General features: G+C 48.8%; 2 protein-coding genes across 2 annotated transcripts in view; one reads left to right on the top strand and one right to left on the bottom strand.

Annotated features, from left to right (window-relative positions):
* Positions 1–13,011: 13,011 nt before the first annotated feature.
* Positions 13,012–40,219, bottom strand: Igfn1 (immunoglobulin like and fibronectin type III domain containing 1). The gene is made up of 23 exons (XM_055598079.1): positions 40,213–40,219; positions 39,680–39,802; positions 37,828–37,967; positions 36,073–36,172; positions 34,988–35,032; positions 34,709–34,754; positions 33,998–34,175; positions 33,017–33,130; positions 31,524–31,692; positions 30,116–30,388; positions 29,363–29,412; positions 24,931–25,048; positions 24,328–24,452; positions 23,621–23,762; positions 23,008–23,307; positions 22,138–22,437; positions 21,462–21,635; positions 20,388–20,516; positions 17,333–17,635; positions 16,527–16,615; positions 15,132–15,327; positions 14,047–14,346; positions 13,012–13,382 (listed from the first exon to the last, which is right to left on the bottom strand). The coding sequence occupies exons 1-23, from the start codon at positions 40,217–40,219 to the stop codon at positions 13,012–13,014; spliced, it is 3,792 nt and encodes a 1,263-aa protein (XP_055454054.1).
* A 29,290-nt stretch (positions 40,220–69,509) lies between these two features.
* Tmem9 (transmembrane protein 9) overlaps positions 69,510–71,026 on the top strand; it is a 17,353-nt gene continuing 15,836 nt past the window's right edge. The window contains exons 1-2 of the mRNA XM_055598225.1: positions 69,510–69,575; positions 70,018–70,119. Coding sequence (XP_055454200.1) covers positions 70,054–70,119 — 66 coding nt within the window. The 5' untranslated portion in view covers positions 69,510–69,575; positions 70,018–70,053. The remainder of the gene's footprint in view (positions 69,576–70,017; positions 70,120–71,026) is intronic.

The following is a 71,026-nucleotide window of genomic DNA, read 5'->3' on the forward strand; positions in this document are numbered from 1 at the left end:
ATGGGAAACTAGAGGATAGGAGCCCAGAGGCCAAAGGAGTGGTCCAGCTTCTGCCCAAGGAGCTCAGTGGAGTGGTCCCAAGGCTGGGCACCAGAGCCCCTTCTCAGAGTGTGAGGGACCCTGTGTACAAGGAAGGCAAGCCAGCTGAGGAAAGCCTTTTCCTATACTGCTACCCATGCCAGACGTTGGAAGGACACAAAGATGGTCACCACATAGGCCCTGGCTACAAGTTACTACCCCAGGGAGACATGCGATAGGGACATGCCTTGTCTTAGTGTTTGTACATGAACCAAAAATCATCAGGCCTGTGCCTTTTGTTGTGGGAGGAATGTATCTCAATGGCTTTAAAAATTTGTTGGATTGTACAAGTTTGCCCTCCCACGAGCAATGGAGGACGGTTCCATTTTCTTTAAAAAAACAAACAAACAAAAAACAGCTTTGGACTTCCAACACAGACTGAGACCAGGAGCTCCGGGAATCCTCCAGGATGTCAGTGCCAGACTGGGATTGCTGAGACATCCAGCCTCACAGATCGAGCTAATACAGAATTCCCCCCCCAACACACACACACACACACACATACACACACACACACACACACACACACACACACACACACACACACGGGAGATGGCCATTATTGTCCTACCAGGACTGTATCATGTAACTCAATCTGATAAAACTCCCTTTAAAATAAGTGTTTTAAAAAGTCGTTTTTTTCAGAGGCGGACTCAGATGGAGGAAAGCTTTGAATTGGGGCCACCAGGCGCGTATGCACCTCTTTACAAAGCCTGAGGAGAGAGGACAGCAGCAGTGTGGAGAGATGGATGTGGCTCCCTGTCCCACCTGGAAGCTCTGGGGGACAAGACAGATGTCTTCTCCAGAAGCCACGGGCAGCCATACACATCTGCACGTGGACATTTTTGTCAGAATCTTCACCAATACCTGCCTCCTAACTGCTCCAGTCTAATTTTACTCTTGTCACTTTTTGTCCTCATCCTCACCCCCTCAGGGAGCTGAGAGAGAAGTCCTCAGCCTGCAGCTTCATCTCCCAGTATTCCACCACTGTCCTCCCTTCTGCGGAGGGACAGGACCTGGGTCCATTGCCACAGAGAAAGTTGAGAGCAGTCATGGTCCAGCTGCAGAGATGGGATCTGGGAGCCAAAGAGAGCTGTAGCTACCCCGGATGACAGGGTGTAAGCCGCCAGCAGCTTGGGAAGGCAGGCTGGGAGCCGTGTCTCATCGCTTGGGAAGCCCAGAGCAAGCGCCGACAGCTCCCCTGACGCAGGCAGTGTGTGTGTGTGTGTGTGTGTGTGTGTGTGTGTGTGTCTACTGTGGGTGCTGCTGCCAGAGCAACAGCAACTCAAACCTGGGAACACACGCCAGCCCTCACTATGGAACCTCCACAGGCCAGGGGAGGGGGTACACCTGATACTTTTTTTTCCTGAGAGTCCAGGCCATGTTAGACCCTAGCCTGGCCTCCTTCTGGGCAAAGGGTAGTCAGCTCTTCTTGTCTGTGCCATAGGAAGCTTCCTGGGCGACACCTCCCTGGGGGATGCCAGGTTTCAGGTGGGAGGTCTGCTAGATGCAGCCAATAGGAAACAACCATGCCACACCCGTGTTATCTGGAACAGGGGAGCTCTCCCCGACTCGGTCCTCCCTGGGCCAAACCCCTCTCCTGCCCTCCCTAACCTCTCATAACTGCTGTGGTGAGGCATAGCCGGCCTTGCCATCTGCCCCCTTACGAGTTGTCCTGTAACAGTGAGTCCTCCCAGCTCCTGGAAGGTGGCCATCCTTCCTGACCTACATGATACAGCCCACTGTAAAAGAAACAAAGGAGCTCATGGGGTCCCCAGCTTCCCGATAGAGGCCAACATTACCCACTTCCATGCTACAGAAGGACCCAGAGGGGTTCCCAGCTTCTGGGTTGCTCAGTGACTCGAGAAAGAGCTGCAGTGATGTCAGGATGAGCAATGAGGGCCAGAAACTCCATCAGTAAAAGCCCAATGCACAGTTCCCAGCAGGGATCTGAAACTACCAGCTCAGCAAAACTAGGGGCCTTCCCTTTCCTGGCAGCAGGTACAGCACAATCATGAAGGGAGAGATTACACTGGACCTCCGGGAGCCATCTTCGTGTGTGCACATGCCACCCTTTCCCCTATGACAGCCTGCCCCTGTGCATCACCGGTTCACATCTCTTTGTCCACAACTCCCGGTCAACTCTCTTTACTCCCATTTTGAGGCTGCATGTAGGCTGCACCAGCTGATGCAGGGCACTGGGCACAGGGCACTGCTGTGAGGGGCACTGATTGCCCTGTGGACTGGGGTCTGCTCCCCAGCCACAACATGAATTGATTCTACGCACTATAATGCAGCTTGGCGATGGGTCTCCGCACCCTACAGCATGAGCCATGACTGCCCTTGAGAGCTGGAAACTGGAGGACAAGTCCTGGCTGTTTGTTCCTGGGACTGGGAGCAGGAGGTGAGGGGCTGGGTTTCCCAGGTTGGGGCAAGGGCCACACAGGCAGGAATGATCCATTGAGAACTGCAAGGATAACATGCTGGGTGGCTGGACTTAGCCCTGACTAATGGAATCTGGGACTAGGAAGGGCACGGGAACACGGGAGATGGTAGACCCAGCCACCTGAGAAGATCACACTCAGCGGTGGGCCTGCAGCTCCCAGCTCAGCTGCTCCACAGGGACGACTGTGGCAGAGCTGCTCCTGGCCCCTCCCCTGGATCCCTCCCTCACCAGCCTGTGCCCAGACTGTGCCCCACATCTCAGGCACCTCACCCAGGACATCGCGTCCTTGGAGTATGACGGAGCTGCCAGCAGCTGAGGCCGCACCCTGAGATGTCTCTCCTTTCTCTGGGCCAGCCCAGATTCCCCAGGCTGAGATAGGCAAGGGAGAATGTCTTTTCTGGGAATCCCATGCAAACTCCTAGCCAGAGCCCCTGGTTAACCTGGTTTCCTATTCACTTTCTGGCCATGTCTATTGTCATCTTATCCCTCGATTGGACTCTGCAGTCTTATCCAGGTCATCTGAGCTGAGGGTCTGAGGGAACTCCACTCTTACTGGGCCCCTCTCTGGCCTTCAGAAGCCCTTCCTACCCCAGCTATGCCCTGCAGAATTTAGTCCCTTCAGGTAGACACTCAAACCATGTTCCAACCTCCAGAAGATCCCGGAATGAGGGGCTGCTTAGGCAGAGGACTACAGAAGACAAACAGGCAGAAGCAGAGAAAGGAGACATCTCTTTCTAGACCAGAAACAGGGCCCATGGGGACGGCATACAATTCTCCCCAGAGAGGCCCATAGAGAGCAAACAGCAATCCATTGGTACCCGTAGCTCCAGTTTTGCTTCCACTTTGTTCTCCTATCTTCGGGTTGTCCCTACATCTTTCCCCTCATCTGTCACCTTAGGCATCAAGAAATCTCTAGCCCAACTGCAAGGCCTATATCACCCCCTGGTGGTGCACCTGGAATAGCCTGTGAAGGGCTGTTAGTAAGCCCACTAACACTGGCCCCTCCCAGCTTTGCCCTTGGCCTTCACCCCCGCCTTGCTCTTCCTCCGTTGCACGGACCTCATGATACTGGGGCCTGGTCTGGCAATCTTAAACCAGCTCCAGCTCTGGAAGCTTCTCTGTAGTGGTAGAGATCAGGGCCACACTGCCCCAACCCCATGCGCCAGGGATGAGGGTGGGTGGGCATGGCCTATAAGTTTTAAAAAGAACAGTAGTACTTTGTCAGAAAGGCAGCATTGATCCTCACGCAACTCTAGAGAGATTTATTTTGCAGCTGAGAAGCTGAGGTCAACATTGTTAGCTAACTTGTCCACGGCAATGAGACCAGTATGGTGGACCAGGGTTAACCAAAGCATTCAGGGGGCCTTGAGCTCCAGGTGCCTGTGGAATGCATAGCTGCAAATCCAGCTTGGGGAGGGGCAGTGCCCTCCACCACTGACTCACTGTGGGACCCGGGCAAGGACCTATTCCTCTCTGGGCCTTATTTGTTCTTGGAGGGAGATAGACCATTTTGTTTCCAGGACTGCCCTGAGCTCTTGCCTAGATGTGGTTTTGGTGGGTTTAGGAACCACAACTGCTGCCCTAGCAGCAAGCTAGATGCAACCCCCATGCTCAGTACCCACAGAGGACTTAAAACCCTGAGGTTTTAAGGGCTGGTGTTTAAAGTGGGCTATCAGACTGTAGTGTTCAGCGAAGGAGTCTTATTGTTCCAGCTTCCTTCCCTCTTCCAGAAAGGACCTCTGGCATTCATTTCCCTTAAATCCTTGACTCCTCTCTACCTTCAGAGCCTTGGCTACAGTTTCTTCTTGGTCACCAGAGGGAGCTCTCACCTATTGCCTCAAGGCTGCCCACCAGGCTTTGGTCAGGACCTGCTTTGCTTCCTGTGACACGTGGCCTCACAGCACCAGGAAGTGTGCCATGAGGAGCATAAGGAACATAAGGAGCAGCCCAGCTACTGTCGTACCCCGAAGGACCCGGTACTGCCTGGGGCATGCACAAAACAAACCAAACAAACAAAAAACGAAAACCAGAAGAGCTGTGGTGGCTCTGTGAGATTCCTTCCACTCAGTAATAACTCCATGCACTGTTTTCAATTTTCCTGCCCCTGTGTCTCCATCTTCTTCTGAAAGCATGATTTATAGTCACATGAAGGCTGGTGAGAGGCTGCTGGGTGATTATCATGACCAATTCCAGCATGCCTTGATGGCCACCAGATGCCTAGGTCACAGGCATCCTGGGGAAGGTTCCGAAACAAGGCCATGCCTGCTCTGGGCGAAGGGCTGAAGATGTTGGAGGGAGCAAGGTCCAGTTTAGCTCATCCACACTCTCAGAAGCAGAGCAAACAGGAAGGAACCATCTCTGTGTGTGTGTGGTCCAGAGAATTAAACAGGCACAGCTTGGGGTGAGAATTTGGCAGTCTCTCAGACCTCAGGACTTGGCCCCTGGACATTGTCTGTAGTTCCTGGGGCTGTAGAAAGGCTTTCCAATGAGACAAGAGGCCCTGACCTACCTTCTAACATGGTGGGGTCTTCTGAGACCAGAGCTATTGATTAGGGACTGAGGTTGGTAGAGTGTGGACCTGTTTATTTTCAAAGGTCATCTATCCTTCTCCTCCAGCAAATCGAGGCCCAGTCCGAAGGACACAAAACCTTTCCCAGTGGGCTGTGCATGTGGCGGTGTGCTCTGCCTTGTGGGATGTAAGAAGGGGTCTCTGTCTGCTCCTTCAAAGCAGCCTTTAAAGAAAGTTAACATTGCCCGTAGTGTGGGGCAGGCAGATGGACATGACCTCACTCACTCTGAAACCTGCATCTTCCACTGCCATAGTGGGCAAGCCCAAGGCTCCTAGCTTGTGTTTACATCAGCTCAGGCAGCCCTCCTAGCCAGCCAATAGGAAGATTGATTTGGACACAAATCTGAAGACTGTCTTGACCAATATGCTCTCCAAGGCTGTGCTCAGAAGTCACTTCCTTCAGGAAGCCTTTCTTTGATTCCTTAATCTGAGTTAAATATCTCACCAGTGTTTTCCTATTGTCCCCCTCCCCCGTGATTATCTAAGCAACTACTGGCCCAATTGTCCTGAACTGCTTGGCCATTGACCAGTGTGCCCTGAAGTTAGGGCCGCTTTAAGGCACAGCCTAAGGTATTCCCTCAGTGACCAAATAGTGCCCAGTACACAGCGACTATTGTGCACCCACTCTTGAGGCGATCTATAAATTAAGGGGATACTTTGGAAGCCTGGAGGCTGGACAAACATCCACAAGGATGGAAGTGAGCCTGGGCGCAAAGTCTCCTTTAGCCTGCCAGAACTGCCTCGCCACCAGCGTTTACACAGATAGCACCGTGCAGAAGGGCCAGGGAGGCCCCAGTTCAACCCAAGTATACTCATGCTCAGAGAACAGCAGGAAGGCAACACGGGGCCATCCCTGAGGGCCTCTGAGGTGCAAGGCCAACAACTCCCATCTCTGATCTGGAAGTTCCAGCTTCCAGATCAACTCCTGGGCTTCTCATACTCCTCTATCCAGGGGCTGGATCTCTTGGAGACTGATGGTTAGAGACCACATCAGGCACTCCAGACAAGAGCTTAATGCCTGTGTGAGTGCAGTCCAGAGCTGCACTGCCCCCGGCTCAGTGGTTAAGAGGACCGGCTGCTCCTCCACAGGACCTGGGTTTGATTCTTAGCACCCACGTGGTAGCTTGCAACATTTTGTGACTTCAGTTCCAGGGGATCTGATGCCCTTTACTGGCTTCTGCAGGCACCAGGCACTCATCAGGTACACAGACATGCATGCAGGGGAAACACTCATCCACATTAAAAATGTAGCCCATCCCCTCCTCTCCCATCGAGATGGCCAGCTGGCCCAGAAGCTTTATTCTAGCCCAGAATACCAGTAGCTGTTTGTTGAAGCGGGGGAGGGGGCAGCCAGCACCTGCTCGGCCAACCTTATGACTTCTAAAGGTGCAGCCACAGCTGGGTACCACCCAAAGCTCAAACAGCTCCTTGTTCATGGCTTCAAGCCCTACAGCTCTGAACCGAGCAAATCAGGAGGTTACCTAGGAGAGGTCCTGGAGCCAATGAGATGGCTCAGTGGTTAAGAGCTATCTTGCAGAGGACTCAGGTTCGACTCCCAGCACCCACATAAAGACTCACAGCCATTCGTAACCCCAGTTCTAGTGTATACAACAGGGACGCATACAGTGCGCGCACACACACACATACATGCATGCAGGCAAAACAGTTCCACAAATAAAGTAAATTAAACATTTTTTAAAAGAAAAAGAAAGGTCCTGCAACATTGCTGCCTTCCTGCCCACTTACAGTGACCAAAGATCCACCACCTCCTCCTGTTCAGACTCATGGAACACAATTCTCTGAAAGAAGTAGTTTTGTAACAGCCCTGCTAGGCCACAGAGGAGGACATTGCAGCAGGTCCTGAAGATACCTGATAGGCTAGGGTCAGATGGAAGGGGAAGAGGTCCTCCTCTATCAGTGGACTTGGAAAGGGGCAGGGAGGAGATGAGGGAGGGAGGGTGGGATTGGGAGGGAATGAGGGAGGGGGCTATGGCTGGGATACAGAGTTAATAGCCTGTGATAAATATAAAAAAATAAAAATTAATGAAAAAATAAAATAAAGTAGTTTTGTGTTCCTTTTCACCGAGAAAGAAGTCCAGTCACAGAGAGCTCAAGTCACTTGCTTAACATTGCATAGCCGGTGAATTGAGACGTGAGTTTGACTCTGAGCTTGTAATTTGATCACTACCACACTGACTACTTGTTAAATATTTGGCTTTTTACCATGTGCCAGGCACTACTTTCGGCCTGGAAACAGAGCAATAAACACGAAAGAGGACAACAACATGTTCTTCATGGTTCTGTCATTCTCATAGTGCAAACCAATAAAAAACATCTGTGTAATACTGTGATAGATGTGTGGAGGAAGATAAATCAGGTGGGTTGCTGGAAAGAAAGCTGCCATTTTAGATAAGGTAGCCAAGAGAGGCCTTAGGGAGAAGGTACCATTAGTATATGGACCTAATGGGGGTGTGTGGGCCACTGGCTTGTCTGGAGGGTGAGTATTATGTGCAGGAAACAGTGAAGAGAGCAGTGTGGCAGGAGCAAAGACAGTCAAGGCCAGAGGCTGGCTAAGAGAGGCTTAGAATGGCCTCCCCAAGATAATATAGCCAGATGTAGTACCCAACCTACAATCCAGACACCAACCCTTGGAAATCTCCAGATACCTACCCTACTGAGATGAGGCATTCTTCTTCCACCATGTCATTCCATTGGCCCAACCATGGCAACCTGTGGGTGATCGAGGGTCTGTCCAGAGAATAGTCATTCAGCAGTCAGAGTCCATGGAAAACAAGGTCCAGAGCAGAACTGTGTTGTCTGACAACTCGGCTTCTTCCTTCCTGTTCCTGGACTGCTCTGCCTCCGTGAAGTCTGCTAACTTTGTGTGGCCCCCTCAGTCAGAGAAAGTAGGGAATTCTCCCACTAGCATGTCTGTCCTTTGCCTCCGAAGAGTTGGAAGAAACCAGGAAGAAATGGGTTGATCCTATTGTTTGCATTACTGCCCCACCCAGAAGGGTTCTGTTTTCCTGCCAATGTTCCCCTCTTTAGAGGGCTCCAGTGTGCCTCAGGTAAAGGTTCCACAGTTAATGTCAGAGCAGGAAAGTCTCCTGGGGGAAAGACAGCCCCGGTTTCAGGTACAGCAGTAGCAAAAGGGAGGTGACACACTGTGGAGGCCGGGAGCCACAGAGGATGGCAGAATGTCACTGGGGCACAGAGTCCCCTTTCAGAATCTTGGTATCACTGGTTATAGAATCTAAAACAGGACTAGGGAAGGGATGTGGGATGGTGCAGGCTTCTGAGAAGACAAGAGGAATTTGTATCAAGCGTAGGGGGCGGCACTGCCTCAGCTGAGGGCAGACAGAGCTTCAGATGTAACAGCGGGGTTGTCAGTGTGAGGGACTGTGCGAGAATCCCGGAAGAGTTGAATGTGGGGTTAGATAGGAAACAGTCACGGGAGGTTGACCTCATCAGCGACGCCTTTGGATGGTAAGGACACTCTTATGAGCCCTCTGAAATCCAAGACTGGACCTGTAGTAGAATTTTAGCAGAACCATTGTATCTGGCATGACTCTGGAGTGGTGGCACCTAAGTGTCTTTTGTCAATGATTCTTATCTGAGATTGTATGGGATTGTTCTTTTGAAGGATTCTTAGAGGATTCTTTGTATAACTTAGTCAGACAGGCCTGGCAAACTAGGAAGTCTCCTATGGCAGAGAATTGCTTAGGTGACTGGTCTTTCAAGACAACCCCTAGGTCAGATAAGAAGTTTTGGTATGTGGAAAGTGACTTGCTAAAGGCGCCTTTTGGGCAATCTTCTAGGAGGTTGCCAGTGTTCATCTCTTCAGAGGCTGATCCCCTGCTGCTGAGAAGCCTAGATCATCTTGCAGTGGCTCTCGGTCCTTTGAGCAATTGTCCTCGTAACTCAGAACACTGACATGGATCCACAGTGGACTCAGTGCTGAGAGCAGCTCTTCTGTACACACAGCCATTCTACAGCTACACAGAAGTTTCTGACACAGCCCAGCCCACTGTGTGGTTTTGTTTGCTCTTACAATTCTGTGACACGAATCCCAGTCCTGACCCATGCTAAGCAGACATTTGACCACTCATCTGTACCCCAGCCTTTATATTTTGATGCCAGGTCTTACTGTACACCCTAGACTAATCTCAGATTTGCAGTCCTCCTGTAATTCTGGATGTGTGGCACCACAACAGGCCAGCCACGTGCTCTTCCTAACAGCTGTGACCAAAAGCCAGGGATGGATGAGCTCAGAACTCTAATGTTGAGGGGCTGGTGAGATTACTCAGTAGATAGAGTTGCTTGCTGACAAGCCTGATGACCTGAGTTTGATCATTGGGATCCCCATGGTAGAAGGAGAGAATCCACTCCCAAAAGTAACGTTAGTGTGAACAACCATAGTAATAATACATGCGTTGCTTGGAATGACTGCTCAGTGCCACTTCTGCCCTGCACTCAACTTGTCAGTCAGTGCACAATGGGACTACAGAGCCCCTTCCGGTTGAAAAGAAATGTATTGCTGTTGATGACGGCAACAGCAGAGCCTGAAGCCAAATGAGAGGCTGTTCTAAACCAGGACTGTGTGGCATTAGCCCATCCTGCTCTACCCATCAGAAGCTCCACTGACCTCTGTCTATCTGTCCTCCAGCTACTCAACTCCATCCCAAGCAGTGGCTTCTCAAGAATTTGATGGAAGATGCATGCCCATTTACCTAGTACAATGCTGCGGGGGGGGGGGGGCGGCAGACTCTCAGACACTGGGAGTCTGTCCAGAAAGGAATTAAAGCAAGGGGCAGCTGGCAGTGCTCAGGGCAGAGAGCAGACACTGCACGGACAACCTAGGACAGACATAGGCTGGGCTAATAGCCACAAGTCTGGGCCGTTAGGGTTATCATTATTATCATCACTCCCACACCCAGCTGCGGGGGAAATAGCAATTGTGAAATATCAAAATGATTGTCTTCCTGAGGGATCCCACTGCTTTTATAATATTAGCCTCCTAACCATTAATATAGTATATCCACTTATTTATGCTTTTTTTTCAGTAAAGCTTTATCATTTCTCCCTGTGTGTTTTGTTCATTCTGTATTCTATTTATTCCTAGGTGTTTTGTGTATTTGTTGCTATCCAAAGTGGTAATACTGGTTTTTGGCTTTTTGAGCATGGGCATTTGTAGGTGACTACACTATTGCTGAGGACTGCCTCTCCTCACAACAATCGTTAACAACTTATATACCCTGGGCACAGGGTTTCAGGCACCTTTGTGCCTGTGTGTGCTATGAGCCTTGAGAGCCCTTCCTTCCTTCCTTCCTTCCTTCCTTCCTTCCTTCCTTCCTTCCTTCCTTCCTTCCTTCCTTCCTTCCTTCCTTTCTCTCAGTGTAGCCTTGACTGCCATGGACACTCTGTAGACCAGGCTGGCCTTGAACTCACAAAGATCCACCTGCTTCTACTTCCTGAGTGCTGGGATTAAAGGCATGTGCTACCGCCACCCAGCTCCAAAGTGGTACTATCTTTAAAGAAATATTTTCTAGTTGATTTCTGATGATTATGGAAATACCAACTGCTTTTAGTTAGATTCTTTTATCCAAACTCCTGTTAAATTCTCTTAGTAGTCTGTGCTGTGGAGCTCTGTCCTCTGAGTGTGGCATAGCCATGGCCATACTGAAATCAGAGCGGCTGTGATTTCTCATGAGACTCACAAGGTTGGACACACCAACATTCTCTCATGGATGGAAGGAAGGGCTCACAAAGGCTCATGGAGGACACAGACACAGATGCCTCTAACCCCATCCCCAGGCTAGTGATTGTTGAGAGGGCCATGCTTCATCAGTGGCGGGATCGCCTGCAAATGCCCATGCTCAGGTGAGCAGCCCCAGATGAGTTCTGGTCACCACGCTGGATGTGGACAAAACCATTTCTCTGGCTAGCTGTTGCCCTCTCTACCTGGGAGGAATAGAAACAGACTCCTCGGGAAATTCCATGTAATACTTGATGCCTAAGGAGGGACACCACAGAACCGGGGATACATTTGAGAGGTACAGTGGTGTTACCACTGCTCTTATAACGAGGCACATAGTCAAGGTTTCTCCATCTGAAGGTGGGGTGTCCCTGGGAGGATTTCTAGGGTAGGTCTCTATGAAGGATGGGGTGATATGCCTTTTAGTAAGTGAGGCCAACCATGTGAATGAAAGAATGTCTGTAAAGGGCTGATGGACTAGAGAATATATTCCAGTAACATGTGTTGGATAGGATCGTGACCAGGCCCTGGCTGCAGCTGCGCGGACTTTGCCATGGGCAATAAAAATGCCCTCTTATGGCCTCAGTGGACATCCACAAACATGCCCATACACATACATTCACACAGAGAAATGAAAATAACTTTAGCAACAACAACAAAGGCAGGGGGAAAAAATCTACTATTCAGCATTGAGATGGCAGCTTCATTATGGCCCACCATAACTGATAATTAGGGAATCTCTGCAACTAAAATGTTCTAATGAAAAATACCTTACTAAAAAGCTTCTTTGATAGGCTTTCGTTACGATAGGGAAAACAAATGCAACACTGACAAAACCATCTTTTGAAATGACTTAAAAGGGGGATGAAATAGTTTTTTGACAGCCTGGACTGTGGGGCCATGGGCCATGGGGTCGGGTGGGGGATGGAAGCACGGATGGACTCTCAGGGCTATGGACGTGAAATAAGTAACTCTGTCCCTCCTTGAGAACAGGCTGCTCTGTAGGCCTTGAGGTAATTAGTCCTGCTGCACTGTCTCACATGAGCCATAGGGCTAGCTGACAAGACCCGCTACTGGTTTATCAATGGCAGAGGTTCTCATGAATATCAGGGATGGAAGACATCAGAGGAAGGACAGACATCACTGTGAGGACAGGGAGTGATGGGAGCCTCCACTCAGAGGCTTTGGGGTCCGCCCTCCAACCCCTCGGCCCCAAGTTCCCCTGAAGAATCCACTTTCTTAGTCTGCTGTTTTAATGAAGTGTAGACAGTGCCTCACACACACAGCTCTGATGGCCTCGCCCAGGTCCTCTGCCCTCCATGACTTTCCATTCCGGTGGTCACAGTGGGCTCAGCTCCCACCCTGTGGACCACTCTGGAGCTTCATCCAGAGGTGGGAACAAAGGCACCTGTAGTGACAGGGTCACGCTGAGCCACATTCGGGCTCAACACCACATCCTCCATCCTTCTTCTATTTCTTCTTCAAGGACTTCGGCTCTACTGGTCACACCTCACCAGAAGCTGCCTTGTTCCTGTCTCACCCAGGAACAGCCACTGTCATGCTGGACTGGCTCCTCGGGCCAGTGTGGGTATCTCCATCCATTTCATGGCTGTAGGGTGGGGCAGGGCTAGGATTCCAGGCTGAGTGGGGCTAGGCGTGTTCTGCAAGACATGGATATTTCAGATGATCCTGAAGTGGCAGAGGCCAGTCCCACACCTGTCCTGTGTGAAGACTCCACAGTACTGGGTACAGGCTGACCCAGAGCCACCGAAGTACTTTCTTATTGACATATATTATTTGCCTTACTGAAAGGAGCCCACAGATGAGAGACTCAGCATGGCCTTCTAAATATTCCTATCTGACACAGTTACAAAAGGACATGCAAAGCAAGAGTCTTATGTGTCATCCTGAGGCATGTGCCAGGCCACATGGGGATACTTAGGTAGCTAGTGTGGGGCCCCAGTGTAGCCAATGTCTCATTTTACTGATGGGCAAATCAAACTGAGGGGGGATTTGTGATGCTCAGGCTAAATGCATAGCCGAGTGAATACTCACAGAGGCAGGCAGAAATCCAAGGCTCACAGTGTACCAGCTGAGTCATCTAGAGAGGACAGGCCTTTGAGGGATTCCTGAGGCCAAAGACTACTTCTCTGCCTCTCCTTTCTATTCCCAGGCCACTTGGTCCCCTGCAGGGCAGCCATCGTTACCTGTAACGATGAGGGTGGCTGTGCTGACGGCCTGTCCCAGCGGGTTCTTGGCCACAGCCTTGTACTCGCCGCTGTCCTCGGGGGACACACTGGGGATGACGAGGGAGCACACGCCCAGCATGTCAGTACTGTACATCGCGGGGTTTCTGTCCAAGCTTTGGTCGTTCTTGAACCAGGTGACGTGGGGCTGGGGTGAGCCCTGCACGGCACAGGTCATGCGGCACTCGCAGCCCTGGGGCAGAAGGTGGGCCCGCAGCCCCACCAGGAAGCGAGGCTTCTGGCTCAGCTTGGGTTCCCGGTGTGCGGGAGCTTTTACTGTGAACCTGTCTGTGGTAAATTCCGGGGCAAAAGGAAGGATGGTTAGAAAAAGAAGGCCTGACTGGAAGCCAGGTTTAGAGAGCCCATTAGCTGAGCCTTTCCCCACATCTCATCTACACAGCCTGGCACTCTTTTTAATCCCTTTCCTAAAATTCTGCTTGGATTTTTTAAATTCTTAAAAATTTACACTTTAAAATGTATTGTGTATAAATCAGAACACAGAGAGACAGAAACAAGAATAAGAACTTATAGTCTCATTACCTGTAGACCACTGTAGCTGACATTTTAGTGTAGAACTTTCTAGACATTTTTGCATTTTATAGAAGTAAAATGATGCAGCTAGTTTTGTAACTTTTTCTTGTGACCTTTTAAAGATCTATACCTATTTGATTTATAAAACATACTTTGTTTTTAGAGAAATACTAACTTCTATATTTAATTTATTGCTTACAGTTCTTTTTGAGAATTTACCCAAAGGCCTGTAGGCAATCTGATAGTCACAGCCTGACTCTCTCTTCTCATTGACGTAAGGCCCACCCTAAGTCCAGCGCAGTGGGCTTCAGTACAGTGCACTGAGCAGGAGGTGGGAGGGACAGTGCCCCATCCCACACATTCCACCACCAGGATTACAGAAGCAGACAGCTAAGCTCCTCCCACTTTGGGGGACCCTTACCTCTGTGCCTGGGGATACACCAGGGTTGGCTGGTTTCTGAAGGTTTACTGGTTCCTAGCTCATTCTTTGCCAGAACCCGGAAGTGGTACTCATGGCCAGGGAGGACCCCCAGGAGGGTGAAGCGGTTGGTGTGGACGCGGTCGGCCACTTCATGCCAGGACCCGTGGGATGAGGAGCGCATCAGCACTGTATAGTACAAGGGGATGGCCTGAGCCTCATCTGGAGAGGGTTCCCATTGGACCGTCACTGTCCCGGGCACATTCTCCTGCAGGTAGATGGACCCTGGTGCCTGTGGACATGCTGAGAGAGGAGAGAGCAGAGAAGCTGTGCTGCAGAGGAACCACAAACATTCTGCTACAGTCTTCTCCAGGACCCCAAGTCTCCTGGGAGTCCCAAAGCTAATTCTGGATATACAATTATCTCTACAAGGTAAAAAATATCCTCCAAAGAATCCCTTTTGTGGTTTTTTTTTTTTTTTTTTTTTTTTTTTTTTTTTTTTTTTTTTGAGGCAAAGTTTCACCTCTGTAACCCGGGCTAGCATTAACTCTAGATTTTGCCTCAGTGTCCCAAGTCTGGGATTATAGGTATTCACCACCACAGATGACTTCCAAAAAATACTTATTAACTCACTTTAAAAAAAAAAAAAAAGATAAAATGACAGGACGTGGACAGAAGTCAGAGTTTTCATAAAATCAAATCACTAATTCTTCTTTTAAGTCCTGAACATTCCTGAACATTCAATGCTGGGGAGTGAGTCATTCCAGGGAAGGGACAACCTTAACTTGACAAGGGACCTGGGCAGTTCTTCCCAGGCATCTCTGCGGTGTCCTGCGGTGCCCTTCAGTGATACAGTGGTGGGAACCACATTCGCTCTTGGACTCCAGAAAAGCAGTTAAGAAGTGAGGATGGTGTCTCCATGTTCATGGGTCAGACAATGGGGGCTTTCAGGGACTCTCCCTCTGCCCTCTTCCTGCGCCTTCAAGTACACAGGGTCCACAGTGTGGTCACGTCACACACTCAGTGTGTGTCCCGGACTTGTGCAGCCTCCACACCTTGGTCAGAGTCCACAGCTGAGCCGGCCTCACCTGCCACACTGATGAAGAAGCTGTAGGTGGCTTCCTTCCCCTGTAGGCTTTTCAGCATCACAGTGTACTGGCCTTGGTCTGAGAAGCTGGCTGCAGGAATCAGAAGCTGGGTGAGGCCGTCTTTCACGGTGGTCACACTTCTTTTGCTCAAGGGCAAGCCATCCTTCAACCAGGTCACCTCAGGCATGGGGGCAGCCTGAGGAACAAGAGCAAAGACAGACTGACAACAGGAAGTTGTTTTTTTTTTCAAGTGTCTGTTCGAATGAATTGTTTAGTTAGCACATAAAATAACAGTTTTCATTATGACATTTTATTGTGTATATGTCACTGTGTCTTCCTGATATTCACTGCTACACTTATCCTTTGGCTTTCCTATCATACACATTCTCTTTCTCCCTCTCCCTCTTCTCTCTCTCTCTCTCTCTCTCTCTCTCTCTCTCTTTCTCTCTCTCAGGCACACACACACATGCATGAGAGAGAGAGAGCATGCTGTTTTTTCTTTCTTTCCTTAAGGCCATTACCCTCCATTCTGGTCCCCTGTCCTTCGTGATTCCTTCCTCCCTAATCATTGTTCTTCATGGAGGAAATTTTACAAAAGTGAAAGTCTGTAAGCTAGGCCTAATATAGAAGGGCAAGAAGAACATTCTAGGCCAGAAGGGGGTGCCCGCCTGAGCACACGGAGATGAACAAGGAACTGGTTAGGAATAGGCTGTCAGGGAGGTGGTGAAGTGTGGCGTTAGCCAGTAAGGATGGAAGGATGGTGGGATACGAAGGGAGGCAACACACAGAAAGCTCGGAGGACAGGGCCCAGATTACTACTACCACTCGGCCTTTTGGTAAGCTCAAGGGAGCAATGGAACAACCCAATGCCGTGTGAGGACCTTTAAACACAGAGAGGTTAAGATATTGTCAAATTAGTTAGTGATGATGGCATCAGGCGGCTTTTCACTACCACACTAGTCAGGTGCTGTTGATATTGGCTGAGGATAGTCCAGAGCCAAACTCTGATCATTCATTCACTTGCACAAAAAAGTATTCCAAAAACAAAAATGATTATCTATGTTGCCGGCTCCCTCTGTTCCCAGACTAAGGTGGGGAGGGTGGAGGGATGCATTCATTTGGAGATGCAGTATCAGAAGCTACCACCAGAGGGGAGTGTACCCTATACACATGTACAGGAAAGGCCAACGGCATCCAGATGTCAATGGGCAGCGTGGCTTCAAGAGCCATTTTCCTTCCTACCCACCTCACACTGGACCTAATTTCTGAGACAAGCGCAGGTCAATGACTAGGGCTAAAGAAGGATGAGGAAGAGAGGATACCCCCAAATTGTCTAGTTTCCTGGTTGCTCTGGGGCCCCCAAGCCCTGCCACATACCCTTCCAGGAATACTTACTTCAAAGGACACAGGAACTCGAATGCTGTCCCCAGCCCTGACCACCAGTGTATCCTTTGTGCTGGAGTCCATGAGGAACTTGGGACAGACTAGAACACACAAATGGCTTGTCACCTCCCTCCACAGTTGGCCTGCAGCTCAGGTCACGTTAGGGAGAAAGACTGGAGCTGACAGGGACAGTCTTGTGGGAAGGTGAGAAGTAGAGACAAAGCAGCCAACAGGGAAGGTGAAGGTTGGAACAAGGGAGGGCAGAGACAACTGCATTTTTGTTTGGAGGCGAGAGTGCCATTAGACCATTCTTGGTCACATCCAGTAAGGGACAGAGGCAGGACAAGAGTCTTAGGTTCAGGACTCAGGAGCTCTTTACCTTTTATTGTAATTGTCTCCTTGTTGTCACAATGACAACCAGAGAGACTGGGAACAGCTCACAAAGAGCAGGTATTTGCCTCTAGTGGTTAAGACCCAAAGGGAAACACAATCTGTGTAACAGGGACCTGGGTCACGTGCTGTCTCAAAGTATGAAGCACCCAGGCCTTGGGGTCACTTGTTTTTAACCCTGGATCTGGGCTATAACCATGGGGAGACCTTGGGAGAAGCATCGTGGACCTGTTTCCATCTCTGTAAACAGGGGATCAAGAATATTTACTATGTGGGGCAGGAGCCGTAATGAGAATGCATTTCTAAGAGGCACTTTGCTTGGTACCCGGTGCCACCCCTCTGTTAGGAAGGCAGCTGGCGGCTCCATAGCAGGGTGCCTCTCAGGAAGGGTTCATAACACTCAGGGTGTGGAAGGATGTGATACTCACCGGTAGCAGGCATGGCATGAACCAGTGTGTCCAGGGAAGTGGCCTGGCCATGGCCCCCATCGTTAACTGGCGTCACCCGCACAAAGTAGCCTTCTTGGGGCCGAAGGCCCTTGGCTGTGAAGGTGGTGCCCGGCACAGTGCCCACGTGGCATGGGCTCCACTGAAGGCTGTCTGAGCCACACAACTCCACAATGTATCCCTGGGCTTCATCATTATCCTGGGTGTCCGGCCCCACCCAGCTCAGGGTGATGCTAGTGTCCGTCGTGTTTGTAACCTGGAGGTCCCGCACAGGCCCTGGGGGTCCTGGACAGGCACAGTGGAAATTTCAGGAATGTGTTAGCTTCCCCTGAGGAGTCTTCCTAGGGACTTGGGATTCTTTTTTTCCTCTTAGGGATTTCTGCACAAACTACCTAAAATTGATCTTGTGCCTCAACTATGCATGCGGGTCCCTGGCTATCTCATCTATCACACAACCAACTTGCCAACCCCTAACTGTCCTGTAATCCTGGAAAGTTGGTACTTTTAGTGGATAATCTTTTACGTTCTGGTGTGTCTGGCGACTGGAGTTCTACGTCTGGATGCTGAGTCGTGACTCTTAGTTGGGAACAACACCAGCATGGGCTTGTTGTTCTTCACCTGGTGAGTGGACAACAGCAGCTCTACCTACCCATGGGGACCCTGGAACAAGCAAAAAGCATGGCATGCATGAACGCTGCACCACAGTGTGGACTCAAGACTAGCTGCACGCTAAACAACCTGTGAGATACTAGCCCCAGGGCTCCAGGACTGCTAAGGAGTCACTGGTACTTCGAAACATATGGTGACGTTTAAAACCACTGGCCCAGGGGAGTGCTTCTCAGCCTTGAATTTGCTCTCAAATCACCGGGGACTTTGTTAAAAACCCAGACCCTTTTACCCTGCCTACAAGATGTGCAGGGATAAAGATGGAGCACAGACCAAGCAATGCCTGGCCCAAACTGAGACCCACCCTATGGGAGAGAGCCAACCCTTGACACTGTTAATGACGTTCTGCTCTGCTCCCACACAGGGGCTTAGCATAGCTGTCCTCTGAGAGGCTTCACCTAGTAGTAGATCGAAACAGAGCTAAGACTCACAGCCAAACATTGGGTGAAGTGTAGAGAGTCTTGTGGAAAAGTGTGGAGAAGGATAGAAGGACCTGGAAGTGACAGCAGCTCCACAAGAAGACTAACAGAGCCAACTAACCAGGGCCCTGAGGGGTGGAGACTGAAGCACCAACCAAGGACTATGCAAAGACTGGACCTAGGCCCCCTACACAGATATGGCCAATGGGCAACTCAGGCTTCATGTGGGTTCCTAGCAAGGGGAGCGGGCGTTGTCTCTGACAGGGATTCTGTTGCCTGCTTTTTGTTCACGCCCCCTGGTGCAGTTGCCTCAACAGACCACAGGGGAAAGGGATGCACTCAGTTCTGATGTGATTTGCTGAGCTGAGGTGGCTGGGCAGTGGAGGGGGGCTCCCCTTTTCTGAGAAATAGGGAAGGAGAGGGGGAAGAAGGGAGGATGGGGCCAGGAGGAGAGGAGGGAGGGGGCTATGATAGGGATGCAAAGTGAATAAATAAATAAATAAATAAATAAATAAATAAATAAATAAATAATAAATATTTAAAGATAACAAAATAATATAAAATATAATACATTTGCAACCAGAAAACAAACAAAAAACAGATCCTAATTGAAGTGTTCTAAGGTGCAGACTAAGATATCCTTCTTTCTTTCTCCTTCCTTCCTCCCTTCCTCCCTCTCTTTCTCCCTCTCACCCTCCCTCTGTCCCTCCCCCTTTCTTCCTTCCTCCCTCCCTTCCTCCCTCCCTTCCTTCCTTCCTTCCTTCCTTCCTTCCTTCCTTCCTTCCTTCCTTCCTTCCTTCCTTCCTTCCTTCCTTTTCATTCATCTATCTATCTATCTATCTATCTATCTATCTATCTATCTATCTACCTATCTACCTATCTACCTATCTACCTATCTATCTATCTACCTACCTATCTGAAATATGTGCCTCCTTCTGTTCAGCTTTTTAGTCCTAAGGTTGCAGATGTGTGTGTCACTACACATGGCTTGAGTTTCTGCAAGATTCCCAAGTGACATTTCCGGTTTACAGATTTTGCTCAATAGTGAGGGTCTAGAAGATATAGTCAGCTGCTGTGGCTGCTGCAGACAGTCATCCTGTTTCCTTCCTCCATCCCCCAACACAGATGAGAGAGCCAGAGGTCAGTAGAATACGCTACTGTTACTATTGTTGTTCAAACAGTTCACTGCACAGCTGACTCTGCACTTGTCTCCAGCATGCTGCTGCCTTGATGGCTTACACAGCAGCCTTCGTTGAGGTGCTCAGAGTGATGTCTCCTAAACTCTCTCCATGGAGTGAAGCTTTTGATAGGGGTGTTATGAGAAGTGTTCTCCACTTGAATCAGGGGTTTGAATCAAAGTTAGACAAGTGTCTTCTCTGTGGGGCATGGGCATGTAGACGCTGGTGTCATACTTCTCTTTAATGACAGATCTTTTGCTGTTTTTGTTGTCCAGAGAATGTCTCCTGACATCTCTGATGCTGCTGAGACTTCAGACAGGCGAATGCTGGGCTAGGCTGTCTAGCCACTAAAGACAGAGGCTGGGCTGATGCCCCAGCTCCAGGTGCAATGCTGGCCCCCTTGCATGTGATGGCCAGCGTGAACTGGGTAGAGAACTGAAGCTAAGCTTCCCTGCTACCTCTTCCCCAGGGAATACCCAGTAGTGTATGGGTGATAGAACTGGGCTAGCAGGGAGGCGGACCTTCCCAGAGGCCAAAGCGTAGATGACATGTTCTAGCCAAGTTCTCATCTCTACTGCCTGGCCCCTGGACCTGTTTAATTTCAATTTAAGCCCTTTAAGATATATCTCATCCTAGTGTTTTTTCAACCTTGACTTCCATCCCTCCTGAACATCTCCCTCCACACTGCCTCTGACCTGTGAGTTTTTGTCCCACAGTGTCAGAGCTATCCCATGCACATCCCTTCCCTACATCTTGGATTGATGCTTTACTTACTCATGGGATCTCGAGCAAAGACAGCATCCGATGAAGGCCCAGGCTCTCCAGGCCCCGAGGGAGCCACAGCTGTGACCCGGAACTCATATTGGCAACCCTGTCGCAGATCTACCACAGTGTACCTCCTTTCTGTGAAGACCACATCCCATATTAGTCTCCGTGGTAGGATCAGAACCTTGGAGCTCAGCACCTCCAAGTTCAGAGGAAGACCAAGCATGGGGTCTAACATAGCCCTCCAGCATCGCACCAGCCAGGTGTGACAGAGAGAGTGGCTTCCAAGGTGAAAAGAGACTGCTCAAGGTGTTTTCATTCCCATCCTGTCTGGCTCTGCCACAACCTTGCCAGATGGTCTTGATGGCACTTTGGTGGCTTTGCATCACGCTGCCTCACAGAGTTGTAATACTTACTGAATGGTGATGTTAGAGATGAGGATATGGTCCCCAAGGGGCTGTAACTCATAAATGGCATGGACATTACAGGACTCCTGACAATTTGTTGTGAGCCTGGTGTTGGGCTTCCAGTACACACAGAGCACAGACATGCACAGGGTTCTGGAAGCTTCCTTAACACCTGGCCCAGCCTTATCCTTTTCCATCTCTTAGCCTTTCTTTTCTCTGGAAGCAGCTACCATCTAGGAGGGTCGGGGGCACTTCCATTTCTGTTATCAGTGAGGCAGCTGAGATGTACAGAGGGCTGGCAATGGCCAAAGCCTGAAGTCGGGGGTGGGAGGAGGCTAGGGAAGACAGCTTTACTCCTGGATTTCAATCTCAGACTTCTGCTCCAGGGGTCCTCAAGCTCAGCTCTGCTGATAGACTTTGCTGGGATGGGGTGTTTAGCAGCATGCTGGGCTTCTTTGCACAAGCCCTCAGGAGCATCTACTCTCTGCCAGCTGTGACTATTGCAAGTAGCTCTAGACATTGCTAAATGTCCCCTGTGGGGACAAAATCACCTCATCTGAAAAGCAACTATGTTAAACTGATCTGCACTAGCAATACCAAGGGGCCCTATAGCCAGGGGAGGCTCTAAGACTACTTGGAGTGGGGTTGGTGAGAAGCTGCCCTCAGGCCAACTCACCAGACACGGGCTGCTCATTCACAGCCATCCAGGTGTTGCTCCCCTTCTTGCGCTTCTCAACCAGGTAGCCCAAGATGTGGGCACTGCCAGGGCCCCGTGGTGCCATCCATGTTAGCGTGATGCTCTGGCTGGAGGCTGACAGGATGGCTGGGGCAGAAGGGGGCCCTGGGAGAGCTGAGGGCAGAGGGTGCCAGTCAGCAGAGGTTGAGGCAAGCACCAGCTCCTGGGAGAGGGCAAGGGGAAGCTAGGGGGCACAGTCACAGTTTTCTGAAGCACTCCAGTGCTGGGTCAGCTTTTTCTAGGACGATATTCTGGCCGCTCTGGGACAGAGATGATGGAACAGAAAATGTTTTCTAGCTCTAGATGGAGTCTAGAGCCAGTTCAGAGACCCCTTAACCATGCCCAGATAGCTTGCTGTAGAACAAGGATATGTGATAGAGAGGGGTATTGACCAATATGCAGATCCTGAGAGAAGGGGGCTGTGTGTCTCAACCTGAAAGAACCCCAAAAGGCTACAAGATCCCAAAATAAGCTGTAGCAATGGGTGTCCACTGTGTTCTAGAAAGACTTTAAGCCTCCCCATCCCCCGCCCTACAAGCATAGCTAGCAGCCCTCAGCCTCTGGGCACACCAGAGAGGGCAGAAGAGTTCTCTATCCAAGTGACATCTGCTCTCACCCTCAGGAGCCACCAATATCTCCTCCGATTCCAGGGCCTCTCCGGCCCCCTCTGAGGTCACAGCCCGAACACGGAAGGCATACTTCCTGCCCTGCTCCACGCTGCTGTCAGTGAAGCTGGTACTGTCTGGTGGGGGCTCGCCCACCTTCAGCCAAGTGCTCCTTCCAGCCTGCCGCCTCTCCACCACATAGTGCTGCACGACCTGGCCCCCATCGTCCCTCGGGGGCTGCCAGCAGAGGCAGACACCTGCTTTGTGACAATCCTGCACCTCCAGGGGTCCCTGTGGGGGCTGAGGCTTGTCTGAGGACCCATGGAAAGGAGCAGGAGAAGAAAGGAGTCAGAGAAGCTGGGAGGGGGCCGGGTTACTTAACTACTCATCGGTGGATAAGTCTGCAAAGGGGTGGACCGCCCAGAGATGCATTGTTCCTGGCATAGCCAGAGGCAGAGGCAAGGTGCCAGCTCATGGGGAGGCTACAAATGTCTCTTGGTGTCTCTGGTCTCTCCCACCCCAGTCCTGCCCTGGAGAAACCATGAAACCTCCAGCCTGTACCCAGCTCCAATCAATATCCAGCATGGGCTACTGCTTAGCACTCTGGCATAGGCAATCTGACTTTGCTGGTACAAGACACCAAGTGTCTTCCCCAGGCTCTGTTGTATTGGAGCTCATAGAGGTACAGGCTGGTTTATCTCTTCTTTCTAGGCAGTCTGGGGACAGGGAAGTGGCCAGTAGGGGTGGCTTTGAATTTGAATTATCATGCAAATGAGGACCAAAGGCTAGCAAGTCCATCCCCTAGCCTGTCCAGGCTACCAGGGAGGACCTGGGATCCCAGAACCCTGAGGCCCTAGTTAGAGAACAGGTGGGGTTAGCACCTATAACTTGCAGAGTAAACTCGGCCTGCACGCAGCCTCCCTCACTCCTCAGTGTCACGCTGTACTGGCCACTGTCCTTCCTGCACACGCTGGGGAGGCACAGTCGTGTATAGCCATCCCCTAGGGCCACTTGGACGCCCCTGTGGTTGCTGCCCGCCACCTCGTCCCCATCTTTCCTCCAGGCAGCCTGAACAGGGAGGTGGCTCTGGAAAGGGATTTTCACAGTCACTGGCTTCCCAGCCTTGAACACCAGTGGTTCTCTGAGTGTCTCTGTCACATCTGGAGCGATGGTGGGGGGATCTGGAGAAAAAGTAACGCAAAGGAATCAGAGAGGACCAAGCCCTGGGTCCCCGGGGACCATGGAAAGAGCCTAGAGAAGGAACTCCCTACCCCAGCTCATGAGGACTAGCAAAAGGAAATGGATTGGGTCTGCAGAAGGAAAAGCCGGGGTCAGACCTTACCAAGAACTTCCTGGTAAGAAAGGAGATAAGATGCTGAGCTGTGAAAGACATGGGTTGGCTTCATAGGAATCTCCACAGACTGAGAAGCTTGCAGACAATGGACATTTTCACCTTGTACAGAGACGAAGGGGTAGGGAAGGGCTGGGCCTTACCCTGCACGATCAGGCTGGCCTCACTCTGCTGGCTGCCAGCTACAAAAGTGTATCTCCCAGCCTGGGTCCCCTCCACGTGGCTCAGGATCAGTCTGTGCGTGAGCCCCTCTTGCTCAAAGATGACCCCATCTTGGGCAGTGAGCTGGAGACAAGGATCACCATGGAGACAGCATCTCCCACACTGCCCAGTTCAGGCCATTGTGCCTGGTGCCTCAACTCTCAAAACAGCCCTACAAGATCAATGCCTTTGCAAGTCCCATTCTATAGACGAGCAACTCGTCTGAGGTCACATAACCTCAGTGGAGCAGGGGTCAGGGGTCAGAGTTCACTGAAGCTACTGTGCTGTACCACCCAATGTGGCAGCTCTGATGGCACTCAGAGAGACTTCTCAGAGAGACTGCTGAGCCCAGCTGGTCAGGACGAGGCAGTGTACTTATACAAGGCCTTGAAGCCCGAGTGGAATTTGTGACAGAGGATGGTGGAGGGACAGCAGAGGCTGTGCCATACATTCATAATGTGTTTATTGTAAACACACAGCTCGCCAGCTGTTTAAATGTCTCTCAGAGTCGAAATGTCAGTAAAATGAAGAGTAAAAACGCTGGGCAAAGTCTCTCCCGTCTACTTCTCGGCTTTGCCATGCCCCCCAGACCCACCCACATTAATTGGGAAAGAGGAGTTGTAGGACATGAGGCGGGGGGCATCAGTACCTTGACTCCATCTTTGAACCAGGTGCCAGGTCCCAGGTCGCTGGAGAGGGTACAGGACAGTATGGCAGCTTCTCCTAGCTGCACCTCAGTATCAGTCAGACCCTGAGAGAAGTGGCCCATGGAGCCTAGAGGGAGACAAAGGAAGTCCCCAAAGCCCCAGCCTTGGCCTGCATTGAATTCTGTTAGGCCTCCATAGTTCTGCCCATGGCTTAGTCAGACCCAGTGTGCCCAGCCTCCTGTTTCCCTTAGGCTGGTACAGAGATGGGGGTGTAGGTAGATGAAGCACATCCCCAATCCACCCCCGAGTCCCACAGATGGGAATTCTGAGTCACAGAGACAAGCTAATACTCTGGAACTTTGGCCACAGGGTTTCAAGATCTAATACCAAGCAAACCTTTGAGTTTCACACAGCTTGGATCCGTTCTGCATGGGGAGGGGAAAGGAAGGGTTACTCCCTGAATTTGCAAGGGATTCTGGGAAATGGAGGCAGTGGTAGGGATGAGCTTCTGAGCTGAAGGTAGCACTGGCATGTAGGCACCCCATTATCCAAGGACCCTACCCTCTGGCTCCACCCTATGGGAGCCACCAGCTGAAAGTACCTACCTCGGGCCTCCGAAGAAGAGCGGCCAGTGCCAGGCTTGTATCTGGATCTGGGGCTCTGGCTTGCAGCTTGTCCCTGGCTATAGACATCTGACTTGCCCTCTTGGGTATCTCTCCTGCTACCAAGATGCCCATGGGGACCTCTCCTCCCATCTTTACTCCCGGCTCTCAGAGACCCTCTGTCCTCACTGCCAGTCCAATGTCCTAGACTTCCGGTCCTCTCTGTGTGTTCTTTCTTTGCTGACCCAACTTCAGTGCCAGACTGTGCCCGACACCTGCTTGCAAAGGGACCAGGCTTCGGGCCTGACCTGCCAGGGTCTTTCCCATCCTTCCCTTCATATTTCATTGAGGCCCCAGATCCTTGGACCTTGCTAATCTCAGCCTCCCAGAACTCTCCCTCCTGGAGGGACCCTCTTCCTTCTTCCTGTCCTGTCCCTAGTTGAAAACCTGGCTCCTGGATTCCTCCTGATAAACTTCTGAAGTCCCTTCTTCCCAATGGACTGTCTAATTCATTCTGGGGCTCCTGAGGTTTTGAAATGACACCATCTCCACGTATAGTGGAATTTCTTCTGTCTGGGACACCTGCGCTCTCTATAAAACCAGCCCTGGCTCTTCCAGAACTCGAACCTTTGCTCTCCAAGGAGCATGGATCTTGACATTCCCCAGCAGCCTCTTGGCCAGCTGCATGTCCCCTGCCCTTAGAGGCTCCTTGGCCTCCATGGGATTGCCTGAAAATGGAGTCGTTCTCCAGCAGTGAGCTAGAAGCTCTGAGGCTGCCTTGACTGGAGCCTGGAGCCTGATTGGGGCCCATATCTCGCCCACTGTCAGGCCCTGACATTACCTTGGCTTCTCTCCCAGGCATAGAACTGCTGTTTATCAACTGCCCAGCCCCTGACAAGCTCTCAGAACTGGCTCCCCTACTCCTGTCATTCAGCATTAAGCCTCCACATCCCTGAGGTGACATTCCCCCCTGGCCAACAACTCTCTGACTGCCTGTTGTCCCTAAGCCTGATTTATTAAAGTCTGAATCATTTCCTGGCTTCAGAGCGGCTACCCCTGACCCACTCTCATCCTCCTCTGTCCCCCTACCACCAAGAAGCCTAGATGTCCCTACAACTCCTGCTTGGTCTACAGATCTTCTTTCCCCAGTGGGAGTCCCTATGTCCCTATGAGAACCTGGGAACCCAGAAACATCCTCCCATTCTCTGATACCTGGTTTCCCCACAGAACCAACAGCCTCTATGGCTTCGGTGATTCCTGAGGATCCATGGCCCCTGAGACTGTTCTTGGTACCCTGCCCACCTGAAAAGATACGTGGCCCTCCTGGTGTCCCCAGATTCCCTGAGCCCACTGCACTGCCTTTGCGCGCTAGTCCATCTGTAGTGTCTGGTCTTCCAACCATCTCAGAGCTCACCCCAGGCCCTGTCTCTGCAGACCCCATTCCTCTGCCCTTGTCTGCACCATCCTTGGGGCTTGTGCCTATCCCTGCTGCTGCCTGGTAAACTGACCCAAGACCCACAGATTCATATTGTTTGGGTGCAGCCAGTAAGCCTGGCCCTCCTGACCTCCCTGAACCATTCACATAGTGCATTTTACTCTCCAACCCCATCTTCCCAGGCCCCACTGGGCTTCCTTCATAACCAGCCTCATTCTTGGATGCCATTCTTCCAATTTCCCCCAAGCCATCCCTTACACTTGCCTCACTCCAAGACAAAATGCCTCCAGATTGTTCTAAACCACTTTGATAGCCTACCTCATCCTTTAATGAAATGATTTCAGATGCTCCTAAACCATTCTTATAACTTGTTTGACCCCCTAATTCCCTCACCCCATGACCCTCCACATCATTCTTATAACCTGCCTCACTCTCTGACCCCACAACTCCAGAATATCCACGACTGTTCCTATAATCTACCTTATACCCTGACCCCATGGCTCCAGAGCTCCCAGTTACATTTTTATAACTTGCCTCACTGGCTGGCCCCATTTGTCTGGAGGCTGCTGAACCATCTGTAAATGCTACTTCACCATCGGGTCCTTTTCTTCCAGGCCCAGGAGCCCTCGACCCTTCTCTGTAAGCTGTTCTGTTGCCAGTTCCCCAAGACTCTGGAATTTCAGACCCATCTCTATAACCCAATGCAATGGTAGACACATGAGCCCAGCGGCCTTCTGAACCAGCCTCTGCATAAGGAGATGGTGCCCCAGGGTGCCCAGATTTGTCCCAATTCCTAGTTCCAGCTCCAGAGGTCCTGGCACCAAGGAACCTGGTTCTTTCTCCATCACTTTCCTTGTCTCCTCTCCCTAGAGACCCTGGTCCCATGGATAATGGAACCCCAATGCCATCATCAAAGTCTCCTTCTCTAAAGGCCCCCAGGACTCTGAAGTCCTCATAGTCTCCAGTGTGACCCCAAGAACTTATTCCTCCAGAGTCTCCTGGTTCTCTTTCCATATATTTCTTCCCAACCTTTCCTACTGTCCCAGAGGACATGGTACCATCTCCACCCACAGGTCCCACTGTCCCAGGACTCCCTTCACCACGAACAGAGTGGTGCTCTCCACCAGCGCTTGTTTGACCCTGGCCTTGAAATAGATCCTGATGCTGATCTTCACTGATTCCACAAAGGCCACCTGAGCCATTTCTGAGGCTGGTCCCTCTCCCAGACACCTTTCCTGCAGGACCATGCTGACCTTTGTTTCCAGACCACAATCCCCCAGGCACGCCTGAGTCATGCCTGTAAGTACCCTGCTTCCCAGACTCTGTCTCTGCAGATGTCCCATAGGTAGCTCTGCAACCAACATCAAGGCCAGGTCTTGCTCCTTCTAGCACCCCTGCACCATCACGGTAAGTAGTTCCACTCCTAGAACCCAAGCTCTCCTCATTCCTAGACTCCACCCATCCTGGTCCTCCTAAGCCATCCTTGTAGCCCATCCCACCTCTGGACCCTTTTTCGCTGGACCTCCCTGACCTGTTCCAGAAATCTTCTTCAGATCCTACTGCCTCTGAATCTCCTAATCCTTCCATATCTCCCAGTGCTCCCCCAGAGCCCTGGACACCCAGGCCTGCGGACATAACTAGCCTGTGGTTTCTGGCATCTACTCTCTGACTAGACATCAGTCCAGCTATTTCGGAACCATCCATTCTCCCTTTCTCCCCACCAGACCCACTGTGGGCCCCCGTCTTTATGAGGTTGGACCATGTGTCATCCTGAGAACCCACATTTCCACCCTCTGTTCTGCCTGGACCTCCTGCTCCCTTTTGCCTCGCTGTCCAGCTCTGAGGAAACTGGGAGTTTCTGGAACCATCCTCCGTCCTGCCTAAGGCCCCAGCTGTGCTTTGGCCATCCCCTCCCTGTGGCTCTTGCAGACCACCTTTCCAGTCCCTGGGATCTTCTGGGCCTCCAGGGCCAGTTTTGTAGCCCCTCCCCATAATTCCATGACTACCTGCCCCTCGCAGAGAGCCCTCAGCTTTGGCCTCAGAACTGCTGCATCCCAGAAATTCCCTCCCTCCATATAGTAATGAATTCTGCATGTCATTTCCAGCAGATGTCTGTCCTGGATATCCTCCTTCCTCCCAGTACATCCCAGCTTCTCCACAATCAGCATCTCCACCTGCCTGAGTGCCCCAGCACTCGGGGCCTACCTTGGAGCTGTGATCCCCAGCTCCAGGAAACTCAGGGATGCAAGGTCTTCCTGCCCTATTGCCTCCTCTACCTTCCCCAAGGCAGGCTCCATTAGCCCACCCTGCCGCTGCTCCCTTCTCCCTCCTCGGGTCACCTTTTTCTTCCTTCTCACCCATATGATTGCCACACATTTCTGTTTCCTTCGTTGTCAGCTGAAGGCCCTCAAGATCAGATTGGGATCCCCAAAGTACCCTCTGTCCTGCCCCAGCCCTCAGGTGAGGATCACAGAGTTGTCCCTGACCACGTCTGTCCAATTCACTGCCATAGCTCTCTCTGGGTTCCCTTCCTTCTGTGCTGCTTTCAAGTCTTCCATCCTGAGAGTGGCTGGAGCCAGCCTTCCAACCTCCTGTGTCCCCCCACCTGCTATTCCCTTTGCCATCTCTGCCATGACCTTGTTGTTGCCTTTCCACGAAGCCCAGATCTGATTCTGTGTCCCCTCTCTGGAGATGGAGCCTTCTGGGAAGGCTTCTGCCACAGTCCCCCTCTCCGTGGGGCTGACTGTCCCCTGGAAGAATGACCCCACCTTGCTCTCCTTCCAAAAAGCCCTTTTTGTCCTGCCCAGGTCTCCAAGCAGAATTAGCTCTCTCTGCATCCCCTACCAAGGAATAGCCATGCTTGCCAAAGGCACCCCTGTCTGGGCCTGCTATGAGCTGTACCACACTAGTCTCCTTGAGGGAGCCCTGTTCTCTGGATTGCCCTCCCTTGCTGCTGATGGCTCCAGAGTCTTCTGTTTCTGAGGTCAGAGCTTCTGGAGTCTGAAGCCGGTGGTCAGTATCTGTGGTCTGAGGGCCTGTATCCTTCCCACCTTCCGTGAGGTGTTAATTACACAGAGGTCATTAGCCCATAGAGAGACAAGAGAAAAGACCCTGTTAAATGAGGGCAAGGCACCTGTCTGACATGGCTGCTTTGCCTAGCCCTCACCCTCCCCAGTGGAGAAGTTGCCCAGTGGAAGAAAAAAAAAATGTTCCAGCACATTGGTGGATATGTCCCATCACCTCCTCCCCCAGGCCTGTATCCACACCCCACCCCATCCTGCCATGTGGATCATGTGCTTTTGCCACATAAGCAATGTTGTGATTTTATCAAGCTGCTGTGGGTTTCAGGAGACCCACTTGTCCAATTGTCTACCCCACCTCATGCCCAATTCAGTTTCCTGGGATCACATTGCCCCCAGATGCCAATGCTTGGAAGGATTCAGGGGGTTTTCTGGTCCAGCCCAAGGGCTTCTCATCCACATTAAACACAGGCCACTGTCACAAGCCTTATCCCAAGCCTCGGGGTCATCTAGAATCTGAGGTTCCAGAGTAACCCTAAGAGGTCTAAGAGAGTGCACACAGCTGGGCTTGGCTGACCATGAAGAGGCTGTGTTGCGCTCAGTCAAAAGTAGAGCTAAGGAGCCTTTCTCATTCATGACAGAGGCAAATGACAAGGCGGCAGAAACCCTCCCACCTGCGCTCAGAGACCTTGTCTTGGTAAAGACAGGGGAATTCAGAAGTGTGGCCACGCACCTTCAACCACCAGCCAGGCACTGGAGGCGTGGAGCCCAGTGTTCAGCGAGTAAAGGCCCATATCTGAGTGGCCGGCCCCCTTCACAACCAGCCGGTGGGTGAGCCCATCAGGAGACACAAATACTTCATATTTGTCACTGGGCCTCAGTGGTCGGTGCTGGAAATGCCAGGTAGCATTGGGACAAGGGTTGGAGAGTGTACATTCAAAGACTGCATTACTCTGCTCCTCACAGCGGGCCTCTGCCAATGGGACCACCACTCTGGGAGGGATGGCTGCCATGGAAACAAGAGAGGGCAGGGCATCAGCTTTGGAAGGAGACACAGGGAGGTCTGAGCACTTGGGCTGAGAATTAAGAAACGTAGAGAGACCGGTTTGCCACAATCTTCCTTTCATCTTGGCTGGGTGGTCTCCTTACCCAGCTTCTGTAGCCACCACCAGGTCTTTACTGAAGGCAGCAGCACCCCATCCACACATAAAACATATTATGATCACTGAGAGAACTTAAATGCTCTTTTTACAAATGAAGAGACTGAGGTTTAAGAAATTAAATGTTCTAAGTATGGCAGTATGCACTAATAATCCCAGCTCCTGGAGAGGCTTGAAGCAAGAGGATCACAAGTTCAAGGCCAGCCTGTGGCACTGTAAATTTGTGAGCCGTCTAGACATCTTTAAAGAGAGTCTTCTCAAAATAAAAAGAACCGAGGAGCTGGTGTTTGCCTAGAATGAGCTAGGCCCTGGGTCCAAAAAAAATTTACTTGTCCCATCCTGACAGCTAAGAGGTGGCCCAGTCCCAGCTCATGCTCCTCTGCCCATGTCACATTGTTACTGGCCTTCAGAAGCCCATCCTAGCACCTGAGGCCCGCTGGATGCCCCCTTCTCTTCTTGGTCTCCAGCTATGGTTCAGCCTTGTTCTTTATGACCTGTCTTCTCAAAACTTCCTCCTCCATGCCTCTCTTTGTCCTTCCAATAGTCCTCTTGTCAGTAGACACAAAACTCATGGCTACAGGACAGATTTCAGGGAGGGACACTCCCAGGTGGGGAAGAAACACAAGGTGCAGCAATGGAAGAGGTCTGTTTCTCAGATCTGTCCAGCCCAGCTGGAAATTCTTGCTTGGGAGTTGTGGGAGAGGAGGACAACCAGAAGGGGTGACATTGTAGCAAAAGGCTATAGTCTGGGTTTGATTTGAAACTAAGCAGCCTCAACAAAAGGTCTGTGGGCAGGGGCATGTCATGCATGGCTACATATCGCTCTGAATCGCTCTTAGAGCCCAGCTGGATACCAACAGCCTGCACATCTGGGTGTATCCCTCTTCCTAGTTGCCCTTGCAATGCATTTATCCCCCTCCACGGTACCAGCAGGGCCTTCTCCTCTCCCCTGTGCAAAAGTCTGTGGTGGCGAGCACTCACTGCTGGCCTCTAGCTCTGTGGAGAAGACCACAGCATCTTCCACCATGACCTGGTAAAGGCCAGCATCCTCCGGCCGCAGGTCCTGGATCTGGAAGTGGTAGCGTTTCCCCAGCCGTCTCAGACAGTGCTTGGTCTGGTTATCAGAGCCATAGGGGATCATCTCACCATCCTGAAGCCAGAAAAGGATAGGTCAGGGCCTCAGTAGGTCCAAAGAGCCTCCTACCCTAGCCTCACTCTGGCTATCACCAACGGCTTTCTCTACCGGCCAAGGTCAAAGACAACATGATCCTAGGGCCATAAAAGATACGGGATTGTGGGCTCGGGGTAGAGAGCAGAACCTGGATGTGGTAGGTGGAAATATATGTTCTAAGAACGCCCAGGCCTCTTTCTATGGGTGGAAAAACTCTGTGCAGTTTATGCTGAGACATCCGAAATGGCTGATCCAAGCTGTGCTGGGAAGAGAGTTGCTACACAGCCCCGTGTGTTAGCATAAGTGATCTTATGACCTGGGTCCATGCCTTTCATTAACCAAGGGTGTTCAGAGAATGTTTCAGGGCCGCATGAAACACAGTCGTTTATACATACACTAATCCTTCTAAACCACATAGTGATTTGCTACCTGAGAATTAACAATAGCTAACACTTATTAGGTGCCTGCTGTGTACCAGGCACTATTTCAGGTACTTGAGATACTACAATAAAATAGAACAAAGATTCCTGCTCCGAGGGAACTAAAAACCCCACATGAAAGAAAGAGAACCAATAAGCAACATAAATAAATAAGTAATCTGTATATGGAAAAAGAAAACTAAGAACAAAGCAGCCTAAGGGGGCGAAGGGCTCAGAAGCACCAGGGCTAAGCTCAGCAGAAGCTCTTGGGTGAGATGAGAGAATTAGCCACTTGGATATCAGAGATGAGCATGCTAGGAGCACATGCTAGGAAATGAGCGTGCAAGGAGGAGTTATAGAGAAGGAACAGGGACAAGGCCAAGGAGCTTGAACAGGGCAGCAAGGAAGAAGAGAGACAGGTGGGAGGAGCTAGGTCACAGGAACTGGCAAGCATGCACAGTGTCCTTTGGGCATTGAAGTATTCTGTGAGGTAGCTCTTCTGACCCCTCACTTCATAAATGAGAAAGTTGAGGCACAAGCAAGGTGTCTAGTCTGAAGTGCTGGTGCCAGCATTAGTTTGGCTGTAGAGAGAATGGATGCTTTGCAGCCCCCAATCCCACATACCTTTCTTGGTCTCACATGGTTGGCATGTGCTCAGAACTCTGTTCTTACCCTGCTCGGGCATTAGACACTACATAGAATGGCAGATCTGGCTCATGGAGAGGTAAGAGGTTTCTGGAGACTATCCACACAGGGTGTGACCTAACAACTCTAGCTGGAACCCCATGGGTGAATGCTTACCACCTGGGTGTTCTAGATGATTCCATGAGAGTCATCATTTCCCTCCCAGGACCTGCAGCCCCCAATAAGGCCTCTAGCCTCACCTTGTACAGGTAAATCTTGCTCTCAAGGTTCTTGAGATCCAGCTCCAAGTCAAATGTGGCAGCCCCTTCCTTGGTGACCCTGATGTGTCTCAAGTTGGCAACAGCAGTGACATACTAGAAGGCAGACAAACCCATTAAGGGATCCTTAAAGCAGTTTCTTCGGGACACTGAATCTTTGAAGAATCTAGTCTTAGACTTGGCTCACAACGTCCCTGAGGATCAGAAATTTGAGTGTGTATGTGTGTGTGGGGTCTCAACCAAGGATACTTAAACTCTCAAGGAAGAAAAGATAAGAAGTCAGGTGAGGAAGGAAACCAAAAGAGGGTGTCCATTCATCTGTCCCTCCTGCTAATAAATGTTAGGTGAGCATCACTAGGCAAAGCCCTCGGCCCTTTGTTGATACAGGTAAGAATGATTGAAAGAAAAGCTGAGTCCTAGCTGGGAGACTGGAAAAGCCATCTTTAAAATGAGTTTTTAAAATGCCACTTTCAGAATGAAGAAAACTAGCTGTTTTCTAATCCCAGAAGGAAAAAAAAATAGACATGTCAAGTTAGACACAAGAAGGAACTTCCCATGTAGTTTATAAGATGCTGGCTCAGAGTACTAGAATCCCTGAGAAATAAGACCCCAAGTCTGGCAATGATAACAATAACAATAATGACAGGAGACACTTATTAGACCCTTTCTGTGTGTTATGCATTAGGCTAATTGCCGTAAACACTTTTACTTATCCCCTCAGCCCTACAAGTTAGATTTTGCTATAATCCCTGTTCTACATATGAGAAAATCAAGACATCAAAGCCCTAACTTAAGTCCAGACTTTTAACAAGTATCAGGCCTAGATGTCAAAATCCAGAGCAAGCTTAGGAGTCCAGATCCTTAGCAGGACCTCTTGGTGGGGCTAGACGGAGGAAGACTGTTTACCAAAGCTGGCTTCTCCAGACTTTGTGCTCCAAGGGGGGTGGGCCAGGACCAGAATACCTGTGCCATCTTGTCCTCCTGTTCCTTCTTCATCTCCTGCAGCTTGCGCAGCATGCCCCGGAAGTCTACGATGCCGTACTGCATACAGATCTTCTCATAGTCCTTCCGATCTGAGGCCATCAACAGCTGCCACACCTTTTCAGACTCCATCTTTTTATTAGGGGCTGGAGGTGGGGCCCTGGGGATCAGGGCAGGTAGGTCAGAGGCCAGAGGAGTCCCAGGAATTGACCAGCTGACCCTGGCAATCCGAATGAGTCTATGGAAGCTGCACTATGCATCATATCTGACTGGCAGGCAGAGAGACTGAAATCTCTCAGATGGCTCTAACAAGCGAAAGGACCCGGAGATTAGATGAAGCAAGCCCTACCCTTGTGGCTTCAGCTTGTAGGAAACTGTGGGCTCCTAGCAACTGGCAGTGCTGGTTTCTGATAAGATGTCTGAGTAGAGTAAGTTAGAATTAAATTGTTCTGTTACTTTAAAATGTATTTTTAAATTCTACCCAAACGGACCCTTCCATTTTGCAAATGGGAGTGAGGGGAAAGAAGACTAACTCAAGATCCAGAAAGCCCTGTTCTGAGCTCTTTAGTCCTCCCTCCCACTGGCGGCAGTCTAGCTTCTTCCTTGTAGCAGATGTGGAGAGTGAGCCCAGCTTGCTTATGGAAGGCGTTGAGGTGGGCACCCTATGAGCTTCCAAAATCCTCCCAGACCCACCTCTTTTTCAGCATCTTCCGAAAGTCCATCAACTCCTTCCTGAGGTCTAGAAAGAAAGAATAAGTTTTGAATCCCAGGTGGGATGCCTAGGGTCCAAACAAAGGCTACATGGTCCAGAGTTCATAAGCAATATTTGTTGTTTGTTTTGTTTTTAATTTTTCTGGTAACACCCACAGTGTGTGTGTATGTATAAATGTATGTGTGTGTGTGTGTGTAGTTATACCAGATGGGGAGCAACATGCAAAGGCCCCAGAGGGGTGTTCCAACCACTCTACCTACCCTCCTGAGGTTCCTTTTGCCTTTTTCGGTTCTTCCGAAAACCCACTGGACCATCCAAGGAAGAGAGGAGAGAGGTGGTGCGGATAGACAGGGAGAGAAGCAAGACACTTGGATGGTCCTCCTGGGAAACAGACTGAGCCCCAGAGCCTCCCACCTGAACAACATCCCAGCAAAAGGAAGAGATGAGGGTAAGGGTATTCTATAAGCTTTGATACCTCAAAGCTTCACCATGAACATCATTTCATGAGCGAGAGACTCACATATCTACAGGGAAGTGGGCGGAATAAGGAAGGGACACGATCACTGACAACCACAGCAAACTCAGGGGCATCCAAGAGCATCTGAGAGTTGCCAGTTCAGTGGATGGGACCGAAACTGTTGACTATTCCCACAGTCATTCTCAATCTTCTTCTTTGCCATCTGCTCCCAATGAAGGGTCTATGGAGACTCAATATACACTTTCCCCTTACAAATAACAGCTATCACCAGTTTTTTTTTTTTTTGGTTGGTTTTTTAGTTTTAAGCTTTTGCTTTCTTGATGAGGGAGGCAGGTATACTTGGGCCTCCCTTTCCCTCTCTTCCTGCTTGAGTGTGGCTCTGTCCAGATCAGTCAGCCTGCTAAGGATGGCAGAGCAATGAGACAAGAAGAACTTGATCTCCAATTATTCCAATTATTACAAACCAAAAAAGTTAAGAATCTTCAAACATCATGTAAACAGAGCAGAACATGTCTTTGTGTGGCTGGCCTGTTTGTCCCTCTGATGTAGGCCTACACAAAATATCTGTTGCAGAGTGGGCAAATTGAGACCCAGATTTAAAAAAAAAAATGACTTTGTAGAAGATGAGGGACTAGATATTGACATCATCTGGGTCCTGGTCCCATTCTGAGCATCTGCTACAGGATGTAGCTAAAGGTGTGCCTTTAAGGTACATGCAAACACCCATAGTGCCACTGGGTGGAGCCAGGACTCCTGCAGCAGCCTCTGGGTGCTCCTTCCCCTCCTGCCACCCTGAGGTTCCTCTGAGAGGGTTCTCTGGAGAAAACTGTTGCCCTGGGCACTGATGGGCACATGGGATAAGCCTACCTTCGATGACAGTAAGCCTCGCTGAACACGTGGCCTCTCCATAGGCGTTCACCGCGGTGCAGCGGTAGAGATCCGAGTCTTCTCCAGTCAGCTTGTTGATCTGCAGACAGACAGGTCAAGGGCAGGGGAATGGGGCTAACATTTGCCTTCTGCCATGTACTACACACGGTTGTGTGTTGGAAGTAGGAAGATGTACAGACATGACTCTTCCCCCTGAAATTCTGCCTGTTTTTTTGTTTTTGTTTTGAGACAGGGTTTCTCTGTGCAGCCTTGGCTGTACTAAACTCACTTTGTAGATCAAGCTGACCTCAAACTCACAGTGACCTGCCTTCCTCTGCCTCCCTGAGTGCTAGGAATAAAGGCATGAGCTACCATGCCCAGCTGAAACTCACTATTTATCAAGAAATGAAAAGAAAATTTTGATCCAGACAGAGGGCAGATGTTCTTACTATCAGAGGTAATATGGGTCACAGGAAGAGCTTGTTCTGGGTGTTAGGTGAACTTGGCACTAAAGACTGGCTCTGCCATTCATTACTTGCTATGGGACCTTGGGCAAGTTCCCTGGCCTCCATGATGTTAATTTCTTCATTTGTAGGATGGGGATAATATCTCAAAAAGTAGTGAATGGTCAGGATGAACTCAAGTCCTCTGTGGAAAATGTCTGGCCCGGGGCCTGATACTTGCGAGTGATCCATGGTTAGTATCTATAATATTATTAATATTAAGGGGACATGCTACTTGACTGGTACCACAATACATTCCAGTATACCTCCTGAAAGCTGGAAATATTATCAGCTGAAAATGCATTTAGTGCAGCTAGCTAACCAAATGTTTCCCTAGCCTCGAATGCCTTAATGTGAGAGGGCACTTCCGTGAGCCTGCAGTTGGGCAAGACCATGAAGCCCATTTTATAAAAGTTAAATACCTCATGTAAGTCAGTGACAGAATATCTATAGAATATAGTTATCCTATGACTGAGGATATCCTATGGCTGTGGGTTGCTGCATGGCTTGGAGTGGCTCATGCCTACATATTTCTAACTCAAGAAGAGATCAAACTGAAAAATATAAGCGCTCAGTGTGTGGATTTGACTCAATGCACTTTGTTTTTCCACCAACACAGGATAGAAAATTGCACGTGGAGCAGTCAAGGGCTGTCTGTGCTCCATCTAAGATGGGACAGTGAGCAGTAGCTCTCAACCTTCCTAATGCTGTGACCCTTTAACATAGTTCCTCATGTCACAGTGACCATGAAATTATTTTTTGTTGTTATTTCATAACTGTAATTTTTGCTACTATTATAAATTATATTATAAATACTTAATATGCTGAACACCTGATATGTGACCCCTGTGAAAGGTTCATTCAACTCCCAAAGGGGTCACAACCCACAGGTTGAGACCCACTGGCAGTTTATATGAACTTTTAATCTTTACAATTCCTGAAAATATGTACTATAATCATGCCATTCCATAGGCGAGGAAACAGCGGCAGAGAGAGGCAGGTAAAGAGCTCTTCAAGGCAAAGTGATGGGCCCAAGACTGTGACCCAGCATGGTCCAGGTGGCCTCCTGAGCGTTAGAGAGATTTCGGCAAACCCACCAGGGCTTCTCCTGGCTCAGAAGGCCTATGGGTTGAAGCTGAATAGACCCAACTGTGGGAATATCTCCTCCTTACCTGGGGACTGGATGCCATTAAGAATTTAAGGGACTAGGAAGAGACTCATGAACTGTGGGTCAGATGGCTGCAGGGCTCACCTGCAGCACGTGCTCCTTGCTGCCAGGGGCAGAGGAAAGCTGGTACTTGCTGGAGTTGCTGAGGTCTCCTTTGGTGCTCTGCCAGTATACTTCAGGTCTGGGCTCCCCACAGACCACTGCCCGAAAGATGGCATTTTTCCCTGTGGCAGAAAGAAGCAACTTGGGGGTACAGTGGCGACATATGTTATTTAGATTTAAACTTACATCATCTGCCCTGTTGTAGGCACCCCAACTCTCCAGTTCAAAAGAAGTACCTGACTTTGAATCCCTGAACTCATAATGTCAGGTGGAAACAGTTTCCAGGTACCCAGAAGCACTCCTGGCCTGACTTCCATCATGCAGAGGACTGGTGTCCCCAAGAAAAAAATGTGGTGAGGTGGTCTGTGGTGGGCGAGGTGAGCAGAGCTGGAGCAGGAGGTGGAGCAGGAGGCTAAGGGCTCTCCCAAACCAAGGAAGTGTATGGCGTTTTGTGAGTTTGATTCCTCCTATCTAGGGGGATGGACAAGATAATCTTGGAAAGCAATGGCTTGTGCTCAAAGGAGCTGGTGCTCAGACCTAGGACTCCAGCCTCAGAAAAGACTCTCAGTTTTATGCAGGGCAAGATGGCATGAGAGCTACCTTGCTCTCACAGAGCCCTGGTGCCTTCTGCCAGGAACATCTCAGCAGAAGATCTCAGAAGAGGTGCCAGGGCCCTCCTTGTGTCTCATGACCTTGTTTCAGATTTAGAAAAGCATACTATGGTCTCATTATTTTTCTTATACCAGAATGCTGTTAACTAAACCTTAAAGCAGAGGTCATTGCTAGAGAAGGAACACTACTTCCCTGGGCCCTCCTGTGGCCTTTTAAAATGGCGTTCCTGAGCCTAGGCTGACCTGTGAGTCACTAGACATGTGGCTTTTTAGGGCAAGGTTAGAAGAAAAGGGGTGTGTGTGTGTGTGTGTGTGTGTGTGTGTGTGTGTGTGTGAAAGAGAGAGAACCCAGAGGTCAAGTGTCTTTCTTGCTCATACTCCACTATTTTATTTAAAAAAAAAAAAGATGGTGTTTGCTTCACTTTTATTTTATATGTATGGGTGTTTTGCCTTCGTGTTTGTCTATGTAGCACTTGTATGTGATGCCCTCAGAGGCCAGAAGAGGATGTTAGATGTTCTAGAACTGGAGTTACAGATGGTATGAGCTGCCATGTGGATGTTGGGAACCAAACTCTGATCCTCTGGAAGAGAATCCAGTACTCTTAACCACTGAGCCATCTTTTTAGCTCGTCCACCTAATTTTTTGAGACAGGGTCTTAAGAGCCCCAAATTCATTAATTGGCTAGACAGGCTGTCCAACAAGCCCCTGGAATCCTGTTAATTCTCCACCCCTCCCCCCAGTGTGGGGACTACACTTGTGTGTGTGTGTGTGCCCCTAGTGTCCAGCTTATGTGGATACTGGGAATCCAAACTTAAATCCTCACGCTTACAGAGCAGGCACTTTACTTCAGCCATCCTTTTAGCCTGGGAGAAGAGAGATTTAGCCTCTTCCTGTAGAAGACTTTGAGGCAGGGTGAGGAGAGAAGAGAACCTGGGGACCTGCACCCCAGGTTAGTATTGGCCAGCCCGTATTCCCCCCACCCCGTCAGCACAGCATGGACTTTTCACTCCCTTTCCCCACAGTCTCCTCAGGCTCCTGCCCTCCTAGGGATCCAGGCAGACAGAGCCCAGTCGGATATAGGAAGGACAGATACATAGGCGATGCACATAGGAGGGACTGGGAACCCAGAAAGGTTAGGTGGCCAAGCCTTCTCCCTCGTGCTTTCTGGGGAGTAGAAGAACAGGAGCCGTGACTCCTTCAGCCATATCCAGTAGTGTCTCACCTTCAGAGAGAGCCAAGGTGACAGGCTTCTGCTTGAAATCTGGTGTGCTGCAGCCTTCGGGGATCTCATCCACCAGCTGCCGGATGTTCACTCCCGGGATGGAGGACTTCTTAGGGGCCTTTCCTGGAGAAGGTGGGAGGAGTTCATCTGGAGATGCCACCCACTCAGGCACAGAACCAGGCCCCTAGTTTTCCAGCTGCCAAGGCAGGCTCATCCTGCCCACCTGCTGTCTGTAAACAATACCTCTAAGCCTTTTAATGGGAATCTAGTGGTTCCTCTCTATTTGTGTGCCCCAGGAAGACCTTGGCTGTGTCACTAGAGAAAAGTCAGGTAAGGGAGGGTAGGAAAGGGCTACTCTTCAGGAAGCATTAGTTCAGTTCCTGTGTGGGGGCTCTGCAAAGCAGACCGTGCTCCAAAGCCCACACTGAAAAAGCAGAGGTGGTGTGTTCCTGGAGAGCTCCAGCCTCTAGCTCCCTCCTGCCTTCTGCCCACCTTAGGAGCAACAGTGAGGCAGAGGCAGTTAGCTCTCCTACCTGCCATTGTCCCAGCTTCTTCTTGTTCCTCTTAGTGAAACTTGATCTCCTGAGGATGACAGATGAATTGCTTAGGAGAGACCCATATTAGTATCAGCCCACCCCTCCCATACCACCAGGGGCACTGGCCAGGATCTAAGGTGGATGTCGGGGGCCAGGGATGCCCCTAAGAGCTTGTCCAACCCCTAAAGTGAAAATGATTAGTCCCCTGCCATGCCCTAGAATGGCTGCACCAGACCAGTTTCCCAGGGCAATTTCCAGGGAGGAAGAAGGGGCTTCCCAGTTCTTGAGGATAGGAAACCTTGGTGCCAGGACTGTATACCACTCTACTGATGGCCTCTACCCAAGCCCATCACCATTCAGAGAGTAAAACCAAACTCATTCAGGAATCTTGTTCAACAGTGACTTCTTTGGAATTCAAATTCCCCAGCAATCCCTTAGATTTTTCTACTGGAGCCCTGGAGCCTTCTGCCTCCCATCTTCAACCAATGTAGAATCCTTCAGACCTCAAGGTCTGTGGGGATGAGACCTTGATTTATCGACTCCAAAGCTCTTCTCTCCTCAAGTCAATAAGATCACCAGGAATCCACCCACTGCCTTCTGAGTTTGTGAACTACGGTGCCAGGTAAAGGTGAGGGTGTCCCAGCTTCTTCCCATTATCCCACACACCCCCACCTTCTTTTAACTGCAGCCATCTGGTATTGCTCATACGAGAAGGAGTAGTGTTGTCTCTGGGAGTGTACAAGAGCCACTAATGAGTTAAAGGGAGACTTGTGAGAATCCTCTAGCTACCCTACTTACCTGCTGAGAGGCTGATGCATGGCCAAGTGGTTGCATCTGGGGAGGCTGTACTTGCTGCCCAAAGAACTCAGCCATCAATATAGAATCACCCATGGCAGAGCAAATGCCATCCTCCAAATGATATGCTTTCTTGCACAACTGCCCATTTACTGGCACCACTGTCCCCCTCTGCAGCCTAGTCATGGCTCCCCTGTGTGCTGGAATGCTACAGTGTGCCAACTACGTTCTGGAGCGGTCACAAGCACCACAAGAGACACAGCCACTGCCCTGCAAGGCATCACAAGGGCAGAGAGGAAAGAGCCCAGCTGGCTACACTGAGTGGGGGTAGGTACCCCAAGATCTCCATTCCTTGCGCTCTCTAGTCAGGATCTGATAGAAGGAAGCCCCTGGCATCCAGCCACAGTAGAGGTTGAATTTGACACAGTATAGTCACCATCCTTATCACTCTCACCATTAGCTCCTGTAAATTGTGGGGCTATTTGCCACATGTCAAGTATAATCCAGATACTAGCCCCTTACCTTTGCCTTCTGAAGGTCCAGTAAAGAAGCGGGAGCCTGTAGTACTCAAGGGTCCAGTGTCATGCTGCTTTAGGAATAATCTAGAAGAAGTACAAACCCAATGGCTAAGGAGTGAGAAATATGTCTGGCTAGAGGACAGAGGGATGTAGGCTTAATTAAAAGGGATATGAAAGGGAATTCATTCTTTCCTTCATGACTTATTCCCACATTTGGGAAGACTCCGAACTCTTCTCAACAAAAGCCCTCATTTCCGTCACTCCCACCCAGTCCCCAAGGTTGGGGCCCCAGGACCTATAGTTCTCACCCGCTGCACCAGAAGCTGTTCTATTCTGCCAGCCTAGGTCCCTGCTACCTCCAACTTTTCAACAGAAAGGAAGAACAAATGGGATTCCTCTCAACTGCTTTGGCCTTAAGGTCACTATTTTGAACAGCTAGGAAGATTTTTAACTTAGTTGTCATATTTCATTCTTCACCAGGCAGTGCCTGGAAAATCAGGGCCAGGACAGACCCACTGAAATTCTCTCTAGGGATCCTGGGATCCCCTAGAGGTGTCAGAAAAGCACCCAGCCTGCGGTCAGCCAGCAAGATATCTGTGGGGCTCACCTGATGCCCACTGTCAGCTCCTTCCTGTGCAAAAACACCTAGAGCACTGCCCAGTGCCTCCCTCCTTGCCCTTCCCAGACCAGGTGTATAGCCAGGTACACAATGCCCACTCACCTGCATGGCCTACCAGCCTGTAGCCTCCTCACACCCCTCTCTCCCTGTGTCCAGCTGCAGCTGGCTGCCAGAGACTCTGAGCTGTCTGGCGGTAGACAGCCAGAGCTGGAATAGATATAGGTCACTGCAGGCTCCTTGCTTGCTCTTTCTGCCCCTCCCACTCACCCCACCACCTCCTCCTCCTTTGGCCCTGGCTTGGCAGGGTGAGGCCCCTAGGGCTAAGGGACCAGTTGGGGAGGAGGCCAGATATGGAAGAGTCCTGTAGCATCTACTGGTCCAGCTCATGTTTTGCAGCGTCTTAAGCTCTTTACCCAATCATCTGAGGGTACATTTGCTCCATGATGCCTCATTCATCTGATCCCTTTGAGTGGGGGTGTTCTCATCATGCTCAGCCTCAATTATTTCGGTTAAGTACATCCCTTGGGACCCTTGACACAGTAAGTCACACTGATACACAAAAGCCACTGTCCTTTTGATAACTGTATCCCATAGTGGTACCAAACAGTCAACAAACTTTGAGAGTGAGTCACAAGACCCAGAGAGACTGCAGTGTGGAGCCCAGAGGTTGAGCCCTAGACTCAGGTACTGTTAGTACTGTTAGGCCCTGGGTAGACAAGTTTAAGCAAATGTGGAGTCTTCCCCTCATGACGTCTACTAGGACAGAAAGATGTTGACCATCCAGTTATAAACTGTGAATGGGCTCTGAAAGAACCAAGAGCAAGCCAACAATGCCTGCAGGTAGGAAGCTAGGAAGGGGCAGCCCCAGTGGAGTTTGGGCAGGTAGGTTCTAAAGGCAACTGTGGGGTCCTGACTGGTCTGCTGAATGATGACAGAATCCAACTTGAGTTTGAAAAACTCTTCCTCTGGCTGCATGGAGAAGAAAGTGGAGGAAAGCAAAGATAGATGCAGAGTCTGGTTCCCAATTCTGTAGTCCCCCAGCATTCCAGCTTATGGTAGAAAGTGGAGAAGAAGGCTATGAACATGGCCCACTAGGGAACCCTTAGCTTTTCAGATGTACCTGCTGGTTCTCAGGGAGATGATGCTCTCTTCTCTGAGGCCTAGGGATAGCCATGAGTTGGTTTTCACTATAGGCCAACCTCCATCTTTCATGTTTTAAGAGGAGCCATGTTAAGGATATTTCTGCTCTATTCACTGCATCATACTTAGATCCTTCTCATTGCAGGGAGATGAGAAGTTTGGGTCTCCAAGAAACAACGTGAGTAAGTAATTCCCCTGACCTCATAGCGTGTTCTCAAATATGATACTCAGTAACATTTAGTAGGTTAGGTGAAAGTGAGAACCCCCAGCTGTGCAGGAGGCCCTGTGCAAGATACTGACATTTCTCCCTGTTGCGGGCAGCCAGAAAGGAAAGGATGAGTACCCAGCCCTCCCACCCCCCCCCCTCTCTCTCTCTCTCTCTCCCTGTTGGCACTCAAGCCAACAGATCTAGTGTTAACAACCTTTTCTTTCCCAGTGACTTTCTATACACAGATGTCAGTGGTGACATTCCCCCACTACTTTCGCTGGTGGCCCACCACCTGTGAGACTTCTTTTTTTTATAAAAACCCAAGTCTTTGCCCACCTTGACTAGAGAATAAGGCAGAAGATTTGTATGTGCGCTCTATCCTTCCTCCAAGCTAAAGCTCTCCTGGCTCCACAAGAGAGAACTGCATTATATGGCAAGCAACAAGAGACCCAGGTACCATAGCGGTTCCCCACTGGGCCCCCCAACATCCCCATGCATAGAATTGATCATAGGGTCTCTGACACACTAGTGTGAACATCCAATAGCCCTGTGATTTTCCCGGTAGGTTCCACAGACTTGAAAAGGAGGCAATTCTATGTAACTTGGAGAATTTGAGTTGATTCATGGGTTATCATGGCTCTATGATATAGTGAAAAATGTCTTTGCTCAGCTGAGTGAGCCAACGAGGATGCTCACATCCTTCTGTCATGCACATGGGTCCAAGGAGAGGGATTTTAAAATCATATTAAAGGCCTGAAAGCACACGTCACACCTCTCTCTCTCTTTCTCTCTCTCTCTTTCACACACACACACAAGGGTGGGGCTGGATTCTCATGAGAAGTAGAAAGCCCTGTGTTCCCTGTGCAGATGATGTCAGGGCATGGAGCCACTCTGAGGCCTGAGCTCGTACACCAGACTCCAATCACTGCAGTCCTCACCCGGGAAGGCCGAGTTGTGAGGGCTGATGAAGACAACATCTTTCCCTGTGCCTCACACCTATTCTTCCTATGTCATTGTCAGCGATGCTTTTGGGGATATTGTCTGAGAACCATCTGCCCTTCCCAGTCTTCCAGCTCCATTTCAAGGCAATGTTTCTCCCTGTCTCAGTCCAGCCCATCTGATCAAGCCTGTCTTTCTTACCCAACCTGAGTGCAATGAATCCCAAGGTCACTTTTGTACTTGCAAAGCTGCTTTCAGCTACAGAATAACTGAAAAGGTCTCGCTCAGCAATCCCATCTGGTCCCAAGGCTTCAAAAGGGGGCCCTCTTTACCCCCCAAAAGGAGAGGCTGGGGAAGGGTCCCTGTTCTAGTTTGTAGGAGTGAAACCACTATAGGTACGGTTCATTAGAGCAGTGTAGATTCTCACAGAAGATCCAGAGCGGACAGGACCAAACAACAATAAAAAGACAGTATTTGACCTCCACAGAAGTCTTTTTCATCGTTAAATATGTTATTTAGTGGCTGGAGATATGGGCTCAGGGGTTAAGAGTGCTTGTGGCTCTTGAAGAGGATCAGAGTTCAAATACCAGCACCCACATATGGTGGATCACAACTACCTGTAACTCCAGCTCTGAGGAATCTAATGCCCTTTTCTGGCCCTGGTGGTTACCCCATCCTTCTCATAAATATACATATACACAACACATAAATACAAAGAAAATCTTTTTTTAAAAAACATATTAACTAATTTAATCCTTCACAGCAAATCCTTACTACAAGAGGAAACTAAGACACCAAGATCACACAGCTAGTGAGTGGGTCTGGACCACAGCCAAGTCTATACTCTTATGTAGTAAACTGAGGATCTAACGCAGATCCCTCCCTTTTCTGAAACAGGTACCAGGACATGGCAGGGAGAAGTGATGAGCAGCCAGGTTCATATCAAGTTACTCTAGAAACTTGCTCCCTCCATCTCCATCAGGCTGAGGAGGTAATTATTCTCCCCCTGCCATGCAGGACATTAGCCCACTCTGCTGGCTACCATTGCTGATGTCATATGGTTGGTCATTTTGAGAGACCCTTGCCCATTCCTATGGAATCACAGCACACTGCAGCGCCTTCTGTTTCCCTGAGTGTGTGTGTGTGACATTCATTATATTGGTTACTTCCTGTAGTCCACATGAAATAGAAATGTATGACCTCCAGTCATACGGAGAAGGCAGCATTGAGGGTGAGTGACTAAACCATGCCCGTACAGTCACACAGCTAGGAACATGAGCGAAGCAACTGAATTGCTCTACTCTTGCCCATTGGCCAGATACTCAGAACCTTGAAAACTGAATAGAAAGATAAAGGGCTTCCAACGTTGTATTTGTTGGTGAGCCCATCACTTAAAAAGTCTCCTAAGATAGACTAGAAATGCAGGTCAGTGGTGAATGCCCAGCATGTACAGGCCCTAGGTTCCATCCTCAGTAGCAGCCAAGGGGTTGGGGACCTGTATCAGGATCCATCAGTAGTTGAGAAAGCCTTGGCTACTGCAGTTTTTAAGCCTTCTTTACAAATGGACAATAATCACATAAATATTTCCATTTAACCAAGAGATACGTTTAACTCACAGATGCAAAATGCCTTACCATGCAATTGTGCCATCCGTGGCTTGTGATGGGATTTATTTTGTGGTTAACTCTTGGTTCCTGCCTGTGGGGTGACACAGGGACACTGGTGAGAGGCAAAAGTCAACGTCCTCTCCATTCCCTTCTGTCGGTGGCTTCTCCGAAGCTATAGGTATAACTCACTGAAAATGGTGTGGGGGCTCTTGGGGAAATACACCCACTTCAACACCCGGAGAGGTTCCACCTGGGCAGGAAGCAGGAGGGTTCCTACGGGGACATCTTTCCCTTCTCTATACCCAAACTGTCAGGCAGGCCCTATTCGCCATGATACAGGAGGAACAAGCCTACTGGGAAGGCGTCCTAGAACCAATTTTCCCTAGAACTGTGATGAGGGTGGAACCCACTCTGACCTCATGGTAACCATGCAGCAGGCCCATGACAACCACATTACTGTCACTCCTGGCGCATCAGCCTCCCAGAAAGAGGCCAGATTTTTTTGGGGGGGGTCTGGAGACACTGCTGGAGAGTCTCCTGAAATCCCCACTCAGTTCTTAGCTAAATCCCACCCCAAGCAACCTCAAAAACCCAAAGCCAAAAACTACTTTATTAACTGGTAAAACTAGATTGGGATGAGCCTGGGATACTGGGTAAACAGCAGAGAGGCCATATGGAGGAACTGGGCAAAACTTAAGAGAACATGAGGCAGATAAGAGGGGGAGAGCTAGGTGCTGGGTATAGTGACTCAAACCCTTAATCCTGGCAGAGGCAGGTAGATCTCCATGAGTTCAAGGTCAGCCTGGTCTACAGTGTGAGTTCCAGGACAACTGGAGTTAGTGAGACGCCGTCTCAAAAAAAAAAAAAATTTTAAAAAAACAAACAAATACAAGGAGGTAAGAACCTTGGTCCCTGGAACTGGCCCAGCAGAGCAGCCTGACAGACTATTAGAAACAAATTCCGTCAGGGCTAGGCTTGCGGTGAACCTCGCTTCCTGGCTCACCCACCTATACGAGGAGCCTGTGTACCACAAACATGAGCTTTTTATAGTATCCAAAGCCTTTCTGCCCACTGGCACCTCTTCACCTGACTTGTTCTCCAACTCAACAAGCTGACCTGTCTCCCAACTTCATTCTCCCTTCTGTCTGAAACACTAACTGCCCTTGCCCCATGATCACCGTATCAAGTGGCATCTGCACATGGCTACGTTCATTCACTTCAGTTTCATGTCTCAGGACTGCCCTAGAGGCATGCTCTGTCTCCCTCAGTCCTGGGAATATCCCAAGGGACAGAAGATACCTCTCCTTCCTCAAAACTTTTCCATAGTCCATAGTGCCTCAGGACAAGACTGTACCCCCAGGACATCTTCACTTGGAGAGCCTTCCCTAGGCTAGAGCCCCAGTGATGTGGAGATGAGGAGAAGTGATCTGCTCTTTCTTGTCCCACCCTGCACAGAGGAGCTCTGTTTATAAAGAAGGGAGACCTGGCCAAACACTCGCTTCCCAACAAATGTACCCATGCTGTGGGCTTCATGAGGAAGGCTGTGAAGGCCCTGTACTTTGCTGTAGCATTTGGTATTAATTTGAGAATGGTTGAGGAGCCATGTGAGACACACAATCAGAGAGATAAACTATGCTGTTTTAGAAAGCGCCCCTAGGTGTTGCCCTGTCTTTAGCCATTGGCTTGATACTCCCAAAGGCAGAGGCCATGTCTTCTCTAACAGACTCCAAGAACAAGGACAAAGACTTTCAACTCCTGTACTTAAGCATGGATGTGCACTCAGGGACCAATAAATCTGACATAAAAAAGTGAAGCCTAGAGTGGACAAGAGTTTCTTCACTCTTGCTAACAAGGTGGGACCCAGGATCATGGGAGAGAGACTCCATAACCCAATCCCCCTGCCTCAACCATGGCTTCTTTCTTAGGATCAGCTGTTCTCCCTCTGGCACCAACTTCCCAGATTTCTAGCAGCCTAGCCACATGCAGCTGGTATTAAAGATCAGGTTGAAATACAATCTCTGACCAGTGCGTTGACCCTGGAGTCTGGCTAGTATTGGGCACCAGAGACACAGCTAGGCTGAGGACTCAGCAGGAAACTTGCTTGGAAAGATTGGGTCCCTTAAGTTTTTGTGAAGTTTTGCCATTGGGAGGACAATCCCCTAAGAGATCCAGGGACAGGACCCTGCCCCAAGAGCTGGAAGAGGACCCTTCCCTGATAGGGGACATAGCCTCTAATTCCTGTGTGATGGCAGAGGCAGACAGCAGCTGTCCAAGGGGACACAATCCCACTGTCAGGCCAGCAGTGGATAGCATCTGTTACTGCTGTGGCTGGCTTGGACAGCTACTCTCTGAAGCCAAGATGGAAACTAGCAGGCATTAAACACGCAACTTGTTTAACTGTGCAAGGCATATGATATTGTGAGCCCTTTTATTATCTCCTTTCATTGTTCTCTTTCCACCATGGGTTAGAAGAAAGATGCTTGCACAGCATTGTCTCCGATTAGCCCACTCATTTTCAGATCTTCAATGTGGACTTTGATAGTCAATGCAAAGTAATAGTTTCTGCCATTCAAATTATCTTATCAATGTAGGAAAATTCCATGGCTCATGCTGATTGATTCTCTCCTTACTTTAAAGGGAAAGCCCGTGGAAGTGGAATCTGGTCTTGTTCACTGAGTTGAAAATAATTCTTATTGTTCATTTCTTGAATGATTGATGCCTAAGAGAGTTTTTGCCTTAGTTAGGTTTCTGTTGCTGTGATAAAACCTTGACCAAAAACAACCTGGAGGAATAAAAGGTTTATCTAGTTTAAAAGCGATAGTCCATTATGAAAGGAAGCCAGAGCAGGAACTCAAGGAAGGACCAGGAGGCAGGAACTGAAACAGAGACCATGGAGGAGTTCTGCTTACTGGCTTGTTCTCTATGGCCTGCTCAGCCTACTCAGCCTGCTTTCTTATAATTCCAGGCCCACCTGCCTAGGATGGCACCACCCATAGTGGGATGGCCCTCCCATAACAAACATTAATCAAGAAAATTCCTTACAGACCAATCTGATGGAGGAAATTCCTCAATGGACTTCCCTCTGATCAGATGACTCTTGGCTTGTGTTGAGTTAGAAAGAAAGAAAGGAAGAGAGAAGGAGAAGAAGAAGGAGAAGAAGAAGAAGAAGAAGAAGAAGAAGAAGAAGAAGAAGAAGAAGAAGAAGAAGGAGAAGAAGAAGAAGAAGAAATAATAAGCATAGTTTCTGCATGGAGCCTCTGTGATTATTGTCCAGAGACCCTTTGAGACCTGCCTGTAACTGTGAAGTTCAAGGAGAGAAGGTGTGTGTGATGACTCTGTATAACAAGACTGTGGAGGGTTGTGTGTGAAGATGGAAACCACTAGAAAACACTAGGACTCAGTGGACTTACCTGTAACTGGAAGTCCAGTTTACAAACATGGTTGGTCAAATCCTCAAAGCAAGGGCCTGAAGGATACAGAATTAATGAGCAGCCCTTTCCCGACTCAGTCCAACTGACAATACTACCAAGTAGTCATGGGCCACCAAGTGGCTTGCCAAAGACATCTCTCCTAGTTCCTGAGTAGAGATGCAATCTGACTGGCAATAGAGGAATCAAAGAGAGGCAGAGAAGAGAACAAACTTTTTATTGGTGGTGGTTTAGAAAAGACAATTTGGAGTCAATTACCCTACCAGAATTTGAGGCAAATTAATTAAAGTACATCAAATACTTAAACATCCCTAACACAATAGTACATGAATCACATAAAGTAAGAATGAAACGTGGAGTATTTGGTGATATAAAAGGCATTCTACTCAGCTCAGGGAGATCTATTTAAACTCCTATGTCTTCTTTAATTCTTAACATCTGTCCTCACCATAACCGATTGCCACACATTTAGTTTCTCAATCAAGACTCAAAATGGATATTGGGTCTCTTTCACAGGAGTCAAACCCACCATTCTAGAGAAGGTTTCTCCTGTTTTCAGAGTCCAGTGAATGATGACAAGGTGGGGTCGACCTGAAGACTGTTTTGGGTCAGTAGCTAAATACCATGACTGAGGGCTGGCAAAATGACTCAGTGGATAAAGGTGCTTGCTGCCAAGCCTGAGTTCAAATCCCCAGGACCCACATGATGAAAGGAGAGAAACAACTCTTGCACATTGTCCTTTGACCTCACACACGTACCAAAGCACACCTCCCAAAATAAGAAATAAGTAAATAAATGTGTGTGATTTTAAGTGACCCGAGTGCCAGTGTCACATAAGTGTGGGACACCCCCCCTCCCATGAGGCAGGATTCTTATCCCTATTTTGTAGGTAGGGAATTGAGAATGAGGGAAAGTAAACCTAATGCACTGGTGCACACCTGTAATCCCAGCACGCAGGGATGGATCTCTGTGAGTTCAAGGCCAGCCTGGTCTACAGAGTGAGTCCAGGATAGCCATGGCTACACAGAGAAACCCTGTCTCAGACAACAAAAACAAAACAAACTAACAACAAAAAAGAGAATGAGGGGAAGTGAATACTGGATACAGGACCCCTGGGAGCAGAGCCAGGCAGAAAACCCTTTCTCTCCAGGTGGGGCCTTGACCATGTAGAAAACAAAGCAGAGAGACACAGACAGAGACAGACACACAGAGAGACAGAGACAGAGTAAGAGACAGAGAAAATCTTTCATTAACAGGACTACTGTTAGTACCAGTTGTCAAAGGCAGGAAGTCCTTGTTTAGCTCTGTGGCACTCTTACTGCTGCATTGTCCGGTGCACTGGCTGATTTCAGACACACACAAGTGTGCTCCCCTCTCTTAGGTCCCTGTTTCCCTTTTCCTGAAACTCTCCTGCCTCCTACCTCCCAACATTTAATTCTGGAAAGTACCCAGGGAGTTCCTCAACTAAGAGTGGGCCCCGGGGGACGGCCTGTCAACCTGTTTTATTAGATGCCATTCCTGGGAGACTGACAGGAGCCAGCTGAATCTCAGTAATGCCCATGACGGAAAAGGACTTTGGTGCCTGATGACTGATTTGTGCCCCTGATCAGGACTCACTTGGGTGTGCCAGGAGACAGGATCCTTAAGGGCAAAGATCAGAGCAGACTACGAGTATCATGTGTTTACCAAATGACAGCACTGAGGAATAGCGAGGTGGGAGGGTAGTAAGCAAGGACACCCCAGATCTACAGGTGCTCGAGCTAAACTCACTGCCCGGGAGCACTGATCTCAGAACTTGAGAGAGCCCTTCCCTACTGATCGGCTTGCAGCTGTTTCCATTGACTGGCTACAGATTTAGCACCTCTTACTCTGGCCATGAATGAGCTGTCTGGCTGCTGAGCTGATTGCTCAGCTTTCTTCTAGGGATGACCTGTAAGGAGAGAAGAAAGAAGAAGCTGGAATCATGAGGGATTGATCGAAGGGGGTCGGGGTAGGTTTCTTCCATGGTGTGGAGTTGTGCGGACTCCGGAGATAAGGGAAACCTGGAAAAATCAAAATCAAGGCCCTGTCCCAAGGGCTGCTCAAGGAGGCAGAGGTCCATGGATAGAAAGAGAATGATGTATTTGTTTTCATTCTATTTTAATGCCCCATAAACATGCTTTGCTTATAACCAAGGCTTGCTTTGCTCATAACCATAGTCTGGCTGGGCTGCCAGGATGGTTCACTCTGCTTGCCCCCAAGAATACCTCAAAGGCCATCTCATCAAAGGCCATAACTCCTAGCAATAAGCCTGATACTGTACAAAGGATGCCCTTAAGGCCATTTATGGTGGGCCTCAAAAAGGGGTGGGGTGGGTTAAAAAAGATCAGGGCTAGTTTCCAAAGAGACAAGAGACAGGCTTGGTGAGAAGTGGTGAGAGTAGACTGGAGCCATGTCTCTCCTTCTCCTCTTCCTCTCATAGGTGGTTATTAAGCAGAGAGACACGTTGGGGCACCAAGTCCTCAATGTCACTGTCAACTTACGTCCCAGGTACAATGGACATCTCTGCCCCTCCTCACATTCTGGGAGCATTGGAAAAGCTTGTCTGACAGTCTCTGGAAAGTTCTTCCTGCCCCATGGGAGACAATTGCTATGCCCAGGGATGTCTCTTGAACTTCTAGATTACAAGCTTGGCCCATGTCCTCCCCCATGGTGGGAGGTGAGGCTGAAGGCTTCCTTTAAAAGTTGCTGAAGAATGAAACTTGTAACCCTAACTAAGATTGGAGCTGACAGTGAGTTCTAATTCACCCCTTTCAGAGAAAACAGGAAGCTTTTTTCCAGTGCTAAAAGGGAAAGTTTGGCTCTATAACAGGGAAGGACTCTGTTCCTTCACACTCCTTAGAGAGGTTGTAGGGACATGATGGATGTGTGCATTGCTATGATAGTTACGGGAACAGCTAGTTACCTGCTGACACTGGCTTAATAAACATACTCTGAGAATCTCCCATATGCCATATATTGTGCTAGTGTCCTTGTCTTCACATGGTTCCAGATCTAATTTACTCTCCTGGAGAGAGTATTCAGAGGAGACAATGATCCTAAGGGAATGTAAAAATGGCAGTGGTGGAGAACTAGAACAGATACAGTAACCCCTGTCAAGACTTCAGAAAGGGAGCAATCTGGAAGGCTTCCTGGAGGAGCTGGAGGGACATGAAGGGTTAAGCTGAGGTGAGCTTGGAAGAGACTGAGATGCCGATGTTTTGGAGTGGAAGAGAGACTGTATCCCAAAGAAATCGAAGCATGTCCAGTACATCCGAGACGGCTTTTCAAGGGTCCTCTCCAGCAAGGACTTCCTAAATGCTGTTAAGCATCAGGCCCAGACCATGAGCCTCTCAGCAGCCACATGGAACCTAGGGAGGACCTGTGTGGATTTTTTTCCTGAGTGCATCAGACAAGGTGTAGGGAAGCTGTGCGCTCCAGTGCATACTGTAAGGTGTTGTTGTTCGGGACTCTCTCCCTGGGGAGGGAGATGTCTGAGCAGGGCAGGGTGAACACAGTCGCTTGAGCACCTACTCTGGAGCCAGCACCCTAGGCATCGGTTTCTGTGCCCCCACAGTCTCGGTGTGTAGGAGAGCCAGTGCTCCCTGTTGGTACACATTATCTAGTTGGCATCATGTGCAGAAATTGCTGGCATACCACTTCTGCTTGCTAGAGTGCCAACACAGTCCCCATCCCTAGTTACCTTTTGCCAGGGGCCAGCAAGCTATGGCTTACAGACCAGCTATGTGATTTCTACATCATCTGTGGCTGCATTTTTGTGCAATGTGCATTATATTTATAAATTGTTGGCTTGATCTCACTGGCAAGCTGATTCTGGAAGCAGGGATAATCCCTTCCTTACAAGTCTGGGGATGCCCCTCAAACTGTGAGAGGGCAAGAAGAGAACAGCAAAATCATGCACAATTTTGTACCCTTTGAGAGCAGCTAAAATGTAAACTATTTGCAACAGAAGTTGCTATTGTTTACCCTACAATATAAAAGTGCCTGGGGGGGGGGGGCAGGAAACTCTGGTTCAGCCCTGTGGAGGTCATCCATCCTGCTCAAGCAGGACTGCCTCAACTTCTCCAGTCAGCTTCTGCTGGATGCTGCAAGAGCCCAATCTAATGGCATCCTCTCCATCTGTTGCTATTTGTTCTTTTCTTTGGAAGCCTCATTTTAGGGGACACCCTGGACTGCCTGGAATGCCAGCCAACTGCCTTACAGGGCTTTCCCTTGTTGATTTCAACTGGATATTCTGAGTGTTTGATTTGATGAAGTTTTGCTATCTATCTGTCTGTCTGTCTGTCTATCTATCTATCTGTCTGTCTGTCTGTCTATCTCATCTACCTACCTATCTTCTTCATCCATCTATTATTTATTCTTTGACTTTGGTTTGCTGTATGCTTACTACACATACTCATTCAAAACTAGAAGTATGGCCACTGCAGTTCATTTTCCAACTGTCCAGAACATTCCTTTACAATTGAAAACCCAGTGTGGTTTGCATAAAATAGTCACTCTCTGACACTTCACGGAAGAAGTTGGTAGAACTCTAGGCTAGACAAAGTGTGTATTTTAAATCCTTATATATGCCCCCCGACAAATCCCTAAAACCTGCCTCAGAAACTCCATCCTCCCAAATGTCCTGGCTTCATAAACTGTCAACCCCGAAACACATGGGCAAGAAACATGAGGAACCTCCCATGGAGATTTACATTGTGTGCCCATGCATGTGCCAGAGGCTGATGTTAGGAATTTTTTCAGTTGATATCCACATCATATTTTGAAACAGGATCTCTCACTGAAAGCTGCAGCTCACCGATTTAGCTAGACTGGCTGACCAGCAAGCTCAGAGATTCTGCCCCCCCCCCCGCCATCTCAAGCCCCCGCCCCCGTTTACCTTCTTTACACATGGTTATATATGTGAGCTTGGCTCCTTTGCTTTGGTACTAGGGATCAAACGCACATGCTCATACTAGTGCAATCAGCACTGCAAGTATCAAATCCCCTTTATAAAGGCAAGCTATCAATCAACAGGGTGTGCAAGAGAAGATCAGGAAGAAGGGGACTCTTGACCCCCTGGCTCTGTGTGAGCTGACACTGGGTGATGCAAGAGTAACTTTAACGGTCTGACAAAAAGATTATGAGCATGTGGGAACCAGGCAGGAAGAGTCAGGTGACAGGAAGTACTGGGCGATAGGCGGGTCAGCAAGAGGACTCCACATTCTGTGATCTGTGAAGCAGAGAGGCCCTGTCAAAAGATGCTTTTTCTTTTCCCAATAGCTATCTAATCCACATTCCTAATCCCACAGGGTTGGTGGATGTCTCTCCTGGTGCAATAGCCAAATTTAATCAGGAAGCACGGGCTAACTGTTAAATGGCACAGAAAGTGGAGTCTGAGAAAGTGGAATCCTCCAAGGGTGGAGGATTTGTCATCAGTTGCAAGGGACTCTGTAGGAGGGCCGCACACACCAAGAGAAGAAAGTTCCAACCTATTCTTTCTAGGTGGCTGTAAGAGTGGGCTCTGGAGTCTGAGTTGGACACCCAGCTCTGCCACATACTTGCTCTTTGACTTTTGCCAAGTAATTTAACTTCCTGGTTCATCACTTTCTATATTCGTGATATTGCTTATGAACTTGACAAGATGTAGAAGACAGCTAGGAGATGTCTTCCAGGCATGATGCCTGTGAGAGATGACCTTCATTAAGCTAATTGAGCTGGGAAAACCTATTGTAAAAGTGGGTGGCTCCTTTCCTTAGGCTGGAGCTTTAGACTGTATGAAAAGGAGAATGCTGGCTGAGAACTCATTGCTCGCTTCTCACTGACCCAGGTAAAAGGTAACCATCCGTGTCACACACTGCTGTCATGGCATTCCCACCATGATGGAACCTTGAAATCTGAACCAAAATAAACCCTCCCTACCTTGAATTGTTTTTGTTATTTTATCACAGCAATGGGAAAAGTAACTAATAAAGCACATTAAAAAAAACGGAAGATGAAAGTATTGGTTTCATAGAGTTTGGGGGATTCTAAATGGAAGACTATTTGTATAATTTGCAAAGGAGTGACTGGGAATGGTAAGTTCTAGATACACAACGGCTGCTAAACACATCCAAGTTGTTAGGTCCTTTCTCCTGACTTACACTCCCTTGCTCTTTTTGTAGAGTCAAGAGTAAACAAATACTGGACAACAAAAAGTTCATAGGGGCCTAGGCTCAATCCAACACTACAAAAACAAGTGGGAAAGGAAGGTGACTAGTTAGTAAAAACAATGCTACTCCCTGTGACTTCCAACAAGTGGTAGATCCTGATGGCTTTAATGCCTGGCTGAAGTACAGCCTGACTGTGGATGGTAGAGTACCCAGAGGTCTTGGGGCTTCTCCTACTGTCTCCTTAACACTAGGCTACTGTATTAGTTACTCAACAAAAGCAACTTACAGAAGGAAAGGCTTGTTTGGGCTCACAGTATGAGGGCATCACAATAGGGAAATCACAGCAGCTGACCTGTGACACAGCTTATCACATTACATCTGCAGTCAGAAAGCAGAGTTCTGAACACTAATGCTGAGCTTGCTTTTTGCTTTTTATTTATTCAAGAACCCAAGTCCATGAAATGGTACCACCCACATCCAGGGCAGGTCCTCAATCCTCAATGGACTCTCACAGACATGATTCTAGATCCTGTCAAGTTGACAATCAGTATTAGTCACAAGTCCACTCCTTGTCAACTTGACATCAAAACTTTTATGTGATAACCTTCGACCCCTTGTCCCCATAGGCTCATGGCCATCTTATAATGCAAAATATATTCAGTCCAACTTCATAAACACTCACAGTCCTTTTGTGAGCTATATTTTTTAATGTGCTTGTATATGTGTCTGTGAGTGTATGCCCTCTGTGCACAGGTGCCTGCAGAGGCCAGACAGTGTTGGATCAGAGCTAGAGTCACACTCAGTATGGGTGCTGAGATCCAAATAGGGATCCTCTGTGTCTCTGTTAGGGTTTCTATTGCTGTGAAGAGACACCATGACCATGACATTCTTATAATGGAAAACATTTCACTGGAGCTGGCTTACAGTTTCAGAGGTTTAGTCCATTATCATCATGGTGGGACGCATGGAGGCCTGCAGGCAGACATGTGCTGGAGAAGTTGCTCAGAGTTTGATATCTTGATCCCCAGGCAGCAGAAGGAGACTTTGAACCACTAGGCCTGGCTTGAGCTTCTGAGACCTCAAGCCCACCCCCAGAGTGATACACTTCCCCCAACAAGGCCATACCTCCTAATAGTGCCACTCCCTTTGGGCCAAGCATGGGTCTCTGGCAGGGCATTCCTATTCAAATTCCTATTCAAATTGCCACACTCTGAAAGAGCAGCCCTATGAATCCCATTATCTTTAACAGTTCTAATATTGTTAAATGTGTACATGAAGAATCTTTTCTAAGACTCAGGCTATCTCTCTGTAACATAAAACAAAAACCAAACAAACAAACAAACAAAACCCAAGTTACATACCTCTAATACATAATGACACACAGTAAAGTTCTCATTCCTAAAGGGAGGGATGGAGAATAACAAGAAATATCAGAACAGAAAAACCCCAAAACTCAGCAAGGCAAACATGAAATTTTCTTCATTCTCGATTCTAAAAGGTCAGGCATGGTGGCACATGCCTTTAACCCTAGCTCTCAGGAAGCAGAAGCAGGTGGATCTCTGTGAGTTTAAGGCCAGCCTAGTCTACATAGTGAGTTCCAGGACAGCCAGAGCTACAAAGTGAGAACCTGTCATGAAGATAGATAGATAGATAGATAGATAGATAGATAGATAGATAGATAGATAGATAATTTTTTTCAAAAGAAAGAAATTAAGGAAGGAAGGAAGGAAGGAAAAGAAAAGAAAGAAAAAGAAGATTCCAATGGGCTTTGGTATCCCAACTCTCAATTTTCTTGCCTACATACATGTATCCTATTTCTTAGGCCAGTTCTACTTCGTGCCTACAGCCTTCTTTGTGGTAGACATGCCAAGGTTCTATCATCTCCAATCTCCTGCCATCTCCATTCTAACTTAAGCTTCATCTTCCTAGCTTCGGAGAAATGGCTAGTCTCCTTAACGAGTAATAGCTTGTTAATAGCTTCTTCCAGGCAGTGGTGTCAAACACCCCAGCACTTGGGAGGCAGAGGCAGGTGATTCTTTATGAGTTTGAGGTCAGCCTGGTCTACAGAGAAAGTTCCAGGATATCCAGGGCTACACAGAGAAACCCTGTCTTGAAAAACCAAAAAGCAAGCAAGCAACCAACCAAACATGACAACAACAACAACAAAACCCCAAGTATAGCTTCCTCCTTGGCATTAGCCTTGTCTGCAATTTTAAATTCCATCCTTTCATCTCCAAAGGGCACATTTTCATATCTTGCTTCCTTACTATTCCCTGCTATTCTTACAGCTTTCTCACTGTAGACCTGTGTAAGTGTGTAAGCACAGTGAACAACAACCATGACACAGCCCAGGTGCTATCCTCTCCTCAGAGTCCCTCTGCCAAACAAACCAGTTGACTAGTTTTAAATTCTGCCTCAGTCAAGTTCTCAGGACACAGGCAGAATGTAGCCAGATTCTTTGCCACATAAATGCCCTGTGGCCCAATTAGTTACTTTTCTGGTTGCAGCAACAGAAAATCTGACAGAAGCAACTTAAGGGAAGACAGTTCACTTTGGCTCACAGTTTGACGTGAGCTCATCATGTCAGAGTCACGTCATCAGAATTGACACAACTAGTTTCATTGCCTCTGCAGCCAGAAAGCAGGAAGTGATGGCCGATGGCCAGTCTCCAGCTTGCTTTCTCCTGTGTCCCAGGCCATGGAATGGTGCTGCCCACAGTTACTATGAGTTTTCCCATCTCAATTAACTTAGAAAACCCCTCACAGACATGCTGAAGGTTTGTTTCCTTGATTGCAGAGCTCAAGTTGATAATCAATATTGACCACCATAGTGATCTAAAAGTCTATGGAGTATTAGAAATCTAGCCATCAGAGTCCTTGTCTTGACCCTCTAGTAGATCCAAGAGGGGACTAGGAGCTCAGTTACAAGCAATATGAATGTCTAAGGCTTGAAGAAGTTAAACACCACCAAGGGCCACAGAAAGAGAAGCATGCTCTTGGACATAAAACTGACATCTTGAGGCCAGTGACCTGGCCGCTTATCTCACTACTGTCCTCTTACCCAGGAAAAACCTCTCTAAGTGCCCAGTGACAGCCTACACTGACATGGGAGACTAATCATATTAGGCTTTCTCCATGTAACTAGCAATTGAGACCGGTGAACTCGCCCCACAGCCCCTTGATATTTAGTGTAGGGCCTTCCAAATTCCAGGCTCTATTTATTTTATTTTTTTTAAAGGAATTTCATTCTTATTTTTAATTATGCGTATAGGAAGGCACATGTGTGTGGGTGTCCATAGAGACCAGGAGTGCTGGATTTTCTGGAACTGGATTACAGGTGGTTGCAACCAACCAGTTATGGATGCTGGAATTCAAATTTGAGTCCTCTGTAAGAGCAGTATGCGCTCTTAACTGTTGGGCCATCTCTGGAGCCCATGGGCTCTATTTGTTTATTTACAGTAATAGGGATCAAACTAAGGCTCTGTAACTAAAGTGATATCTCAGCCCAGTTTCTTCTTAAAGGCATGCACAAAATAGACAAATATCTTTTTAAAACAAAAAAAAAGGTATCCATTAAGCACCTAACGTCTACGAGACCCTGTGTTAGGTAACTCGCTCATGTTGGGGCATTTAGAGGAGGACATGGCTGGACTCAATGAGACACCAGTTACATGTACCTGTGTTATCATGTCACGTCTCTTCTGGGACTGAGCTTCACATGTCATGGTAAATTGCAGGAACCGGTTCCCTCCGTATTCCCTCCTGCCTGTCCCTCAGAAAGGTGGCAGGCTACTCTCCTTATCCCAGGCCGAGCCAGCTGCAGTTGACTGTGATTGATGGCCTCTATTAACAGCAAGCTGTAAACTGATCAGGTACATAGTCCCCATGAAGATATCACCTCCCTAAATCCCTCAGCACCCAGTGACTACACTTTAACTCCCAAGGTCCCTGCCTCTCCCAGCCTGAGAAACATGGTCTAGGGAATGGCTTTGCTGGAGGAATTCAAAAGGTCTTGGAAGTTGGAAATGAACCTGTAGGGGGAAAAAATCGAAAGTCCTAACATTGGTTTCAGCTGGATGGAGCTTTGGGCACCAGGTTGGAGGTCCAGGTCAGGGAAGCCAATTTGCAAAAGCCTCAAAGAAATGTCACCGCTGTCTCTGGCTAACAGCTGCCCCGTCCTTGGGCCTCAGTTTCCCTAGTGAGTGACTGGCTCAAAACAGTTCCCAAACTCCTGCTGTAATCAGCAGAGTCCACAACGGATCCTTATGGAAATTACTATTGAGGCCTCCGTTCCTACAAGTAGGCAGACTCACTCTGCCCTCCCTAACTGGCTACTAGTATCTGCACAAGAAATTAGTTGGGTTCTTTCTGGCCAAATACAACCGATTTTAAAACCAAACCACAATTTCTTGGGGAGCGTCCAGAGGGGTATGTGAGACCCTCAGTCCAGAGAAAGCTGTAACTTTGTAGAGTCTCCCGTTTATCCCACAGTGTAAGGAGATGCCCAGGAGTCAGCTTAACTCAGTTGAGCAGAGAAGACAAGCCCACAGAGACGTCTTGATGGAGGGTGAGTGGCAGTTTGGAGAGATTAGAATCTGAGTCTGGGTCGGCCTCCAGAGCGCCAACTGAAAGCCTTTAAAGACCCAGCCAGCTATGAATGCAATCTGAGGTGGGTAATCTCTGCGTGTGAAGTGATTATGTGCAAAAACAGCGGATTAGTGTGTTCGTGCTGCTATGTCTCCTGGGATCAGCTGGCCCCAGCCTCCTACCCCGCCCCTGGAGGCAGAGGGTTGAACTCCTGAGCGCAGTGCTAGGCGGCCAGCACCGGGGGCGCCCGGATGAAGGTCTCCAGCGGCTGTCCTCAGTGACCACAGCCTTTTGCTTTCTGGGCAGGGACGCTGTGGGCTGAGGTCCTGATCGGGGAGGGGGTGGTTACACCCCCACAGCAGGAAAACGCAGAGGCTCTGCAGCATGAAGGATTTCTCAGAAATCCTTCCATGGGAAAAGCCAGAGCCAGTAGGCCGCCGGCTGCAGGGCAGACGCTCCGGGAGATGTGTCACATTTTTCTCCGGGTTAATTACCTCAGGCTGGGAATCTGAGCCGTATCTGTCCCGGGCACAACAAGCCTTGTCGCCTGGTAGGAGAATCTTAATCTTTCTCAGGTGACAGCTGCTGGCCTGGGACAGAGATGTCCTCACTCTGGGGGCGCCACCTGTCCCACAAGGCTGCAAAAGGGCCCGGGAGTCTGGAGCTGAGGTGGAGCCGCGAGGATTAGGATGACCGGGATTGGACAGATGGAATGTTAGTCACCCTCAGGCGGGGCTAGGGCGGGACTTGGCCTAGAAGGCTTCTCCCCGCTCTGTATCCCTGAAGCACACGCAGCACTCGTACTGTACATTTACATGGGCAAATATTTAACCTTTCCATTTTTGCAGTGGCTTGTGAGTCTGGGTGTCTAGTAGAGTTTGACACATAATAGGCACCCGATACCTGTTTGTTGAATGTGTAAGTCCGTCAGCTTGTCTGTCTCCTAGGGAAGTGCTGTTCCCAGACTACTGGTATTTCATCACACAGCAAGGACATGTCACATGTGCTGCTGGGTGAAATGCTGAGCATCCAGATGGGCGTGCTTATCCCTTTTAAAGATAAGTTAGAAGAGATCGACATTATTTCTAAACAACCTAATAACTTGAGCTGCTATAGTGGTGGAGCCTAGGATACCAGCTAGTTGGAATTTAGAAATAGGAAGATTGCTTGAACCCAGGACTTTGGAGCTAGCCTGGGCAATATTGTGAGACTCATCTCTTAAAACCAAACACAAATTACAATAATTGTCTTTCAAGTGGGACAGAAGAGGGTGGACACTGTCAGTTGGTTCTTCTACTGCTAATAACTGCTTCTGATGGCATCTTGGGAGATGACCTTGGGCCTATCATTGAAGTGTCCTGATCTTTCTGCTAAGAGGCATGAGTCCACGCACAGGGCATGTAACTGCCTCTTTTCTAGACTTTGTATTCCAAGTAGGGATAGGAGGAGGCGACTGTCACTGCAGACTTAGCTCTGTGGAATGCCATCAAAGAGTGCTGTCTTCTGCCCTCTTCTTGCTTAGTTCCTTGGCCATTTCTTAGACTACATGAATGTTCACATGCATTTTCTGAGTTTAATCAGTTTCTGTTGCGTAGAACTGAGCCATCCTGACTGTGGGAGTCACAACCACTCTTCCCTGCTTTAGATAGCCTGGTAAGCATCGTTCCTGGTACTAAACTGAAAGAATCTTCTGCATCTTCTTTGGGCACCATGTACTACAAATTCTATCCCTCTTCCATAGGACATCCCTTCACATGGCTCAAGATGACTGTTATTCCCTGACCACAGTTCTCCCCGCCAAGTCTCTCCCTCCCAACTCCCCTCTCCTCCAGATTCACCCCCCCCACACACACACACCCAGGATTCTCCTGTGAGGTTCAGGGTTCCCTTGCGCTGGACATTGTTGTCTAAGAGCATTCTTGTATGTATGGGTTCTTTCTTTCTTTCTCTCTCTTTTCTGAGACAAGGCTTCTCCATGTAGCCTTGGCTGTCCTGGACTCACTTTGTAGACCAGGCTGGCCTTGAACTCACAGAGATCCGCCTGCCTCTGCCTCCCTAAGTGCTGGCATTACAGGCATGTGCCACTGTGCCCGGCTCTTCTGTGTGTTCTTCATGGCTTGTGTCCCTAAATGGTGAATCATTTCATCTAGATCAGCGCTTCTCAACCTGAGTCACAGTCCCTTGGGGCTCAAACAACCCTTTCCCAGGGGTCACTTAAGACAATCAGAAAACATAGATATTTACATTATGATTCATGATGGTAGCAAAATTACAGTTGTGAAGTAACAAGGAAATAATTTAATGGCTGTGGGGTCACCACAACATGAGGAACTATATTAAAGTATCGCAGCATTAAGAAGGTTGATAGTCACTGACCTAGATAGAATTTAATTTAAAATAGTTATTTGGCTCTAAGCTTTGTTGAGTAAGCCCAAGGTCAAATGAGCTCATTTACTTGCCATTATCAGTCACATTGCACTGTGCTGTCTGCTAAAATACATCCTCAATTACTCATCGCTCATTGGTTGTGTTTATGTAAGTGGGAAACAGACTCAGCCTTCATTTCAACCATGCAGAATTTTTTCTTTCTTTTTCTTCTCTTTCTTTTTCATTTTCCTTCTTTCTTTTCCTTTGGAACTGCTGTTCCTATTTCCTGTGTTCTTATCCCTCCTGATTGTGGTTTGGACTAGAAATGTCCCCAATAGGCTGATGTAGTAAATGCTCCAGTTTCCAGCTAGTGGCACTGTTTGAGGAGGAGGTTTAACACTCAGGAGATGGGGCCTGGTTGGAGATCAAGAGAAGCAGACCAGTGAAGGTGAGAGCTAGCTCCATCCTCACCCCCAGATTACTATTCACTCTCATTGTGAATAGCCTTCGCTTCTACATACCCCGTCTGCCATGACATTTCACTTCACCATGGGCCACACTTGGTGGAACCCAGGACTGTGGCCTTGAAACCCCTGAAATCATGATCTACAACTTACCTTCCCCACTGTGATAGAGTCATGTGTTTGAATGCTTGGCCCATAGGAAGTGGCACTATTAGGAGGTGTGGCCTTGTTGGAGTAGGTGTGGCCTTGCTGGAGGAAGTGTGTCACTGTGGAGGAGGGCTTTGAGCTGTTCTATGCTTAGGATTCACCCACTGTGGAGTCCAGTCTCCTTCTGCTGCCTGGGGATCAAGATGCAGAACTCTCAGCTCCTTCTCCAGCACCACATCTGCCTGCATGCTGCCATGCTTCCCGCCATGATGATAGTGGACTAAACCTCTGAAACTGTAAGCCAGGCCCAATGAAATGTTTTTCTATGTAAGAATTGCCTTGTCCATGGTGTCTCTTCACAGCAATAAAACCTTTTCTAAGACCCCCACTTTCATGTGCTCGTCACACATTCAGTACAGGCTGTGAAGCATAGACAGCTGGCACTGCGGTCGTTGCTGTAGCTCTGCTTGAGAACATAGTTGAGACGCCCTTTGAACGAGCTTGGGAAAGTCTGGAAATATAGCCTAGAGAAGTCCTAGAACGCTGGTGTGTTGTTTTTAAACACAAAAATCTCAATTGTTCAATTTTACCAATAAAGACTCAGGAGCCAGATGCTGGTGTAAAAGCCTACTAGCTCAGAGAAGCAGAGAAAGCATCCAGCTGACCTTCCCTCTCAGCTCATGTCCCAGAAGGAAAAAGCCAAGCAGCTCTTCCTCCTTCTCATGCTGTCTTCAACATCCTTCTCTCCAAGTCAGCTGGTTGCTTGCTCTGCCTCCTGACCTATGGTTAATTTTATCTAATCCTGATTACAGAAAGCTCTTGGATTAAAGCTGAGTGCTAGGGTTGAGCCACACCACAACTAGAAACAGGTATTTCCAGCACATAATCTCAGGACTCATAGTGGTATCAAATATCCTGCAGCACTCCAGTGGGAGTTCAGAAGACATAATCAAACAATAGTGTGGACAGTGACGACTGTGCTTATGGGGCTGGAGAGATGGCTCAGCAGTTAGAGCACCGGCTGCTGTTCTAGAGGTCCCTGGCTCGATTCTCAGAAGTGGTTCACAACCATCTGTAACTCCAGTTCCAGAGAATCTAGTGCCCTCTACTGGCCTCCAGGGGCACTGCACACACTTGGTACACAGGCATTCATGTAAGCAAAACACCAGGGGTATAAAATAAAAATAAATAAAATGTCCAGAAATGGAGCCTTTGGGGTGGGATTAGCTCATGAAACACATGAATTAATTAATCTGAGTTATATATTAATGAGTCTAAAGAAGGCCTTTGTTAGAAAAGTTAGCTTATACATTCCCTCCCTCCCTGCCTTCTTGTCCATGAAGAGGACAATTTCAGTCCATCATATTTCCCTGGACATGAAATGCAGCGTAATCGTAATCACAGTTCCCCAAACAAGGGAGTCTAGTGCTCACCTACTTAAACTTTGGCAACTGGGAGCCAAAGTCAGTATTTCTTTCTTTAAATTGACTTTTTCAAGGGTTTTGTCACTGAAAAGGAAACTGGGCCAGCACACGCATTTTACTGTACACTTGTTATATCTCCCTGAAGAAAGGTTAAAGAAAAACAAAAAATGTGACGTGACTTGGTTCTCTATGAAGTCTTCAATAATTAAACAGCAAAGAGAGTGACATTAAGGCTTAAGGCATGTGGTGAATGCATATTCTTTCATATTGCCTCCCCATCCATCGTAAATATAAGCTGGACTTTCACACACAGAAGCAGGGCTCAGCGAGTGACCTCTGCTGACATGGCTTCTACTCAGGGTTCCATCCAGATACCTGCCTTGTACCACCACCTACTGGTGACCCCTTCCCTATGGGACGGCGCCAGTTTATACCGGCTTACCCTGATGACCGTCAGTCCCTGCACAGACTGCCTCCCAGCCACTGGATGTCCTTCTGGAACTCCTGTCTGCTGCTTCTAAGCCATGGGTTGAAACTCTCAGTGGAAAAATGTGTTTGGACCGTGGACTGAAGGTGTTGGCCACGGGTCGTTGGCACTCCCCACATCCACCACCCTTCTCACCTCCTCTCTCCCTGCTTGCCTCTAAGCTCCCTATTTTCCCTGTGTATGTGTAAGGGGCATCTCTAGAAACATTACCTTATATCCCTTCAGTCTATAAGCAGTAAAAAGTCTAAACATGTCCATGTCTAGCCTCTGACTAAGATTGTCCTGAGGTGGACTTGCTGCTGGTATTCTTTGTCTAGGCCTCTGGTGGCTGCTATCTATCAGTTGGGTTACAAAAATTCAAAAAATTTTATTCAAAACAAGACATAGCTAATATAAGAGGCATTAGTCATCTGCCCATACAAACTGTATTTTTAAGACAGGCTGGTTGGCCTTCAGCTGTCTGAACAGCCAATCCCCCTATTAAATCATGAGGTAGTTGATCCCTGTTGACACTGTGCACCTGTGACCTCCCCAAAGCAAGGATCCAGTTAGAGTTCATGTGAAACACACATCAAAGCTAAGTTAGAAAAATAAATTAGAAGCCAGGGCTACTGGTGCATGCCTTTAATCCCAGTGCCCCCAAAGCAGAGGTAGGTGAATCCCAGTGAGTTCCAGGATAGCCAAAGGTACATAGTGAGACCCTGTCCCCAAACAAACAGTTGGGAAACAAACAAACAAATATAATTAATGGTCAAAAACTACAGGCAAAGCTGGGTGTGGTGGTGCATGCCTGTAATCCCAGCACTCAAGGGAGGCAGAGATAGGCCCATCTCTGTGAGTTCAAGGCCAGCATGGTCTACAGAGCAAGTCCAGGACAGCCAAGGCTACACAGAGAAACCCTGTCTTAAAACAAACAAACAAAACAAAACAAAAAAACAAAAAAAGAAACTGAAGTATCTAAAAAGTTGTAAAGTAAAATATGTGTACTGAATTTACTTTAAAGGTTTTTATGACATGCTTGTTGGCCTTCAGCTGTCTGAACAGCCAATCCCCCTATAAAATCATGTGGTAGTTGGCCTTACATTTTCCCTACACAGGTTGTAACCAATCTACAGTAACATTTCTTGATACAATTACCAAGAGTGTGTTTCCTAAAATGTATGTTGAAAACTACTATCATGTAGCAGTCTCAGAAAGGCCATAGATGGTCATCTTTTTTCAAAAACTTAACAATCTTTTCAGTCAGCTGCCTGGGGATGTCTGTGAGCCTCTGAAGACTTTCAGGAAAATCACACCTTGAAACCTCCCCACTGGAAGTACAAAGAAGCAATTTACCCTTTTCTGTCTGATTTCCTTACATACAATGGAGCTTTTCCAAGGTTAGATGTATCACAGAGGATTAAACGCAGAAGTGAATGGGAGAAGCCAGCTCTCCCAATTTCAACCAAGTAGTAAAGTTGGTGACAAAAAATGTAAACCAATACTTTGCTTGTTCCTCAGATTATCAAAAGTTACCTGTGTTATAAATGATTATAAATACTCATAATTTTTCTGTTTTAATTTTGATAGTGATAGCTAGAACCATCACAAACCATCTTTGGAGTTCTAAGTAACTGCTGAAAGAGTGTAAGAGGATGAGAGACCAAGATGTTTTAAAATGCTATTCCAAACAAATCTCCATCGAGAAAAATTGAGGCCCTGTGGGGTAGTGCTCTGGCAGGGGTCTCTTTAAGACTTTGTGAAATTGATTCCATAGACTTAGTATAACAGCACTCTTGCCTACTACTGTGAGCTGAAATGCAAAATGAAAGCCCAAAATATTTGACTTGAGTAAGAAAATTGGAGCCCCAAAGTGAGGTGTTATCTCACACTTACACGGTCTACACCCAGACACACATGTGCAGAGGCAGGAGCTGAGCCAAGAAAAAGAACAGCACGGGAGAAGACATTTACCCAAGGCCATGAGCATCATCAGTGACTGCTAGGAGAGTGCAGAGCTGGAACGCAAATGTGTGTGTTAGGTCTGACTCTTTGTGCCCCACACACTAGACTGGAGGGTCTGTATCATTTATTAAGCTTTGGGCAGACATGCATAATTAGAATGACTATTTCTTTGGCAAAGATCACTTCAGTGAGATGCTGTTGAGAGTGTCTATGAGACACCAAGAGAGGGTACCTACACAGCCAGACACTTCTGCCGTCACATCAGTACCCCAGTTTCCCTGGGGCTTGCTAAATCCCACTTTGGTCAGAGACAAGACACTACTTAGGATATCTGAGGATGGTGCCTAATCCACTTCAAGGATGGTCCCCATGCACCTGACCTGCTCTCTGTGGGCAGAGTGACAACTTTGTATGAAGACTACTCTCTGTCCCCAGTTATTGACCTTTTGAACATCCCATACATGACTGGCATCTATTTGCTGGGCTTTATTCTCTGCTTAGGTTGGATGATCCTGTGGTGTGGCTCAGGTGCGGTTGTTAATGCCAACTTAGGAAGGTCATCAGGAGCCTGAGGCTATGGGGGGGCAATGGACAGATAAGCTTATGCTGGGTATTAGAGGGAAATTAAGGGCATAAGCTGAGGCCTCTGAGAGATGCCCAGTACAGCAGTGATGTTGGCCAACAAGCCCCTACCCAGGAGCACCCACAATAGGGTAGGGGTGGGGAAGGACTCAGAGCCTCCGTCCTAACATGGATTTTAAGACCTAGCTTATATGGGCAAATGGCCGCTAAGATTGTTGGGGTCAAAACAGATGCACGAAGACTCATGTTGAGCCATTTACTCTTTTCTTGCAAGCATCTGTTTGCAGCACCCTGCACTCTGCCTTTACCTGTTGCTGTTGTGACAACATGCTTTGTGGCTTAAAAAACAAATACTGAGATGTATTCTATCTCAGTAGGTCATAAGAGTGACAGTGAACTAAAATCAAAGTATATATCTACAGGGCTTCTAGAAGGTCTAGAGAAGGCCACATTTTTGCTTTTTCTCAAAAGTACCTGCATTCTTCCCCCCCCCCCAAAAAAAAAAAACTCTTTCCTCCGCCTTCTAAACCAGCAACATAACACCTGACATATGATCACATTTTTCTCTGACCACAGCAGGAAAAAAAACTTCTTTCTTAAGGCCTCCCTTGATTAGATTAGACCTGCCTGAATAGTCCATTATGCTCTCTGGACCCTAAGAGACCTTTATTTATTTAGTTATTTTTAAAATCATATCTGCAAAGTCCCTTGCTAGATACAATAGCATAGCCATAGGTTCAGGCAGTAGCACACAGGCCTTTCATAGGAGCGCCATATTCTTATCACACTGACAGCTCAGGGAGCCCCTTGCTACCATCAGAGCTTCTTCTCCACCATTCTGGGCTCCCCTGGCTCTTGGTCTAGGTTTCCCTCTAGCTTTTGCATTCTTTTTCCAACAAAACTCCTACTATCCTAAATTGTAATGGCTTTTTGACTATTGTTTTCTCTTGTTGTTGTTTTGGGAGGGGGTTTGTAATAAATATCAAGTCACATAACTGCAGAGACAAGGTTTGCCTCACCCCTTCCCCAATTAGCTTCAGGGTCTAGCCTAGTACCTGACACAGTAGTGCTCAAATAATGCATCAGGGGAGGAAAACTCTTTGGTGACACAATATTTTCTATACTAAATCATATTCTGGCTATATGCTATTTCTCCCTTCAGGAACCCCAACCCATCAAAGCTGAAAGGACTCTTAGCTAAGGAAACTGGTACCCAGAGAGGGAAGATATTGTCTCTAGGGTAACACAGGTGTGTGGTTCCATGCTGGCCTGAGGCCAAAGCTCAAATGTCCTCCTCGCTGTGGCCCGGGACTCCACTTTGCTCCACTGCTGATAAGAAGTTCACATATGTCCCTTTGCAGCCTGAAACCTCCTCCTATTTCCAGCCTGGTCTAGTATACCCCATTTCAATTTGCCAGGCCTTTACAGCCAAAGCAAGCTAATGAGGCATAGCTTCTATTACTAATCCTGTTTGTCTTCCTCAGGATGTGTCTTTGTGTGTAGGAATAGGGACTGGGCACTTGAGTTCCCTGTTTGTTTATTTGTTTGTTTAAGTGGCTTTTTAAATTATATTTTCAGGCTGTATTGTACAATGGTCCTTGATCTTGTTTTTAAATCATTACTGTGGTTACTAGTTTCGTTTCTAAAACGCTTTCCCTGAAACGCGAGAAAGAACAAAGCACTCTGGGAGGAGCTGACAGGATCCACCACGCTAGATCTTTGGTTTTCAGTAAGAAAAGAGACATTGCTTTTCTTGCTAGGTCCTGGTAGAGAACTGCCTACCTCTCGCCACAGTGGGAGCCTCTGGGAAAAGGCGAAGGTGGGCCTTGTTGTCTTGGCAACTAGCGAGGCTGGGCTGAGCGGTGGCTGTAGCAACCAATAGAAGCTGGAGGGGTGGAGCCTGCTGGTTTGTGGCGGCTGCGGCGGAGCTTGCAGGTTGGTGGACTGGGCACTGGGGGAGGGGTGCGGGGTCGTAGGGACACTGGGGGTTCCCAGCCGCCCCAAATCCTTAGGCAGGGTGTACAGCACCCTTGGCGGTCGGAATCGGGGCTTTTCGCTGGGCCCGAGCGGCTCTACCGGGGCTGTGGAGGCAGAGATGGCGGAGGGCGGCGGGAGGAGGGGCGAGGGTCGGAGTGGGGCCTGGTGACAGGATCTGGGGGCTCCGGGCGGCTGTAATCCCAGAAAACTACCTCTGCTAGTGCACAGGGAGCTTCTGAGAGCTGGACTTGGTGGGGAGAGGGAAAGGTTTGGAAGGCCCAGGGATTCTGAAACTCGGCCCCCTTCGGTCGTCCGGCCAAGCTGTAAAGGGGCCGAGGGTGCCGGGTGTGCTGTGACCACCTTCCGTCCTTCCGACTCCATGTTTCTTTTTATCCCCCAGGCGTCTGGTCTTGCTGGCTCAGCACGCCTGATAAGCATGAAGCTGCTGTGTTTGGTGGCTGTGGTGGGGTGCTTGCTGGTACCCCCAGCTCAAGCCAACAAGGTGAGGGGGTGAGCCCGCAGCGCCTTGTTGCTCTGCTGCCGCGGGCTTAGCCGCAGCGCCACCCTTGCCCCTCACCCACCCGAGGACCGTCCTTGGGGGAGAGGGAGGGACCTTACCTGGCCTTCCTAAGGGTGTAGGGAACACCGGGTTCTTAACAGTGTACAGGTTTCCGACCAAACTGGCCCTAGGTGGAATTCCCCGCAAGCAAGCAAGTTTGTTCAGAGAAGTTACCCAAGTTCTCAGTGTCTTCCTTTGCCCCAAGTAAAAACAGCTGTGTGGTCGAATCTGCTGCTCAGTTGGGGGATAACCAAATTTCACTCAGTGTTGTAAAATGCTCTGGAGTGTAGAGGCATGCGCAGATGGGAGTTTCTGCTTCGAAGCTGACCGTCTGCTTGGTGGGTCCCGGACTACTCACATTCCTCAGGTATAAGGAGACCAGCGGCTAGGTTTAGATGATCTGTGAGGCTCTACGCTTTAGATTCGGAAGACCGCTAAGACATTGGAGTGAGGTTGAGTTGACGTCAGGGCTTGCTTCTTTGCTCTTCAAGGAATTCCTGATGGGAGCCTTCTCATGGTAACATCCCGCTTTTCTTTAGTCACCCCTTTCCCCGTTCTAATGAGGGAGTTAAGACAGAATTAGGAGGGGAACTCTGGCCACCTAGCCCATCAGACAGAAAATTCTGCACAAGGGGGGCCGAGGGGTTGAAAACGCCTGTCATTTTGCTTGCTTTACACTGTTCCCCTCCCCCACAAGCACACCACTTATGAATGGCAGCTCAGGTAACTTCTGTGAGTTTCTTGTCATACCAGAGAGGTTTCAATTGGAGGGGCTGCCACGGAGATAGCTGTCTCCCACCCTTGCCCCTCACCCAGCCAAGCATCATAAGTACTATGATGTAACAGTCTT

This window comes from Psammomys obesus, unplaced genomic scaffold, assembly GCF_907164565.1.
Source record: "Psammomys obesus unplaced genomic scaffold, mPsaObe1.curated_primary_1811, whole genome shotgun sequence".
Lineage (NCBI taxonomy): Eukaryota > Metazoa > Chordata > Mammalia > Rodentia > Muridae > Psammomys > Psammomys obesus.

What these genes read in the sequence shown, in the direction of transcription:
- Igfn1 (XM_055598079.1), bottom strand. An exon ending in AGGAGGACAAGATGGCACAG is followed by an intron (nt 33,131 to 33,997) that starts GTATTCTGGTCC and finishes TCTGCCTTCTAG; the next exon opens with TATGTCACTGCTGTTGCCAA. An exon ending in CTTTGCTCGAGATCCCATGA is followed by an intron (nt 17,636 to 20,387) that starts GTAAGTAAAGCA and finishes GTGCCTGTCCAG; the next exon opens with GACCCCCAGGGCCTGTGCGG.